Source organism: Theobroma cacao, chromosome 2, assembly GCF_053813885.1.
Source record: "Theobroma cacao isolate CCN51 chromosome 2, ASM5381388v1, whole genome shotgun sequence".
In the NCBI taxonomy this organism is placed as follows: domain Eukaryota; kingdom Viridiplantae; phylum Streptophyta; class Magnoliopsida; order Malvales; family Malvaceae; genus Theobroma; species Theobroma cacao.
In genome coordinates, this window is record NC_142640.1 from 45,016,411 (window position 1) to 45,088,499 (window position 72,089).

At 32.2% G+C, this 72,089-nt stretch overlaps 2 protein-coding genes and 2 pseudogenes across 2 annotated transcripts; all 4 read left to right on the forward strand.

Annotated features, from left to right (window-relative positions):
- Window positions 1-2,774: 2,774 nt before the first annotated feature.
- Window positions 2,775-3,822, forward strand: LOC18609796 (MLP-like protein 328). The gene is made up of 2 exons (XM_018115219.2): window positions 2,775-2,985; window positions 3,317-3,822. Exons 1-2 carry the CDS (start codon window positions 2,799-2,801, stop codon window positions 3,583-3,585), a joined length of 456 nt encoding a protein of 151 aa, XP_017970708.1. The 5' UTR covers window positions 2,775-2,798; the 3' UTR covers window positions 3,586-3,822.
- Window positions 3,823-24,743: 20,921 nt separating this feature from the next.
- LOC18609799 (uncharacterized) lies at window positions 24,744-49,769 on the forward strand (annotated as a pseudogene).
- A 4,923-nt stretch (window positions 49,770-54,692) lies between these two features.
- Window positions 54,693-55,583, forward strand: LOC18609800 (kirola-like). The gene is made up of 2 exons (XM_007045108.3): window positions 54,693-54,939; window positions 55,097-55,583. The coding sequence occupies exons 1-2, from the start codon at window positions 54,753-54,755 to the stop codon at window positions 55,360-55,362; spliced, it is 453 nt and encodes a 150-aa protein (XP_007045170.1). The 5' UTR covers window positions 54,693-54,752; the 3' UTR covers window positions 55,363-55,583.
- Window positions 55,584-60,168: 4,585 nt separating this feature from the next.
- On the forward strand, window positions 60,169-61,669 carry LOC148764325 (uncharacterized; annotated as a pseudogene).
- Window positions 61,670-72,089: the final 10,420 nt, after the last annotated feature.

The window sequence follows — 72,089 nt, forward strand, 5'->3', positions numbered from 1 at the left end:
ATTTTTTATAAAGGATTAATAAAATTTATAAAAAGTTTAAAATATTTTAAGACAAAAAATTTAAAAAATACTATTACCAATGGAATTTTCCAATGGAATGTTCCGTTGAAAAATTTCCGTTGGTAATAGCTTTTTCCAATGGAAAATTCCATTGGAAACTTTAGCAGGCTTTCAAATTTTTTGAGTTTTTAAACTTTCAGACGGATTTCCAATGAACAATTTTCCATTGGAAAATTCCAATGGAAATTCGTTGGAAATTTCGTCGAAAAATTTGGTGGGAGAAAATGTTTTTAGTGCTAAAAAAATCTCCAACGGAAATATTCCATTGGTATATTTCCGTTGGAAATCCGTCGAAAATCTGTCAGAAAAAATAACAACAATTTCTGATAGAAATCCATTGGAAATTTTCATTAGAATTTCCAACGAAATTTTTTTCGTTGGAAAAAATCTGTTTTCTTGTGGTGGTAATACCTTGCTCATGAGGGTGCAAAATGTGTCTGGAGCATTAATAAGTTCGAATGCCATGACGAGGAACTCATACAAACCATAGTGAGTCATATATGCAATCTTGTGCTTATCTCCCTTGGCTATGCGTACTTGGGAGTACCTTGAGCATAAGTTTAACTTTGCGAACCATGTCACCTTTCCTAACTAATCGAACAAGTTCGCAATCAATGGTATGGGATACTTGTTCTTCACGATGAGCTTGTTCAAAGCTCTATAGTCGATGCATAATCTCAAAGATCCATTATGCTTGTGCTAGAACAACACTAGTGTGCCATATGGGGATTTGGAAGGTCTGATGAATCCAGCATCGACCAACTCTCTTAGTTGTTTCCTTAACTCGGCTAACTCTAAATGGGACATCCGATAAAGGGCTCGTGCTAGTGGTTGAGCCCTTGGTACCACCTCAATGTGATGATCAACTTCCATTTGAGGAGGCAGCCTACTAGGTATACTTACCAGCTCACATCCTTGAAGTCGTCCAACACCTCCAACACCTCGATCGGAGCCTTCATAAGAGCCTTGAGGGTATCCTTCAACTTGAGGATTGAGGCAAATGTCTCCTCATTTTGCCATGCACCTTTGGCTAGTTTCATTGTTGATAGTAATTTAGCATATGGGTTATGTCCATTTTTTATTGGTACTACACATTGTCTTTGAGTGTCCAACACACAAATGCAATTTGCCAAAGGCACAAGCAAAGCATTAATCTTATCAAGGAATCTAATGCCAATGACACAATCATAATCATCCATTGGGATTACCTCGATGGGTTGTTTACCTTTTTGTGCACCCAATTGTACATCGATTATTGTTGAGCCCATGGTTGGAACTTCCTTTGAATTCATCATTTTCATGAAACTAACCCCTTTATTGGGCTTTAAGCCAAGTTTCTTGGCAGCACCCTGTACCATAAATAAGTCTAAAGCCCTTATGTCAACAAGAGCCTCCACTGTTTTTCCACTCACCACTATGTCAGCAAACATGAGTCCCTTTTTTCGAGCGAATCGTTTAGCCTTGATTGTGCTTAACACAATGGATCCAAGCTTTGTGGCCTCAATGTCTTGCTCATCCTCCTCTTGAGCATCCCACTAACTTGGCCCTTTTCGAACAATCCCTCACCTAATGTGGATTGTCAACTAGAAAGCATGATCGTGGCTTTTCTCCCCATCTTTGGTTGGTCTCCTCCTTCTCTCGAATGGCTTCTTTCCCTTGCCATTACCTTTTGACTCATGACATTTGATATCAAAGTAGACTTGAATCTTCATTGATGTGGGATCCTATGAGAGATACAAGGGTCGAAGTAGACCCAGACTAGTGTAACAGTCCTTGAGAGATACAAGTGTCGAAGTAGACCCAAACTAGTGTAAGAGTCCTTCTTCTTTAAGGATAAAGAGCTAGTGCAACGAGAGCATTGCATAATTGGGTGAGGTAAAATGTCATATATTCTACATCAGTAATAGATGGGATGGATCTTAAGTATATAAACATGGGTCTTCCACCACCTATCGGGCATGCTTTTTGGATTGGAAATGTGAGTCTGTGATTTATGGGCTTACTTAAGCTCTATTTTCAGAATTTAAAGCCACACAAGAATGGTTTAAGATCTGACCCATGACATAGCTCATAACTAAAGGAGGATCTGCCCTTGACTCTATATTTATTGCTTTTTTTTTTCTTTAAGCTCTACTTAATGAAGAAATAATGGAAAAAACCAAAAATCAAAACTCATGTTGGTTCATTGCACAAGATAAATTTTTAGACAGATGGAGATGGGGTCATATATCCCCCCGTAGAAAGCAACCTTGAGGGGAGGCCCCCCTTTGCATCAGGCCTTGAGGCCCCATTGTCGGTGGGCTGTAGTATGATGCATCATCCAAGGGGCAAGACTGCATATGAACTGATTTCTTTTATCTTGATTCTTGGGTTACTATTTTTTCAGTCTTACCGACGCTGAGCTCCAATCCCGTGTATGTTTTTGTCGTTCAAAAATTCGAATCTCTCATTTTTTTTATTGGAACTGTAAAATTAAAAAGCTAATTAACTTGTGGAAGAAAAGATTTTTCTTTTGATGTGGTTTACATAATTAATGGAGGTAGCCCTCACCCTCCATCACCGATAAATGTTAAACGATTACTTCCAATCTTCCTATCAAATCAAACTGTAACTTTTTAATTTTTGCATATTGATATGCTTGAGTGTCTCTCTTCAATCAAAACCCTTCAGCATTCATGTTCTTTAGCTGATCGAAAAGGCTATATTACAATCTCGTTCAAAAAAACTTGTTAGGAAACATGGCTCTAACTGGCAAACTCGAAGCTGATGTAGAGCTCAAGGCCCCTGCAGATAAGTTCTTCAACATCATCAGAAGTGAAACTCATCAAATCCCAAATGCTGCATCCGATAAAGTACACAACGTTGAAGTGCATGAGGGTGATTGGGAAGCTGATGGCTCTGTCAAGCTCTGGAAATATACTGTTGGTAAGATAACATTAATCCAACTGTTTTCAAATCCGAAACAGTTTAATATATGTGATTTTCTAGATTGAATTTCAGCCCCTTTTACTTCCCTGTTTTGAATTTGTTTCGATTTACGTATACCATCATTTGCTGTTCTTTTATCTGAGATTTGGTGGTCTTTCTTCTTTTGAGGCATGTTTAGTTTTTGAGCACCATCCCAGCTCAAACTCCAAAGAAAGAAAAATTTTCTTATGTCCGAACCAATTTGCCTCTGCTACCAAGAAATCTGAATGGTCAAACTTCTAAGCCATGCAACTTTCTTATTTACAGTCTATAATATTTGAATCTACAGAGGGAAAAGACGAGATTTTTAAGGAAAAGATTACGGTGGACGAGGCAAACAAATCTGTAACTTTAGTTGCCTTGGAAGCACATGTTATGGAAGAATTTAAGAGTTACAAGATTGTTTTTGGCGTTACACCTATGAGTGATCAAAGCAGCGTGGTGAAAATTACTCTGGACTATGAGAAACTTAACGAGAATATCCCTGATCCAAATCAGTACCTGCAGTTTCTGATGAATGTCATCAAAGACATTGACGCACACCTTCTCAAGGCATAAATGAAGTTGAAGGAAATATATCTTTTCTTCTTGTCTGGTGCATCTGTTAATTAATGTTAAAGAAGTTGATGTCTGTGTGTGTACAAAGTGCTTGTATTACTGTCCTATAGGCTTAATTATGTTCGTCGTGGGATTGACTCCAGTTCTCCATGTTAGTTTGGCTTGGATTATATTTTGTGGCGTTTGTATTTTAACTGATTCTTATGGATTGTTCCATGACTGTAATGGAAGCGCAAATATGGTTTAGTCTAACTATTAACACCAGGGAGGATTTGCTAACAATATTATAAAGTTTCAATTCTAAATTTAGTCCTTGTACAAAATTACCGGATGTAGTCTCTCTATTATTATTTGTACAAATGAGTCTATATATTTTAAAAATTTATTAGTTTTGATTTAATCTTTAACACCTTCTTCCGTCAAATATGTTAATGTGGCGTTAATAATGTTAATTGATGCTAACGTAATTGATGATGTAATATTGATTGTGTTGATTGATGTTGATGTGATATGGATAAAAGTAATTTTTTATTTTTTCAAATTTTATAAAAATTAAAAAATATAAAAAAATTATTTTAATAAATTTTAAGAATAAAAAATAAATAAATTTCAATAATTTTTGAGAACTTTAAAAAGCAAAAATATTTTTATTATTAAATATTAAAAAAAACTAGAAAAATTTTATTTTGGATTTTAAAAATTTAATTCTGTTTTTTTATTTTTTGGTTTTCTAAAAAATTACCCCTTGCCTTTTACAAAAACAATCAATTTTGTTTAAAAAATTAAAAACCTATTTTTTGTCAATACCACATCAACATCTATTTCCATGATCATAACCATGTCCGCATAAATCAACAAGGTCATTAATAATATTAGATGGATAAAATCTAATAATTTTGTATACTATAGAGATTAATTTCATAATTCGACCTATTACGAAAAAGGCAACTATTGTTTATAAAATTGGTTTCATTCAGTTAAAACTTGAGACAATAAGGATCGATATATGTAAAGAACACTTGGAGCAAGTTTTCTTAGCTAGAATTTGTTGAGATAGTCTTGAATTCTAGTTAGATTAGGATATTGAATCCTAGTTGGATTAGAATAAGACTCTTGTACTTGGTCTTGAGGTCATACAGGGTTAAAGACTATCATAAAGCCAAAGAGAGTTTAGCAAGCACCTAAATGTTGAAAAAGAGATTTGGGTAACTGGGACACTAGTTGTGAGTTTGAGATTAGTCTTGGAATCTCCTAATTTTTCTTTATGGATCATTCTCTACGTTGTCCATGAATGTAGGTTATCAAAAGACCAAACCACATAAATTTCTTATGTTCTCGTGAAAGTGCTTGATTTCTTTCTTTCTTTTTTAACTTTGCTGCAAAAGGCCTTTTGCAAAACATTTTTTTGGTAATTATACAAGGGCAATGCCCTCTCGAAAGCTAGCTTTCTATGACAACAGAAGTCTTCTATTAGTTTGGTGCTAAGCTTGTTATGGCATTCTAGCTTTTTGCTCAATAAAATCCAATTTTCAATAAAATTGTGTAAGATCTTGGGCAAATTTTTGGAGATTATTTTACTATTTTCGCAACAAATCGTATTGAAGCTTTAAGGTTTTGAGTTAATTTGAATCTTTTGACGGCAACATTATCCACCAAGTACAAGATTGAGAAGTTTAATAAAAGAAATAATTTCAACATGTGACGTGTTAAGATGCACACATTGCTTATGCAATAAGGATTATTGAAGGCATTACCATCTTTCCACAAATTTGTTTGATGGTGAGAAAGATGACTTAATGAGAAAAGCACACAATGTTATTCTACTAGTTTTATCTAATGAAGTGCTAAGAGAAGTCACAGATGAAGAATAAGTTGTTGCAGTGTGGCTTAAACTGGAGAGCATTTATAGGACCAAGTCCATGATGAATCAACTTTATATGAAGCAATGATTGTATACTCTTAAAATGCATGAATATGCATTTGTTAATATTCATATTGATAATTTAATATATTTATTCTTGATTTTAAAGAATATTGATGTTAAATGAGGATCTAGCCTTAATTTCTTCCATCTTTTTTGCCTTCATGATATAAAAACTTTATGGATACTATACTATATGCCTGTGACACCCTCATTTTTCAAAATTTTAGGGTGCTTTTAAACTCCAAAGAATTGAACAAGTAAATAAATGGCACCTTAAGTGAAAATCAAGTAGAAAGCCTGATTGTGAATAAAGTTAAAGGCAAAGACAAGGGTCTAGACATAAAAAAGGTAAATTTAGATCAAAATCTAAATTTAAAGCATGAGGGAGGATTTTTAGTAAGAGTTGATTACCATCACAACTGCACCAAATTCAAGAAGCTTGAGAATGCTGCAAATGTGGTAAAAGATGGCTTAGATACTTATAAAAAAAGGTGATTATGTTGTTGCAATTACCATGACAGTTTTGAGGAAGCTAATAGTGTTCTTGCAATTACCAATGGTAACCTAACTAATGCATGGATCATGGATTTGGGTTGTCACTTCCACATATGTTCCAAGTGTGATTGGTTTACAAGCTATCAATTTATTAATTTGCATAACATACAATTACGAGATGATTATTGTTTCCCAATTGTTGGAATTGGTACTATTCGGTTCAAGATGTTTATGATATTGTAAGGACACTTAAGGTGTGACATGTCATTGACATGAAAAAAGAACTTGATATCCTTAAGTTTGTTAGGTAAAAGGGGTTGCACATTTATGAAGGGTTTCGACCATTCTCACTGATGGAGTGCATGCATTATAAATATTTAAACAAAGTAACGTAGCAGAATTTAAACAAGAAAAACTGAAACCTCCCTTAGATCACTTGTTTTGGATTTTCAATCAAATGAACAATACACAAACATACATGGATTGAATTGTATACCTTAGTGAGTGATTGTTGAAAATCATAATTCATAAATCCTCCACTTTTGCACACACCAAAGCCTAATTGTTGCAAACAAAAGCTATTCATATGTCTTGCCTTCAATGGTGATCTACACAAATGACAACTGAAAACCTTCGCAAGGTTGGCACAATGTATGTGTCATGATGCTATGCTAGTAGCCAGGAATTCATAAATCTCACCAAAAAAAAAATGTTTTTCTCATTGTTAAAACAAAAAGGAAAACACAATAAGAAAATTCCCTTTCCTTGTAAGCTTGCCAATATGTGGCAAAAAGTAGAGTCCAAGTTTGTTTTTTAATTACTTTTTCTAGTAATCGCACTAGGGGTGCTGATAACTCTATGATATAGAGTTATTTGGACTTAATTGTGATAGTAATTTAGCTTAATTCTTGTGGTAATACATAAAAGTAGGTTTTATTTAAATTATTTTATTTTAAGTTTATTAAATTAGGTGAGTCAATATAATCTTAGTTAATTTTATGCTTAATTTTGTGTTAATGTGATTATGATAAGTTGTTGATTTATTCATGCTTTTGTAGGTGTTTAATGAAGGAACAATTTTAATGAAAGGAAAGCAATTTCAAGGTATAGACTTCCACTGCACATGTTTCGGTATTTCAACCATAACTATTCTACAAAGCTTTAAATGAGATGATTCTTGAACCATTGGAAAGCTTAGGTGGTAAAAAATCTTGTCAAACTTGAAGCATTGCAACAGTCCTAGAGCAATTACAATTCTACTAAATAATTGGTTGAGGCTGCGACTTTGATAGAGGTAGGCCGCGGCTCACGAAGTTTGATGAGAAAATCCTAGTTGGAATTGAATTCTTTCTTCACCCAACTTGGCCTAACTTTAAAGCCCTATAAAACAACTTTTTGGAGGACTTTTGGAGAGAACACAACACCAATTTAAGAGTTGAGAATCAAGCCACAAAGTCATTAAAGCTGAGAAGAATTTGAGGGATTTAAAAAGATTTGGAAGATCAAGATTACAGTTCTTGGGTTTTGTTATCTTTTTGTTATTCTTTTATTTTCTTAGTTTGATTTCAATGTTTAAACTTAATTTGATGATGATGTGTGACTTGATGAGAAACTAAGTTATTTATCTAAGATTATGATTGAACTCAATATTTAGCCTGATTTATTTATCTCTCTTTTGCTTATATTTGACGAATTTAAGTTGTTTATTCTATTTTGTTCTTAATGCTTCTAATTGCTTGATCACCAATTAGATTGAATTGGAAACCTAAGTTAAACCTTGATGAGGGAGATTTAGTTAGACCTTGAATAGAATAGCACCTGATTGAATGCAATTAGTTGATTTGGTGGTTTGATTTGCATATAAGGTAGACATACACCTATAAGCCATATGTAGTAAGGATTAGAGCACGAACTTAATGAATCTTTCTTCAATTTAATTTGCATAGACATACAGTAAATTAATTGGGAGAGATTTTTTATAAGAAACTCGATAGAGATTTGTAAATAATTTAAGAATCTAAATTAGCAACTTAATCTATTAAACTAAATTAAGAGAGAGAGACAATAATCAGATGAAGTATTGAGGCACATCATAATCTTAGGTTTAAAAGTCAATCAAATCTAAAAAAGTAATTTTGCTGAGTAAATTTAGATTAGTTTTAGTTTTTAAGTTTGATTTTATTTTGTTTGTTAATTCAATTTATAGTGTTTGGATAAAATTGGGATGTGTAATTTTAGTAATTAATAGTAAGAATTTATTCAATTCCCTGTGGGATCGACACTCTACTCATCATTATATTATCTTTACGATATATATACTTGCGTAGGTTGAAAATTGAACAAGATACGACACAAATATAAAGTATTTATAGTTAGGTTAAAATGCTGACAAACCTTTTGGTTTATCGCACCTTAGTCTTCTCACTTAATTAAATAGTTTAATTAAGTCTTTATTGGAAATTTCATTTTTCCAATTAAGTACAAATCTCATTCTCATTTCACATTGTCACCTTATTGTGTGTGACTTATTAAGTCTCCAAAATGTTGGCAATAAATATAAATTAATTCAATCAAGAATTTATATTTATATTTATAGATCATGAGTGGCATCTAGCAATACAACATAACCACCAAAATGTTAGGAAAGTCAAGATGGTTTGACTAACCTTTCAGTGTGCAGCATTTTAATGTAATTTGATCATTTCATCATATATCTCGGATAGATAGAAAGTCTGGCTCGGTGTCTACTTTCTAGCTTTATTCATATTAGTTTCACAGCTTCCATATTGATCTATCAAGATTGCCTTTGTCGAGGACTTATTATCAATATAAGCCAAGAACAAGTGAGATATGTCCCTTTTAAGTCATTATGGGGTGATAAATATTCTTTGAACTATTCATTCATCTTCTACCATACCCAAAAGCACTCTATTAGGCATCTGGTCGCCTTTAGACTTGTAGGGGTGAAATTAAATCATGACAGTTCACATATAAGATAAGTTGGTATCACAAGTCCAAGGATTCCTTATACTCCTGACACATGAGGGTATTTTCCATAGACACTTGAGTGAGAAACCAAATGGAACTCTCATAGTGAGTCTTGTTCAGTGAATTTGTTCTCTAACAAGCACCTGCATACTATCTTCAACTATTTTGCATACTTCAACCTATGAGATCAGTTGCTTACTTTCAAAGTAAGAAGTCTTAGCATGTACCAGTCTTTACGCATTGTTAATACTCTTATTATTGTCAATACAATAACTAGGAACATATTTAGGAGCAAGACTTTGATGCATAAGAATCTTATAATTATAAATGTTTATAATTTCTTTGCAAGGCCACTAAGTTTCCTAGGCTTTATTTGCATAAGTCTTCTATAACTCTTTACAAATAAACTCATGGATAAAGAAATACCTTATACATTATATATATTGTTGTTGATTTTGCACACATAACTATACATATTGAACAAGTAATATAGTGATGAAGTAGAGTATCGTTCCCACGGAGATTTGTTCCTAAATCTTTACTAAGTACTAAATTTTATGACAAATTAATCTTATTTAACTAACAAAAATTTTTAAAAAATTAATTAAAACAAGCACTAAGTTAACTAACAAAAATTAAAATTAGTGGGAAAGGCAATAGACTAAAACCTAGGATTATGGGTTCATTTAAACACTTCATTTGATACTAGCTTCTCTTATTATTTACATTCATACGTGGTTTTACTAACCTAGAATCCAAAGCTATGTACAAGTCTCCATCGAGATGCTTGTACAAATACCTAACTTAATTGGGTTACTATATGCCTATAGGAATCAATTAAATAAGGTTCATTAAGCTAGTGTTCTAATTTGGCTATGTATGACAATTGGCATATGTCTACACGAATTGTGAATCAGATCACCTATGTTATGTGAACATGCACTATTCAAACCTTAGTCCAATCTAAAATCTTATTGTCAAGTCTTAATTAGATTCACAAATCAGTTAATTGTTAGCCAGACAATCAAAAACATTAAGAGTAGATTTGAATAAGCAAAACTATACCCATTCATAGTAAATAAAAGAGAAACAAATACTCAAACTACATGTTGAAATCCACCACAATCTTAAAAAAATAATTTTGCTCATAATAACTAATAAAAACAACATCCAAAGAAATTTAGACATGAATCAAAGTCAAAGAAAATAAAAGAAACACAAAAGTAGAGAAAGAAACTAACTATTGAGGCTTTATGATCTCAATTCTCTTTCCAATTCTCTTGTTTTCTTGCTTTATTCTTGGCTCCTTTTCTTCTGAGTAGTTGCTTACTGTTTCCTCCCTCCCAAATCCTCTAAAAAAGCCGCTTTAAATAGGCTCCAAAAGCCTTAGCTTCCAAAATCTCATAAAAAATAGATTTTTAGTAAGTCGTCGAGCACCACAGCCTTGTCTCTTGTGCACCGCAGCACCTTGCTCTCGGTTGTCACTATGTTGCTCCTTTCTTATGTTGTCTCTACTGCACTACTCCATATTTTGATGAGATTTTCACCTTATTCTATGCTGAACTGGGTAAAGTGGTAAACATAAAACTTGTAGCTTTATCTCTTATCTTTCCAATGGTCTTGGAATCACATCATTGGGACTTCTTAATGTAAAGATATGTGCAAATTACTGCATCATGTTCAGTCTATGCAAACTACTACAATTCTCCAACGTCAACAAGGATTTTGACCATGCTCTAATTAGAACTAGGTGAAGTACATCAAAGTTGATGCCCTTTCTCTTAACTTTTTAATGGTTCAAGAATCATATCAATTGCACTTTTGTAGCTGAAGTTATCCTCGAGATATAGAAATATGTACGAATGAAGCCATCACCATACTTGCATGAATTTTCATCGAATAAGCCTTTTTCCTGAAAGTTCCTACAAAAGTAATAAGAGAAATCAACAATAACTACTCTTAAAGTAATTTAAAATAAAATAACATAAATTAATCTAAAATAACTTAAATTAAACTAATCAACATGTAATCTAACTTAACTATGAAAGTCACCTAAATTACGTAGATTCAAACATAAAATCTCAAAGAAGTAGCTACTTAAGCCCAGAATGTGTCAAAATAACTCTAGATAGATATAGAGTTATCATATATATATAATAATCATAATGTATTATACATGAAATATGACTAATGAATGTAGTGTCACACAAGCATAAAAAAATGATTGGCTTACAAGGCTTTCACTAACAATCTCCTACTAGAACTAAATCCAATTGCTCATGTATTTAACACTAAAACCCTCCATATGGCAATTATGTTTCTGTTGAGACAAAACTTTAGTGAGAGGAATAGCTAAGTTGTACTCTATGGTTATTCTTTCTATATTAATATCACATATCCTAATAATTTCTATGATCAGGTGATAACAACACATACATGTTTAGATCGTTGATGAGACCTTGGTTCCTTTACTTGTGCAATGGCCCTATTGTTGTCACAGTAAAGTTATAGGATCAACAATGCTAGGAACCACACCAAGTTTAGTTATGAACTTCTTCATCCAAACTCCATCCTTCGGTGCCTTAGCCAGGTAGATGTATTCAACTTCGATTGTATAATCTGCAGTCTTCGCTTGCTTGGAACTTTTTCCAGCTGATTGCATCGCCATTTAAGGTAAACATGAACCGATTTTGTAATTTGTTGTCACCCTTATCGGATTGGAAAACAACATCTCCATATCCTTTAACTTGGAGTTTAACCTCTCCAAAAACCAAGAAAACATCTTTAGTTCTTCGTAAGTACTTAAGGATATTTTTCACAATAATCCAATAACTTTTTCCTAGTTTGGATTGGTATTTGCTTGTGACACTTAGAGTATACGTTACATTTGGTCTAGTACACAACATGGCATACATAATGGATCTAATAGCTGAAGCATATGGTATCCTATCCATTCTCATCCTCTTTTTTGTGTCTTCAGACACATATCATTTGAGAGATGAATGCCATGTGACATAAGTAAGTGCCTCATCTTGGACTCGATCATCCTAAACCTTTATAGCACCTTCTCTATATAAGTGGATTGAGACAATCTGAGCAGTCTCTTTAATTTATCTCTATAGATCTTTATTCCCAAAATATAGGCTGATTCTCCCAAATCCTTCATAGAGAATTATTTGAACAGTCAAATCTTGATAGTCTACAACATCGATATATCATTTTCTATTAGTATGTCATCAACATATAGCGCTAAGAACATAATTGCTTGTCTATTTACCTTCTTGTAAACACATGGATCATTAGGATTCTTGACGAAATCATATTGTTTAATAGTTTTATCAAATTTGATGCTTTAGTGACACTTGCTTTAGCCTATAAATGGACTTTTGGAGTTAGCATACTTTATGTTGACTCTCTTTGGATACAAAACCTTCAAGTTGTGTCATATATACCTCTCTTTGCAAATTCCCATTAAGGAATGCTACCTTTACATCTATCTTTCATATCTTATAATCATGATATGTTGCAATAGCAAGTAGAATCTGAATGAATTTAAGCATGGCAACTAGCAAGAAGGGTTTTTCATAATCGATCCTTTCAACTTGATTGTAAACTTTAGCAACCAACCTGGTCTTGTATGTTTGGACATTACCATCCATGTTAGTCTTTCTTGCAAAAAACCCACTTGCATCCTATGGGTTTTACCCATTCAGGTACATTAACCAAAGTCCATACTTGGTTTACATGCATGGCATCCATCTTGGATTTCATAGCCTCTAGCCATGTATCAGAATCAATATTAGATATTGCTTCCTCATAAGTAGTATGCCCATTATCAATCAACAAGACATCTTTTTCCAGTAGAAATCTATATTTCTTTGAAGCTTGCCTTTGTCTTGTAGACCTACGGAGTACTTGTGTTTCTTAAGCATTGGTTTGAGCATCCAATGCTTCAACTGTTGGCTTAGGTTTCATAGGGATGTCAGTTTGCTGTTTTTGAACTTATTCAAAAATTATTTTACTCCCACCAATCCCTTTAAGTAAAAACTCTTTCTCCAAGAGTTTCGAGACACAATTTTTGCTTGGTAGAATTGTAAAAGTAGTATCCTATAGTCTTTTTAAAATACCCTATAAACTTACAGTTATCTGACATAGCTTAAAGCTTGTCAAAAGATGCTCATTTCACATAAGTCATACATCCCCAAATCCTTGTGTAAGACAAATTCGGCTTCTTGCCATACCATATCTCATATGGTGTCTCATCAACTGATTTGGTTAGAACCTTTTTCAAAAAGTAAGTAGCAGTTTCTAGGGCATAACCCTAAAAGGATTTTGGAAGGTTCACTCTACTCATCATGGAACAAACCATGTTCAAAAGGGTTTGATTTCTTCTCTTAGACACTCTGTTTGTTGCGGAGTTTTAGATGGAGTTCATTGTGACAGAATCCCACGTTCTATCAAATAATCTAAAAACTTTTGGCTAAGATATTCTCCTTTCTGATCCGATCTAAGAGTGAGAATACTTTTTCTAGTTTGTTTCTCGACCTCAGTCTTGAACTCTTTAAACTTTTCAAAAACTTTAGACTTGTACTTCATTAGGTACACATAACCAAATCTAGAATGTTCATATGTAAATGGAATAAGAAATGAATAACCTCTTTTTGCTGGTGTGTTTAAGGGTTTACATATATTTGAAAGTATTAGCCCTAGAGGAACACTTGCTTTTTCACCTTTTCCAGTAAAAGGAGTGTTAGTTATCTTACCAAGGAGACAACATTCACAAGTTCTATATAATTCATAATCAAATGGATCTAGATAACCTTGTTTATATACCTTGGCTATCCTTGTCTCATTGATATGACTAAGTCTGCAATGCCAGATTAGGATTGATTTGGATTATCTTTTCTTGCTTTCTTGACATCTATATTGAGCATTAGGCTATCAAGATCCATAACATAAACTTCTCCATGTCATGTTACGGATCCATAAAACATATCATGCAGAATGATAGTGCAACTATTGCCCTTCATTCTAAACTCGAACTCATCATTCAAAATTAGGTATAAAATGGAAATGATGTTTCTAGTTAATGTTGGTACACAATAGCCTTCTTTAAACTTTATCACTAAACCTAATGGTAAAATGAGATCACAAGTCCCAACAGCAATCATTGCAATTTTTGCACCATTACCCACTTTTAGGACTACCTCATTTTTACCTAGTTTTCTACTGTCCCTTAAAGTCTTTATGTCAATACATAAATGCGATCCGTATCCTGAATCTATCATCCAAGATTTAGGATTACCAGTAGAAAGGTTAAGCTCAATCATATTCAAAATCAACTCTCGACTTGTCAATATTACATCCTTCCATTTATTGAGAACTTTTCTCAAGGTAATATACTAGTCCAAACATTTTGGGTTGACGGCATCAAGCCAAGCAAAGTAGCAATTATCATTATATTCATTTTAACAACCTATAAATATAGAAAAAGTATTTGTATTAGTCTATCATGTTATTAACCAATTTAAAATGAGGTATGAAATCTTGTATTGGTTCTCCCACTAATTTTTCATAATAATAGTCCTCACTATTATGCGAAAATCCTTACTAGGTATTTCTAGTGGGTTGGGACTCCTTTCAACTTATTACAACTTTGAGTGACTCAACGAGCCACAAAAAGCCTAGTTGGGTAGTAACATGGCTTATTGATTGCATCTCCATGCAACTTTCAAATCAGTTAGGCGACAACTATTTGTTTAAATGGATCATATGCATTTCATTCAACTCTACCTTTAATATCATGTGGTCAAGTGTGACACATTCGAACAACACAGTATTAGTTGAGTAAGACCCATCAATAGCTCAAACATACTCATGTAAAATTTTATTCTCAACTGACTTAACAAGCCTTTAATTAAAAGAACAGCCTGGTTATCTTGATATATGGTGGAATGCAACTTGATCAAGTGAAACATGTGACTCAATATTTTAATAAGGGATTTTGTTTGTTACTTTAATTTGGTATTTAAGTCTCATCCATTTAAAGCATGCATAACATTTATAATATCACATAAAATAAATCTATCACATGTATACTACTAGGATGAGTATGGACCTTTATCTAGTATAATTTCCTTGAGCCATCGAAGGAAATTAGTTGGTCAAATCCTAGGTGTTTATATACAAAGTTTTTTCCAAGCTTCCTTGTAATCTCCTCATTTCTTCATCGTGCCTCTATATCTCCATTTTCATATTACTAAATAATCCCTGGCTAATCCTAATTTTATACTTTGATGTAACTAATTACATTTGAAATAAAGAAACCTCGATTTACATTCGAAGGGAGTTAGGTGACGAGACAATTTTACAACTCAGAGAAAAAGAGAGAAAGGTAGGATGTGCTAACTTTATTTAAAATTTAATAAATACCATGAAAAATTTAACCATCTACAATCACATTGGGTATAAGTCCATAATCATCCTCCTACATTTAAAATCATATTATGAACATATTTTTTTTTTATAAAATTAATGTGCTTTAGTATCCCATTACCAATCTTAAACATAATCCAAATCCTTAGCTTAATTAACATTTATCTTAATCCAATTAAGATAAATCCTAATCATATTAGGTTTAATTAAGTTACCATTATATCAATCATTATGATTTAATTTGATTAATTAGTCAAATAATTTGACTAATTTTCCTAACCATTTGGAACTTGATTAAAATAGGTAATCTTAACTTTTAAGCAACTACCTTATATTGGTTTCCTAAACAATTTAAAAAACTATCATATCGACTTTCCAAATATATTTAGGAAATTAGTTGGCTGAAATCATTTGGTGATAATTGTCATATTTAATCAAATTAAAGATGACAAATTCTAATCTCTAAAATCAAGGTATATTTTGCAATCAGGAAATTGCTATTGATCCTTGTGTAATCAGAAATCCATAATCATAGGATTTTCTTTCTACTTTCAATTAATCAAAAGTTACCATACTAAGGCTGATTGGGTCGGCACAAGCCACTTTTTCCCGCCCCAAAAATGGCGACTAATAATCATTCTTGGTGCCCAAAGACATGGGTTGGAATTTTCCATAACTCGTGTAACCGTATTTTCCATAAATCAGTATTTAAAAACTTAAAACAAGTTTTTTTATTAGATCATGATTAATATTCTGGTCATGCTTGCTAAATTTATCTAAAACAATTTTTAATAAATTAACCATAGAAATCCAATTTAACTAGTATTAATTGGCAAAACATTTTTGCTAGATTGGTAACAACTAAGGCACTTAAATCCAATTGAAAAATAGCAACAAGGAGGCTCTGATATCAATTGAGCAGTTTTGGCAATGCTCAATGATGGAGTTACATGCATTATAAATATTTAAAACGAGTAAAGCAGTAGAATTTAAACAAGAAAAACCAAAACTTCCCTTGGATCACTTGTTTTGGATTTTTAATCGGATGAATCATTCACAAACATTCATGGTTGAATTGTATACCTTAGTGAGTGATTGCTAAAAATCACAATTCACAAATCTTCCCCTTTTGTGCACACCAAAGCTCAGCTGTTGCAAACTAAAGCTATCCATATGTCAAGGCTCTAATGGTGATCCACACAGATAGCAATTGAAAACCTTCACAAAGTTGGGGCAGTGTATGTGCTGTGATGCTATGCTAGTAGCCAAGATTTCATAAATCTCACCTAAAAAATATTTTTCTCATTGTTAAAATGAAAAGGAAGACAAAAAAGAAAATTCCCTTTCCTTGTAACCTTGCTAATAGGTGGTAAAAGGGAGAGTTCAAGTTTGTTTTTTCATTACTTTTTCTAGCAATCACACTCAGGGTGCGACATGAATATAAAGTATTTATAGTTAGGTTAAAATGCTGACTAATGTTTTGGTTTATTGCATCGTACTCCTTCCACTTAATTAAACAATTTAATTAAGTCTTTGTTAGAAATTTCAAATTTTCAATTAAGTACAAATCCTATTTCCATTTCACATTGTCACCTTCTTGTGTGTGACTCATTAGGTCCCCAACATGTTGGCAATAAATATAAATTAATTCAATTAAGAAATTACATTTATATTAATAGATCATGAACGACATCTAGTAATACATCGTGACCACTCAAATGTTAGGAGAGTTAAGATGGTTTGACTAACTTTTCAATGTATAGTATCTCAGTGTAATTTGATCATTTTATCATATATCCTGGATAGATAGAAAGCCTAGCTTGATGTCTACTTTCTAGCTCTATCCATATTAGTCTTACAACTTCCATATTAACCTATTAATATCACTTTGGCCAAGGACTTTCAGTCAATATAAGCTATAAACAAGTGAGATATGTCCCCTTCAAATCTCTATGGAGTGATGAATCCTTTCTAGACTACTCATTCATCTTTTTGTGCTTCATGTCATACTAAAAGCACTTTATTTAGGCATCTGGTCACCTTCAGACTCATAATGGTGAAATCAAAGCATGGCAGTTCACATACAAGAAGACATGGTATCACAAGTCAAAGGATTACTTAGACTACTAACACATGAAAGTATTTTCCATAGACACTTAAATGAGATACCAAATGGAACTCTGATAGTGGGTCGTGTACAGTGAACTTGTTCTTTAATAAGCACTCATATACTATCCTCAAGTATCTCTTATACTTCAATCTTTGAGATTGGTTGCTTACTTTCAAAGTAAGGAGGCTTAGCATGTACTAGTCTTTGAGAATTGTCAATGCCCTTATTCTTGACAATATAATGGTCAGGAACAAATTTAGGAACAAGACTTTGATGCAGACGAATCTCATAATTATAACTTTTTATAATTTCTTTGTAAAACCATTATATTCCATGGGCTTTATCTGCATAGGTCTCCTATAACTCTTTACAAATACACTCATAGATAAAGAAATACCTCATACATTACATATATCTACAAAAAGAATCATAATGTATTATACATGAAATGCAACTAATGAATGTAATGTCATACAAGCATAAAAAAAATGATAGGCTTGTAGGGCTTACACTAACAATTTAATGGCCCAAATGGTGTCTAGAGGTGCCTTAACTATCATGAAAGGAAAATTGTCCAAGGCTGTTATCGTGTAATGGGAAGCACGATTATTCAAACTACTTTCATAGTCTCATAGATGAATGACATTATTAAGTAGGCATGATTTTTTGTGTGGTTAAAAGATTAAGAGGCTAGATTTTTGTGAGCATTTGTTTATGGTAAACAATGTTGAGTGAAATTTAGCATTACAACTCATCAAACCAAGAATAAAATGGGCTACATCCATTCAAATTTTTGGAGTCCTTTTCTTGTGGCATCAAAATGAGGATAATTGTCTTTGTTGGCTTTCATTTGATGATTTTTCACAAAAGGTGTTGATGTATTTTATAAAGGTTAAAAATGAAGTATTTACCATTTTTTTTTATAATGGAAGGCATTGATTGAGAAGTAAACTTTAAAGAAGATCAAATGAATTTGAATAGACAATAGTTTGAAATTTTGTATGGGTAAGTTCAACTTATTCTGCAAGAATGAGGGAATTTTTAAACATCGCATTGTCTCCTGAACATCACAACAAAAATGGTGTTACAAAGCTGATGAATAGAATACTTTTGAAGAAAACAAAATGTATACTCTTTGATCTCGGTCTGGCCAAAGTATTTTGGATAAAAGCTTTTAACATGGCTTGCTACTTGGTAAATTGGTCTTTATAAACTATCATTGAATTGAAGATTCTCGAGGAAATTTGGTTACGTAAATCTACTAACGACTTTATATTAAGAGTATTTGGTTACCTTGGTTATGCTCATGTGAATGATGATAAGCTTAAGCTGAGGACGAAGAAATGCACATACCTAAACTATCCTTTAAAGATGAAGGGCGTTCAGTTGTGTTGTATTGATCCAAAATCTCCCTAGTTTATTGTGAGTTAGAATGTTACGTTTAATGAGTTTGTTTTACTTCATGGGACAAAATTTACAATTGCAATCACATTATATCAAGAAGTTAGCGACTAGGTGGAGCATGAAATTAAAGCTCCACGGGTAGTGTAGGATGGTTGTGAGATCCCAAATGGATCACAAGAATTACAAGAACTGGTATCTCATTGACAGCAACAAAACGTTACTACATACAGTCCTAAAAGGAATATAAGAACACCTCATAAATATGATGGTTTTGTTGTTTAAGTTGATGTTGATTTTGATTCCTATGTTTTATCTATAGTTAAAGAAGTAGAGACCAATGACTCTTGCTTTTATCGTGAGGCATTAAATGTACCAAGTCTTCTCAATGGCCTGCTACCATGAATAGGGTTTTCAACAAGTGGGATACCCTACCTTAAACCCTATTAATAAGTAAGGTACCTGAATCCAAAAACTACTCGGTTATTTTAAGAATTTCTTACTGAATCCAAACCCTAATACCCTACCCACTACCCGTTAACTAGTTGAACTCGTTTAAATACCCTATTGTGCAAAAAAAATTTATTAGCCTCTTCATGGGTACCTAATTACTTGAACTTGAACCCATATTTGCATAAGATAATAATTATATAGCAAAATTCTCATCTATATAATTCACTAGTAATTAAACTTATAAAAGTAAACAAACATTACAATTAAAATTTAAATAACAAATTATTTTAAAATATCTTAAACAACAACTTAAATAACCAAAAACAAGTAAATAAACATCCATAATCAAGTTCGGTATCCAAGGGGTGATACCTGTACCCTTCCCAAACCCAAAATAGATACTAAACTTGCTACCTATACCTGTTTCAAACTCGAATATAAGGTACTTGTACCATATATAATTGGGTCGGATATCCTTTAGGTTCCAATAAAAGGGTACCTATTACCATCCCTAGCAATGAACAAGAAAATTGAGTCTCTACATAGAAATGAAACATGGGAGTTTATGAAAACACCCAAAGGCAAGAAGATCGTAAGATGCAAATGAATCTTTAAGAAAAATGAAAGGATCTTAAGGGTTGAAAGTGTTATGTTCAAAGCACGATTGGTGGAAAAAGATTATATACAAAGAGATTGAATCGACTACTATGAGGTATTCTCTCTTGTTGTGAAGCATAGCTCAATCTAAGTGTTAGTTTTTATAGTGGTCTACTTTGATGTTGAGTTGGAGCAACTTGATGTCAAGACTACGTTCTTATATGATAAGCTTGAAGAGCATAAAGTACAGCATTCGTGGTTCCAAGTATGGAAGATTATGCATCTATTTAAAAGATCATTATATGACTTGAAATAGTCTCTTAGGCAATGTTATAAAAGGTTTGATACGTTCATGGATGTACATGGGTACACTATGAGTGTATATGATTGTCACGACCCGGAACTCCCATCGAGCCCGTGATAACTACCGCGACTTCCCCATAGGCACTCATTACCCCGAATGTCGATCGAAACCCCGCAAGGCTTAGCATCAGGTTCCGCATCTCCCCAGTGAGCGACAGTTATTAAATCTCACATTTGAAAAAAATCATAAGTCATTTCCAAATTAAAACAATAAAATATTACTTTTTGGCTCATAGGGGCATTTTCGTCATTTTTTTTCGAAAATACCGAAACTCTCCAAAAACATGGTGTAAAAGCTAAATATATTCATACATACTTTAAATTAAATAACTGAAGAATAAAATTACTTTTACAGTGACAAGTGGGTCCCCAACTGACTAAGAAAATGTAGGGCTACGAACCCTTACTTTCTAGGATGCAACTCCGAGATTAATTCTCGTCTTAATCAACTATCAACAAATTATCATGAGCCTGAAAAATGGATAGGAAGAGGGGTGAGATTATGATTACATAATCCCAGTGAGTAAACAATTACCATCAAAAGCATCTAAAGCCGAGTGGATGGAGACAATATAAAAACGTTATATCTCAATAATGTTCATAACACAAATTTCGTTTCAATCTATACCAAGCAATTTCTTTTCATTAAAATTTCCCAGCTTATAGAATTCTTAAACTTGGCCCCTGCCAGAATCATTCTCGCTGGTACCCTCGTCAAGGTATCCCACTGAGACCGCCAAGGCTGTTAAATGACCCATACCCATAAGCATGTTTTCACATCTGACACACAGTCGTTCCTTAACATTGGTTGAGTCTCACTCTCACGTGGTGGCCCGAACGAGAGGGCACTCAAATCATACCTCAGGAGATATTTCACTCAACATCTCCCTTCGGAGGTAAGTATATAATTGAGTTACTGTGCCCCTCTCATAGGCAGTTCATGGAAACCGCCACCACTACAGTGACCGTTTAATATACCACTAGACCCATAAAAATTTCAGTAGCATAATATGACGAAAAAAATGTAATCCAGTCTACCGAAACCAATCCAAAACTATTCATATATTTCATGCCAACCCTAAAAATTTAGCCATCATGCTACCATAGTGTCATAAGCCCCAATTTCAATAACATATAAAATCATAAATTTCAACACAGTCTCCATATACTCAAATTTCCCAAAACAATATTTGATTTCAAAACCAGTATAAATCTCATTTTTATTAAAAAAATATTTTAATTGAAAAACATAATATTTTATAATTTAAACTCACCATTCAATAAAAGCATCAAACAAGTATAATTACTCTAGATATTTAAGAGGATAAATTATCCACTCACAGTTCTAGGAGTTGATATACTCCTAATCCCAGTCTTCAAGCACAATCTCTGTACTTTTACCAGTGTAATTTGCTCACCACCTTTTGTCACTTGTTTCCTTGAATTTTCACCAAATTTCCCTTGAATTTATCCACCTAGGTTTTTGTTTTTCTTTTCCCCTTTGTTTTCTTGCTATGGCTGGCCAAAATGAAGAGAAAATGGTGGTGTGGGCTGATTTTTATAGTTAAATAATATAATAATCTTAACTTGCCACATGTCACTACATTATTGGTCCATTTTTTAAATTCTTATCTTTTAAGCTTTAAATCTCCACCACACATTATTCCTTCAAATATCCATAACTTAGATAAAAATTCTCAGACTTATCCAAAGTCTTGGTGAAGTAATTTTTGAAATTTACACTTTTACCTCCGTAAAAGTCAAAAATTACATTTTTACCCCAAAAACTAAAAAATTGCCCATAGACATATTTTTCATCCCTTATACTCATACCATTCTCCAATTTGTCAAATGTGATCTAAATTCTCTCAAAATCTCAAATTTTTTCCACGATTAAAAAAATTACGATTTTACCCCTACACTTCCAAAAGTCACCGAAATTAAACTTTTTCACTTCTAAACCTCAAATCATACTCCAATAAGTCAAATGGGGCAAAAAAAAATCTTTTCTAAAAATTCTCATTTTGTCCCCAAGTGGCAAATGATCATTTTGCGCCTAGATAGTGAAAATTTCGGTTTGACTCCAAATTGATCCTCGAACTCCGAATTATCATTTTGAGTCGTCCCTGAACTGTGAAACTCTTAATTTCATCTTAAAATTCCTATTTGAACTAGTTGAGGCTTAATCGTCTTAATGAAACCATTAGGGGCAATATCGTCTTTTAACGATTTCTCAAACTTCCTAAATATGTAACCATTCTATTGAGCATGTAAATGACGTCGTAATTATTTTATAGAACAGGGTTTGACAATGATAGTTGTGTCTACCCTAGAAAGCTTCAAGATGATTTGTTTATCTATTTGTTGTTGTATGTAGATGACATGTTTATTATTGCTAAAAGTATGTCAAATATTCATGTATTAAAAGAGTTGCTTATTGGTGAGTTTAAGATGAAAAACTTAGATGCTGTAAAAAAAATAGGTATGGAGATTATTAGGGATATACACGCGTCTAGTTTATATTTGTCACAAAAAAGTGCATTTAAAATATATTAGAACATTTTAAGATGCAAAATGCTAAGTCCATGAGTACTCCATTAGGGCTACACCTAAAACTTTCAGTTGGTTATTACCACTACTGAAGGATGCAGAGGAGTAAGTGACTAGTGTTCCTTATGCCAAAGTAATAGGTAACATTATTTATGCTATGGTATGTTACAAGCTAGATATCTCACTTGCTGTTAGCATGGTAGGGAAGCATTTAATACATGAAAGAATTGTTGGTCTGTCGAAAATTTTTCCTTTGCATTCTGAATGGGTACTTTAGGATCAATCGTAATATGAGGGGATCAATCATGCTTTCATTTTTTGCCTCAAATTTTGAATTATGTGAGAGGATGATTGATCCTTAGCAACTAGTTGAGAAACTTTTTTGCTTTTGCCTATAAGGGATAGATCTCTCAACCCTTGGGATAAATACTTGTAGCTTTAATATTAGAAAGTCTTCTAAATTTTAACCTTTTCATTCCAGAAACATTTTTCCTATTTAGTATAACATTAAATAAATAAACAATTTATTAATTATTTTAAAGTTTTATTTTTTTTTAAATTTACAGAGTGATTTGGAAGAATTCAAAATAAGATTTATTAGAATAATTTTTTATAATTATTTTTGTCATTTCGAAATAAAAATCAATTTAAAAGTGAAACTAAGTATTAATGTTCATGGTCATGTATGTTGCACATAAATACTTATTTTTTATTTATTCTTAAATAATAATTTTATGTAAAATACAAAATTTTAAAAATGCAAACATTACTATCTATAAATAAATGATAATTAATGTTTCAATTTTATATAATTGAAATTTCATGATATTAATTTAAAATTAATCAAAATTATTACAATTATGAAAAATATTTGAATAAAACACAATTACGCTCCTAAGTTTTGATCGATATTACACAAAGGTCCATTAGTTTTCGAATTAGATACTCTGCCCCAAAAAAATATTTTTCGCTGGACATGTAGGTCCAACCGTTAGTCAACTATTAATATTTTTGTTAACTTGCTGACATGGTAAGAGTGAAAAGATAATTTTACCTTTGATTAATTTTATAATAACTATTATATAATTTTATTATTTTTTATTAATTCAAAAAAAAGGCTCCCCATTGAAGAGCACCATTTAGTGCTCCCCTTTCTTGGGGAGCTAAGGAGACTAATCGGTGCTCTTTTTTTATGTTTTAAAAAATATAATAATAATTTTTTAAATTAAGAAAAAAAGAAATGACATTTTAGTCTTTTCATTATTTCTGTTAACGGTGTCTGTATTCTTGAGGCAGAGTGTCCATTTCAAAAATTAATAGATCTTTGTGTAATTTCGATCAAAACTTAGGAAGGTAATGGTATTTTACCCAAAATATTTTAAAATAAGAATCATTCAATGTAATAATAATTTTTATTAACAAATTAGATAAATCTTATTAATATATATAATAAAAATTTTAGATAAATTATATATTATTAATAATAAATATAATAAATAAATATGAGTATTTTTATTAATAATTTGTTAATATCAATAATTTTTATATATAAGATTATAAATATAGATATAATCATGGATTATAGAGAAGCAACATCGATCACGAACAAGAGTGACCATTATGTCACCTGTACTAATTTCTTATGGAAAACAAGAATATCACAATCTAATATCCAACCTCCATGAAGTGCGTTACCGTCTAACCACACAAAAAGCGTTTACCTTTTGCAACGTGTGCTCATTCTACAGTCCCATGATTATTAAATGGTAAACAAAGATTTTGGAGATGAAACGATAGTAAAGGAGAGCTTTAGCTCCTCCTCACGCTCGAAGATTCGTAGCCATGGCTTCACCACCTCCTTGCAAGTGGCCATGGAATGCAGCTTCAACTAACTATTCAATTAATTTCTCTAATTTTCCTTCTAATTCCATTATCTTCTTTTCATTTCATTCCAAACAATGTTGGTTCGTCGTATTTTCTTCACGCGATACTTCTTTTTCTTCTTCAATAGATTCTATAAAAAAATTCGTAAATCCACACGTTTCCAATTCAAAACCCGATATCAATGCTGATTATGCTGAAAATAATGTCATTTTGACGTCTTCGTCAAATCAGAGTTCATTTAAGAAGCAAGAAACCCTAGTTTTAAGTATCTGTTTGGGAAGCGATACTTATGGAGGAGGACATTGTTTGTTTCGAACAAAGTTAGAAGCATTATTTTGCTTAATGTCATCACTCGCATTTATGGTTAGATTTTTCATTCATTTCCTTTTAATTTTATTCTGCATTATTTATTTATTACTCGTTTTCTTTTATTTATTTGTTTTTGTTGAAGCTTGTGTTTAGAATGCAGTAATACATCAAAATTGTTCCAGTCAGTTCTTTAATTAGAGTTCCATTTAGTTATCATTTTTTGATGCAAGAGCATCTAAGATTGTATTTTTATTTAATTTAGTTTTTTTTTAATTTTGTTGATTTAGGATTTATTTTCTTTATTTTATTTAGATTAGGATCCTTTTCTTCTTTTTATTAGGATTTATTACTTTTAAGAATTATTATTTGATTAGGCTAGTGTCAAACCCTGTTCTATAAAATAATTACGACATCATTTACATGCTCAATAGAATGGTTACATATTTAGGAAGTTTGAGAAATCGTTAAAAGACGATATTGCCCCTAATGGTATCATTAAGTCGATTAAGCCTTAAACTAGTTCAAATAGGAATTTTAAGGTGAAATTAAGAGTTTCACAGTCTAGGGATGACTTAAAATGGTAATTCGGAGTTCAAGGATCAATTTGGAGTCAAATCAAAATTTTCACTATCTAGGGGCAAAATGGTCATTTGCCACTTGGGGACAAAATGAAAATTTTTAGAAATGATTTTTTTGGTCCATTTGACTTATTGGAGTATGATTTAAGTATTGGAGTATGATTTGAAGTTTAGAAGTGAAAAATTTTAATTCCGGTATAATTTGGAGTATAAGGGTGAAATGGTAATTTTGCCACCCCGGGGGCAAATCGATAAATTTTTACCCCTGACACTTGTCAAGACCAAGGGATTTTATTCATCATGAAAATGGATAAACATGAGAAATGTGTGGTGGAGAATTAAAGAATTAAAAGTCAAATATTTAAAATTTGAGCCAATAAGGAAATGCCATGTGTCATGTTTTTATTATTTTATTATTTCTTTATAAAAAGGCAAAAAATCAGCCCATTTCTCCCATAGTGATCAACCAAACCAGAAGAGAAGAGAAACCAAGGAAGAACAAACCCTAGGTAGGAAAAATCAAAGAGAAAGTGTTGGAATTCAAGGATTTGATCAAGCAAAGGTAAAATTTCTTTGATTTTGCTAGTGATTTACCTTACCCATGCATTTTTCCTTATTTTTCATGGTTAAATTACATGTTTTCATGATGAAATTATGGCTGGTCAAAATGGGTATAAAGAGAGAAAGGTGTTGGAATTGTTTGATTTTGAGTTATGTTGGTGTTTAGAGTTAGTTAAACATGTTTAGAAACAAAACAACAAGAAAAGAATCTATTTTCCCCATGAACCTTCAATGGCCGAAAGTTCCAAGAAGAAAAGTGAAGTTAAATTTGCCTAATTGTGTGTTAATTAGTTGTACTTGGTGAATTGAGGGATTGAAAAAGAAATGGAGAAAGTTGGAGTGAAATTGGACGCATTAGCCAATTTATTGGATGAAAAATTGACTTAGGTCAATACCGGGTCTAGATGGCTACCTGTGCATTTTTCATTTCATATCATGCATATATATCGAGCTTGAAATAGCTTATGACTGTTAGACACAATTTAATTGAAATATGTGTCATGGATTATGGCTAGGTGGTGAGCCATTAGATACGGGTAAAGGACTGTACCCGCGGACTGAAAATAGGAGTATATCGACTCCTAGAACAGTGAGTAAACTTACTATCGTCTGAATTATCTAGAGTAGATTTATTTAATTGTGTGATTTTATGGAAAAATGATTTAATTGGAAAATTATTGTGCTTTATGGGAAAATGAGATTTTATAAAATAATTTTATAAAATTTTTGCAAATTTAATAATGATTTCAAAAATAGAGTAATTGGAGACCTATACTATGATTGTGTTGTTTATCTATGATTTTACATTAAATGGCTTATGATAAATGTGGGTATGACTGGTTATTTTTATGATTTCAAGAATATGTGAACTGCTTTGATTTTCCTTGAGTGTGTTAAGTGAGCCATGTCATACTATTGTGATTTTATTGGTTGGTGGATTATAAAGTGGGCACTGCAGTGACAGCGGTTCCGTGGCCCAGCCTAATTAGAGGGGCATGGTTCCCAATTATTGAGCTTACCTCGATTAGAGAGGCGCGTAGGATAACTCTCGAGGTAGGATTTGAGTACACTTCACACTGGCTACCACGTGAAACTGAGACTCAGCCAACGCCAAGGAACGACTGTGTTGTCAGAGGTGAAATGTGTTTGTGTGTGTGAAATAAACAGCCTTGGCGGTCTCGATAAGATGCCTTCGCGGGGTATCCCCGAGAATGGATTTTTGGCAAGGGCCAAGTTTTTGAAAAGTGCATAAGCCATGTTGAGTAATTGAATGAAATCCAATTATTTATATGGGTTGGGATGAATTATTTTAATTGTCTCCTATTACTCGGCTTTAGATTATTTTGATGATGTCTGTCTACTCACTGGGATTTTATAATCTCACCCCTTCTTCCTATACATTTTTCAGGCTCAGGACAATTTGTTGATAGTTGATTAAGACGAGAATTAATCTGGGAGTTGCATCCTAGAAAGTAAGGGTTCATAGCCCTACATCTTCTTAGTTAGTTGGTGGCCCACGTGTCACTGTAAAAGTAATTTTAATCTTCAGTTATTTGATTTAAAATATGTATGAATATATTTAGCTTTTACACCATGTTTTTGGCGAGTTTCGGTATTTTCAAAGAAAAATGACGAAAATGCCCCTCTGAGCCAGAAAGTAATATTTTATTGTTTTGATTTGGAAATGACTTATGATTTTTTTGAAATGTGAGATTTAATAACTGTCGCTCAGTGGGGAGATGCGGAAGATGATGCTAAGCCACTGGCTCGATGGGAGTTTCGGGTCGTGATAGCTAGTCATGTTGTATTTAGGAATAGAACATTTATTTGATTTAAATCTCTTGTTAACTATTCTAATTGTATTATACGACTAGAACTAGAGTTTTATTAGGACATGGGCCTATAATATTATAAATAAGACTTATAGGCTTAGTTATTATTCACATTCAAATTAAGAGTTAATAAAGAATATTTTCTTAAGAAAGAGTGCTTATTTCTTTAGGCTCTTTTTAAAGAGTAAAAGATTTTAGTATCTTAGGCCTAGCCAACCAAAGTGAGATTTTGGCTATATTTATCTTAGTGGGGTTTTGAACCTTACCAAGATTGGTGATTCACCTTAGTGGGATTTTCAACCTCATCACAATTGGTGTCTTTTACAATGCTTAGGCGTCTTTACAACTCCCTGGCGTCAGTTTGGTATCAGAGTGGGAGGATGATTGTTCGTTGCGTAGTTTAAATTCGCTATTAGGTTTTGACACTCTTTGTTCGGGTAATTCTATTTCTTTTATTATTTTATAGTTATATCATCATCTTTTTTCTATATCACCACATCGTCATTACCATACAATAAAATACCGCTAAGACCCCAAAATCGTTAAAAAAACGATCACAAGATCGAGATTGTGGAACTACGTCATGAAATTCAAGAATTACAAGAGCAACTCGTAAGACGTGATGCTCATATCAACAATAGCAGCTCTAGGGATGAGGAGAATGATACTAACCCGTTTCATCAAAATTCATCATCTGATGAAGAAGTACCTCTTTGTCACCCGAGAACTGCTGCTATCAGAGATTTGATAATCAAAGTCAATATTTTTGAGTTTAAAGGAAGACTTCACCCTGATGACTTCCTTGATTGGCTTTTCATAGTGGAAAGAGTTTTCGATCTCAAAGGTATTCTTGATGAAAAATGTGTGAAGCTTATGGTAATTAAATTGAAGAAGCACGCTTCCATTTGGTGGGAAAATCTCAAAAAGGCAACGAGAAAGAGAAGGCCGCAATAAGATCAAAACATGTGATAAGATGCGTCAAGAACTCAAGCGTAAGTTCCTTCCTAAGTATTATTGAGTAGAAATTTGTATCAAATTTCATAACTTGAGGCAGAAAACAATGTCGGTGGAAGAATATACAATGGAGTTTGAACAACTTCACGTGAAGTGCGATGTCCATGAACTTAAAGAATAAACTATGGCTGGTTATCTTGAGGATTTTAATGTTGAAATTGCATATATTGTTCAAATACAACCATATTGGAACTTAAATGATGTCATAAGATTAACATTAAAGGTTCAAAAACAATGATCATAGAAAAGCTTAGTGATAGGAATCTATCTTAAACCATGGAAGTCAAAGTTCAGCAACTATTCTGCCTCCAAAGGTAAATTTTTTCGAAACTGTAAACAATAATGATAAAGAAACTACTTTTACTTGTGCTTCAAATGCTAAGGATTTAGGCATATTACTTCGATTGTCCGAATCGAAGAATTATCTTCTTAGTAGAAGAAGAAAGTTTGGAAGAACCTAGCATGGAAGAAATAGAGGATGAGCTAGAAATATTCAACAACGATGAAATAAAAGAAGTTTCTACCGACCATGGAGAAGCTTTTGTTGTTCGTCGTAACCTTAACACTGCTATGATGACTAAAGGTGAAAGTTGGCTTCATCATAACATATCAATACAAGGTGCACATTCTAAGGGAAGGTTTGCAATGTCATTATTGATAATGGAAGCTGTGAGAATGCTGTTGCCAACTACATGGTGGAAAAGTTGAAACTTCCAACTAAAGTACATCCTCATCCTTACAAGTTATAATGGCTGAGAAAAGGAAACGAAGTTAAGGCAACGACGTGTTCTTGTGTTCAATTCTCTATTGAAAATAAGTATCAAGATGAAATCTGGTGTGATATTATCCCAATGGACACATGCCACCTGTTGTTGGGACGCCTTTGGCAATATGATCGTCGAGCTCACTGATAACTCTATAATATAGAGTTATTTGAGCTTAATTTTGATAGTAATTTAGCTTAATTCTTGTAGTAATGTACAAAAATTAGTAGATTTTATTTAATAATTTTAAATTAGTTATTTTAGGTGAGTCAATCTAATCTTAGTTAATTTTATACTTTATTTGGTGTTAATATGGTTAAGATAGCTTGTTATTGATTTATTTGTGCTATTGTATGTATTTGATGAAAGAAGAATTTTAGTAAAAGAATGAGAGAACTAAAAAACACTAGATTGACATATGAGAGTTAAGCCACAGAGTCATTGAAGGACTTTGAAAGATTCAAGGAAATTTGGATATCAAGAATACAATCCTTGGTTTTTTCTATCTTTTTGTTATTATCTTATTCTCTTGGTTTTAATGTTTAAATTTTATTCAATGATGATGTGTGACTTGATGGGGAACTAAATTGTTAATCTAAGATTATGATTGAACTCAATATGTAATCTGAATTATGTATCTCTCTTTTACTTATGTTTGATAGATTTAAGTTGTTTATTTTATTCTTTTCTTAATGCTTTTAGTTGACTGGCCACCAATTAGATTAAATTGAAAACTTAGGTTAAACCCTGACGAAGGAGATTTAGGTAGATCTTGAATATAATAGTTTATGATTGAATACACTTAGTTGATTAGGTGGTTTGATTTGCATATAGGGTAAACATACACCTATAAGCCATACGTAGTCAAAATTAGAGCACAAACTTAATGAATTTTTCTACAATATAATTTGCATAGATATATAGTAAATTAATTAGGAGAGGTATTTTTATAAGAAACTCAACAGAGACTTGTAAATAATTTAGGACCCTAGGTTATTAACTTAATCCATTAAACTAAGTTAAGAGAGAGAAACAATATTCAGATGAAATATTAAGGGATATCATAATCTTAGGTTTGATAATCACTAGAAGTTAATAATTTTGTTGATATATTAGTTTTAGTTTTTAGTTTATTAGTTTTAAATTTTAATTTTAATTGTTTGGATAAAATTAGGGTGTGCTAATTTTAGTAGTTAACAGTAAAGATTAATTCAATTCTCTATGGGATCAACACTTTACTCATCTCTATATTATCTTTACGATACGTGCGTTTGCGTAAGAAATCAACAACTGTCACGACCCGGAACTCCCATCGAGCCCGTGACAACAGCCGCGACGTCCCGATAGGTACTCATTACCCCGAATGCCGATCGAAACCCCGCAAGGCTTAGCATCAGCTTCCGCATCTCCCCGGTGAGCGACAGTTATTAAATCTTGCATTTCAAGAAATCATAAGTCGTTTCCAAATCAAAACAATAAAATATTATTTTCTGGCTCACAAGGGCATTTTCGTCATTTTTTTTTTCAAAAATATTGAAACCTGTAAAAAACATGGTGTAAAAGCTAAATATGTTCATACATGCGTTAAATCATATAACTGAAGTATAAAATTACTTTTACAGTGACACGTGGGCCCCCAACTGACCAAGAAGGTGTACGGCTACAAACCCTTACTATCTAAGATGCAACTCCGAGATAAATTCTCGTCTTAATCAATAATCAACAAACTGTCCTGAGCTTGAAAAATGGATAGGAAGAGGGGTGAGATTATATAATCCCAATGAGTAAACAATTACCATCAAAAGCATCTAAAGCCGAGTAGATGGAGACAATATAAAAAACGTTATATCTCAATAATGTTCATAACGCAAAATTCGTTTCAATCTATACCAAGCAATTTCTTTTCATCAAAATTTCCCGGCTTATGAATTTCTTAAACTTGGTCCCTGCCAGAATCATTCTCTCGAGTACCTTCGTCAATATCCCACTAAGATCGCCAAGGCTGTTAAATGTACCATACCCATAAACTTGTTTTCACATCTGACACACAGTCGTTCCTTGGCGTTGGCTGAGTCCCACTCTCACGTGGTGGCCCCGAACGTGAGGTGTACTCAAATCTTACCTTAGGAGATACTTCATCCAACATCTCCCCCCGGAGGTAGTTATATAATTGGGTTACCGTGCCCCTCTCATTGGCAGTCCACGGAAACCCCCACCACTGCAGTGACCGTTTAATATACCACCAGACCCATAAAATTTCCAATAGCATAATATGGCGAATAAAATTTAATCCAGTCTACCTAAACCAATCCAAAACTGTTCACATATTTCATGCCAACCCCAAAAATTTAGCAATCATGCTACCATAGTGTCATAAGCCACAATTTCAATAACATATAAAATTATAAATTCAACACAGTCTCCATATACTCAATTTTCTCAAAACAATATTTAATTTCAAAGCCAGTATAAATCTCATTTTTATTGGAAAACATAATATTTTATAATTTAAACTCACCATTCGATAAAAGTATTAAACAAGTATAATTACTCTAGATATTTAAGACGATAAATTGTCTACTCATAGTTCTAGGAGTAAAGTACTCCTAACCCCAGTCTTCAAGCACAATCTTTGTACTTTTACTAGTGTAATTTGCTCACCATTTATCCACAATGTACAATACATAATTCACCACATCAATACTTGACTATTATAAAATCAATTCAGGCTCGGTGTATATGCATGATATGATATGCAACTTATCCGACTACTACTTAAATGCGATGCTGACCTAATTCGGCCTATTACCCGATTAAATCACAATTGTGTCCGATTTGGCTCCAAATTGCACCATTTCATTTCTAATATTTCAATTCACTAAATATAATTCCAATAGTCTAAAATTCAGCCTAACAACCCTCACAATTCTTCTTGAAAATTTCGGCCATTGTGGTGCACTAACACCGTGATTTTTCTTACTTAATTTTTTTCACCATTATTCATCATTTTTTAAGCCATTTCTCTTGAAATAACAACAATCCATCACCCACACACATCAAGGAAGATTCGGCCATGAAGATTCATGGGGAAAATGGATTTCGTTCTTGTTGTTTTGCTTTTAAATATGCTAAACTAACTAAAAACACTAACATATCTTAAAATCAATTCAATCCAACATCTTTCTCTCTCCATACCCATTTTGACCAGCCATGAATTCATCATGAAAACATGTAATTTAACCATGGAAAATAAGGAGAAATGCTTAAGGAAAATAGATTTCAAGCTTAAGTTGAAAAATCCTACCTTTTTCACTTGTTTTCCTTGATTTTTCACACTTTTTCTCTTGAAATTCTTCACCTAGGGTTTGTTCTTCCTTTCTTTCCCTCTCTTCCTTGCTTGGCTGAATATTTGGAGAGATAATGGGATGATTTATGCTGATTTTTAAGTTAAATAATAAAATATCCTAAGCTTGACACATGGCATGTTTCCATTGGTCCAAATTTTAAATATTTGACTTTTAATTCTTTAATTCTCCACCACACATTTATCATGTTTATCCATTTCCATGATGAATAAAATCCCTTAGTCTTGACAAGTGTCGGGGGTGAAAATTTATCGATTTGCCTCTCGGGGTGACAAAATTACCATTTCAACTTATACTCCAAATTATACCAGAATTAAAATTTTTTTTTTCACTTCTAAACCTCAAATCATACTCCAATAAGTCAAATGGGGCCAAAAAAATCTTTTCTAAAATTTCCATTTTGTCCCCAGGTGGCAAATGACCATTTTGCCCATAGATAGTGAAAATTTCGGTTTGACTTCAATTTGATCCTCAAACTCCAAATCACCATTTTAAGTCATCCCCGGACTCTGAAATTCCCAATTTCACCTTAAAATCCCTATTTTAATTAGTTCGAGGTATAAATCGACTTACTTGTACTTCGAAGCACAATATCGACTTTTAAATATTCTTCCGAGGCTGTTCAAATTTACAATCACTCTATTAGTCTCATGTGTAACATGGTAGATAATTTAGGGCCTATAATATTGACAACAACACTCACTATGATGGATACAAGAATACTTATTCCTTCATCAAGGATGGAGTAAAAATTATGTTAACTCCATTAAAGCTAAAAGATCGACCAAAGAGACAAAAGGAAGATAAAGCACTCATCACTGTGTTTGGCTTAAACAAAGTTTACCGTGAGTCAAGCCTTTTATTAGTTTGTGAGGAGAATGAAGTATCTTCACCCTTATCTAAAGATGTCAAACCCATAATTGAGGAGTATTGTGATGTTGCTCTTGATCAGATACCCTATGGACTGCCACCAATGCGAGATATTAAGCATGCCATTGATTTCATCCCTGGTTTTATAATTCCAAATAAGCCTGTTTATTGCATGAGTCCACAAGAGCATCAAGAGTTACAACATCAAGTCAAACAACTTTTGGAGAAAGGCCTGGTAAGAGAAAGCGTTAGCTCTTATGCTGTTCTTGTTTTATTAGTTCCAAAAAAAGATGGAACATGGCGTATGTGCATTGATAGTTATGCTGTGAACAAACTCACCATCAAGTATCGTTTTCCCATTCCTAGACTTGATGATTTGTTGGATCAATTGCATGGTGCTATTATCTTCTCCAAGATTGATTTGTGTAATGGTCATCACCAAATTCAAATGCAACTTGGAGACGAATAAAAAACAACCTTCAAAACACTGAATGGATTATTTGAATGGTTGTTGTGGACTATGACAGTATGTGGAACCAAACATCTACAAGGAGTATGTTAAGACTTACTACTTAGAGTCGAGTTTTTTCTGACCCGAAGAGAATGACGCGGGATCATCTAGGATTGTAGTTTATTTATTTAGTTTTTTCTAATTTTAGTTGATTTAGGATTTTTTTTCTTCTATTTAGATTAGGATTCTTTTCTTCTTTTTATTAGGATTTTATTACTTTTAAGAATTATTATTGATTAGGCTAGTCATGTTGTATTTAGGAATAGAACATTTATTTGATTTAAAGCTCTCGTTAACTATTCTAATTGTATTAGACAACTAGAAGTAGAGTTTTATTAGGACATGGGCCTATAATACTATAAATAGGACTCGTAGGCTTAGTTATTATTCATATTCAAGTTGAGAGTTAATAAAGAATATTTTCTTAAATAGGAGTGCTTATTTCTCTAGGCTCTTTTTAAAGATTAAGAAGTTTTAGTATCTTTGGTCTAGCCAACCAAAGTGGGATTTTGGCTATTTTCACCTTAGTGGGGGTTTTGAACCTTGTCAAGATTGGTGATTCACCTTAGTGGGGTCTTTAACCTTGCCACAATTGATGTCTTTCACAATGCCTAGGTATCTTTATAATGCCTTGGCGTCATTTTTGTTACTTGTTTTTTGTTTGTCAAAGCAAAGGTATACTTTGAATAATTAAAAACAAAAAACAAACTTTTTTTCATGAATAATAAAAATGCATAATTGTAATTTATATAAAAGAATATGCCTTCTAGTTTAGTTTTTTTTTTCATTTTTGATTAAATATGATTTTGCTAACAACTTTTGAGGAAGTAAAATGCCAAATAGTTGAAAAGCAAGTAGTAACAGAGTGAAACTGAGTCTAAGTTACTTAGCTGTGGAATTATGTTTAGTTCACTAGCAAATGACAATTGAAAATTTTTGCTTTTAAGATTGCAAAGTTTATAAATGTGTTGTATATAACTAATAATAGTGTCAAGCTTGAGACAAGGTTGGTAATTCATGTAAGGTTGTTTCTAGGGCTCATGAATGGCTCATTTAAAACTTGTTCTTGAGTTTGTTTATGTGTTCATTTATTAAGAACGTACTTAATGTGGTTAAATATAAAATTGATAGTTAAATGTTTTTGAAAGATTTTTTTTTTGTATTTGTTTCTTAGTTTTTATTTTTATTTAGATTGTGGTTGTAGAATTTTGGTTATAATAGATTTGAAATTAGTTGTGTTTCTGTTATCAAGCTTGAAATTAAATAGTTAAGCTTTAACTTACAAGTTTGAGCTTGATTAGAGCTCAATTAAAGCATGATCTTAAAATTTTCTTCAATAAAAGACCTTGATTTTGAAATATTGAGCTTAAAGATGAATTTAAACCAAATAATTGCTTACTGCATAATCTCATTCCTAGATCTGGTTTACTTTCATCCTGTAGCTAGTAATATTCCTGTTGTAAAAGAGGTTGAAGCTATCATGGATCCATCGACCTTCATGGTTGTGCTATTTATGGTGTCAACCATTTTGCTCATCCCATTTGTAGTGTGAGCCGAGGTGATATTCGCACCCGTAATGTAGGGATAGAATTGGGTTTTTGGGTCAGTTTGGGATACCTAATGCATGCACTTGCACTGTTAACCTCTTATGCTGGGTGTCACAAACTACGTTCCTTCGCTTAAGTATGTGATAGTCCGTGGGGCACTAGAGTGAAAGCTTCAACTCAAGTCAGCCAATACTCAGTTATATCTTATCTAACAATAATAATAACAACAAATCAGACTAAAAGAATCCGCATCAAAATAAAAAGGCATATCGAATGCCATATATACAACCACTAAATCATAAAAAGGAAAAATATTTTATTATTATGAAATTAATTACAAAGGGTCCAAGACATGCCATCGTCAAGCCATAGATGCAACCCTAGATGATTTGCTACAAACATACCTTTACCAGTGAGGTGACCCAACAATCTACCTACCACTCACCCCCTATAAAGAGTTTATGAGATTTTACAAGTATTTTACCAGTAGCCATTACATCGCTTAGAATGAGAACATTCCTTTCCTAAAGGGTCTTTTCCCCTAAAGACTTAATAAGTATTTTTGGAGGTATCACCACGAGCTATTACATTGTTTGAAAAAGGGACATTTCCCTTACAAGTACAAAAGACTCAATCTCATAGACAACTCTACCCTATCATAGTTTGGTACAAGGTTGGCTCATGATATCTGTCATGATGTGTGGGTCCAGGAACTCGACCGCTAGATGTGGGTAACTTAGAGAGTCACCACCAATCCTTTTTTTACCTAGGTGTAATTGGCCACCGATTAAATTTGTTCTATTCGACGGAGTTCTAAAACAACTTTATATCCATCTAAAGAACAACAAACTTGTCTATGTATTTTATTTAGAGTTGAGTTCGAGAGTACTATTATGCACAAGGAAGGATTAGCACCTCTATGACACCCCGTTCCACCAACGTTACCATTTAATCATGTATTATCCTAACCCATTAATTTTATTCTTATATTTCTTTAATTATTATTTATTTAATTTATCTTTTATTCTATTAACAAATTAAAATATTCTGTTTCGTTTTATGAGTGTGACATGAATATGATGCGATTATGAAATGCGTAGCAAAAAATCCCAGTAATGCCAAATGAAACCTTTTATTGAGGATATTTCTCAAATACGCCCATCATACTGGTGAGATTCAAGAATATCCTATCACTTAGGGAATTATTAGGAAAACTCACCTTCACAAGTTTAACAAGTAAATCTTATCATCGGGGCAGTAGTGTGGCAAGTAAAAAATGATATTTTTTCGTGAATGTAAACCTACTACGAATGGAAGCTTTTTATTAAAGAAATTCTCTAAGCCCTCCTAACATATTGATGGGACTTGGAGGTATCTTTTTACTTAAGGAATTTTTTGAAGAAACTCGCCTTCGAATGCTCCTCGAAAAGTCCCTTCATCGAGGCTTATACTCGTATACAAAATATGTTTATATGCCATGACATTTAACAATGTAATAATGGTACATGATGCACTCATAATTTTAATATTTGTTTCTTATCTCTAAAAATTTTATTATTGTTCCCTATATGCATATATACCATGAACGAATATTTTATATTTACTTATTGCTCCTATATAACCATTTTTATTTCATCATGTATTTTTGCTATGTAAGTACTGTACTTACTTATTTTACTATATGAACTTCTCTAAAATCATATTTTTGAACCAAGTATATTTATTTTATAATTATGATTATTTATGTATATGTACTTTATCCATTTCTTTTTGTATTATTATTGTTATTATCATGTTAATTGTTATCATCATTTCCTCATCTCTTTTGTTTTTTATATTTTTGACTAATTGGTAATTGAATATATATAAATTTTTTTATTTAAAATTAAGAACATCGAAATTCCAAATTAAGACCACCCCATCGAACTGGTGGGGTTTTAATCAAAATCCCTAACCTAAGGAAATTCACTCGAAATTGTGACTTTTCACGTTCCATATGAATATCCCATCATCGGTATGATTTGATATTCTCCCATTAGCAATATTACAGATATTTTACATTTAATAATTTCATGCTAAGTCCCATCCTTTTATTTATTTTTTTATGTATATGCCTATATGAATATAAACTTATATAATTAAATGTGTTGTGCCTAACGTATCCTTTACGTTTGATCTACCCTTTCTATTTGACTCACTTTCATGTGATTACCTGTTTTAACATTATTTTTATTTGATCTATTTTTCTTATGGCAAAATATACTTATGCTTCATATTTTCATACATGTTTTAGCTAGATTAATTTTTCATAACTAAATATTATTTTATTTACTTGATTCTATTTTTAACCTCTAGGTATTTATTTATCTATCCCATATATTTGTATTTTTAACCTAGATCTACTATTGTTTATTACTATTTTATTAGTTAGGCATTCCTCTTTATTTATATACTTATATTTTAACTAACTAAACCTATCACTTTATTATTAAATATTTATCTACTTCTTTGTTTATAATTTGTTTTTGCTTTTCCTTTTCTACTTTATATTTTTACATTAACATATAATATTTTTTTTATATATAATTTTTTTATCTTTTCATTTTAATTAATCACGTACTAAACTAATATATTTTCCACAAAATCTTTAGACTAAGCCTAATGCAACAAAATCGAACAAGCCCACAAAGAAAAAGGGTTTACCTTCCTTGGGAAAGAAGCGGCCCAAGACAATCAAGCTCGCTTCCAAATCTACTTCCCAGGGCTCAAGAATCCTTACTCAAAATGCATCGTTTTGGTGCTTTGCACAATGACTCCTCCTTTCCAAATGGTGGCAAAATGACGTCATTTTGTAGTTATTAAACTTGGGTAGAAAAACCTTTTTTTTATTCTTCCCTTATTTCTTTTCTTCACTTTCTCTCTCTAATCGGCTATCCTCTCTCCGTTCTCTCTAAAATTTTCAACCTTCCTTCTCTCTCACTCAACCTTCAATCACCGTCGGTCCCCTCATTCTTTTTTTTTTCTTTCCTTCTTTCTCTTTTTTTCTTGCTTTTCTTCTTTCCTTATCTCTTTCTCTTTTTGTTTTCTTTCCTTCCTTCTCTTTCTCTTTTCAGCTTTCCTTCCTTCCCTCTCTTTTGTTTTTCTCTTCCTTTCCTTCCTTCTCTCTCTTTCGACTTTTTTTCCTTCCCTTTTTTTTTTTTTTCTATTTCCTTCTTTCTCTTTCTCTTCCTTACTAGCGTCTTTTCCTTCTCTTTCTCTCTTTTTTTGCTTTTCTTCCTTGCTTCCCTCTCTTTTTTTTTCTTTTCCTTTCCTTCTTTCTCTCTCTTTTTAGCTTTCCTTCCTTCATTTTCTCTTTTTCTTCCTTCTCCCTCTCTTCCTCGTTGACATCTTCTCTCTCTCTTTCTTTTCCATTAGCAGGCAACTTTGTCACCAACCCTCTTTTTTTTTTTTATTTTGACACAACCCATAAAAAAATCCACTATTCTCCTTTCTCACTACCGAAACCCACCTTTCAACCACTAGCTTTCTCCTTTTTTTTATATGTTTTTTTTTGTTGTGATTTTTTGATTGATTTTTTTAATTATGGCTAGGGTAGTTGGCTAATAGAATTTAGAATTTTCTCTGATTGTTGGTTTTTGGTTTAGAAAATAGGATTTAGTTTTTTTGTTGTTGTTAAATCCTCCCTGCCTTTATGAGTTTCAAAAATTTTTATAGTGCCGAGTTGTCCAGGTTTTGGACAATCTCAAGAGTGAAATCATGCTCTTCTAAGCATGATTTCACAAGAGTATTGGCAATAAGAGGCTTAGGGTGGCAACTAGAGGTGACCCCTTCTTCCCTATATCTGCCTACGTCCAAGGGCATTAAATGCCCTGCAATGGTAATGATTAGAGGAGCTGGTATGATGGCCATAGGCCTGAAAAACACTAACCGTGGGAAATGGGGCATAGGCAACTGTGCACTATTTTCCCCATCTTTTTTCTCTCTTTTTTATTTATTTATTCATTTATCAATTTTTTGATTTATTCATTTACATATTTTTATTAATTATATTTGGGATTCTTGGGTAAGTGTCTACAACATCCTCCCCTACTCAATCTGTCGATGTCCTCATTATCTGGTTGGCTTGAAACTCTTTAATCTTCTGCTGTAAGGTGTGGAGGTCAACTTCATTCTCTTCGGTGATCTCATCTAGTCTCGAACCTTCCCATTTCGCCAGGTACTTTTGTGTTGGTTGTCAGTTGATGGTCATCATCCTCTTTGCCAAAATCTCCTCCATTCGTCGCTATGATGGTGGCTTGGTGTTGATGGCTGTTCTTGTGGCTTGACTCCTACTTGCACTTGCTAGAGTTGTGTGGAACGGCTTCAGATTGCTGATGTGAAACATGAGATGTACCTTCATCCACTTGGGTGGATCAATCCTGTAAGAAGTCTTCCCCATTTTGGCTACCATCGATACTAAACCTTCATACTTCCGTACTAGTCATCTATCTCTCTTCCTTAGGAATCGAAATTGTTCGAGGTACCAACTTCACTAGCACTAGGTCTCCCACCTTAAATTTTTGTTTTCTTCGACCTTTATCTGCCTACTCATTCATCCAGTTGAAGGCTTTCTTTAAATAAGCTTTGGAGATTTCAACATTTTGCCTCTATTTCTTAGCAAAGTTAAACGTTCGTGGTCTTTTCTCAGTATACGATTCCATTGAAGTATGTAGAAGTCTAGGTTATTGTCTACTTACAACCTTTAAAAGGGTTCTATTGGTGGTTGAGCTATTCTGTGAGTTGAAACATAGTTAAGCCACATCTAGTAGGTTGGGCCAATTCTTTCGATTCACCTGTACAGAGTGTCGTAGGCATTCTTCCAATAATTGATTAAAGCATTTTGTCTAACCATCTATTTATGGGTGATAACGGGAGGATACATTGAGCTTTACCCTTAATAGCTTGAAAAGCTCTTTCTAAAAAAAGTTGATAAACCTTGGATCTTTGTCGTTAATAATGCTCTTTGGAACACCCCAATATTTTACCTCATGTTTAAAAATCGTGCGAGCCATTTCTTCTGTAGAGCCAAACTTCTGTACTGGAATGAACGTCGCACACTTGGAAAACCGATCCACCACTACCAAGATTGTTGTCATATCCCCCACTTTAGGAAGTCCTACAATAAAGTCTAAAGAAATACTTTCCCAAGCTTTGGTCAGCATTGGTAGAGGTTCGAGCATTCCCATCGATCTTTGTCTGTCTACTTTGTTTTGCTGGCAAATGAGGCATGTCTTCGTATTATCCATCACATCTTGTTGCATATGAGGCCAATAGTAACCTTGTTTAGTAGTACAATAGTCCGTCACCAACCTAGATGTCCTACCCAAGGAGCGTTGTGACATTCCTGCATTAATTTCTGCCTAAGGTCTCCTGCTCTTGGAACAAATATGTGGGGTCCTTTCGTTAGTAGGAGTCCATTTTTCACCCAAAAGTATTTTGACTTTTCGCTTTCCAACAACTTCTTAATGGCTATTGCTTGAGGGTTTCGATGCAAATTTTTCTCAATCAGATTACGGATATTTGTGGTCACTCTATTGGCTGTCATTTGCATGATCACCCTTAGAGTTATAAATTCGACTTTCTTACTTAAGGCGTCTATTATAGGGTTCACTTTTCCAGTTTTATGCTCGAAGGAAAAATCAAACTCAGCTAGGAACTCTTGCCATCTCGCTTGCTTAGCTGTAAGTTTTGGCTATGTGAAAAAGTGGCTTACAGTTGTATTATCGGTCTTAACCATGAATTGTGATCCTAAAAAGTAGTGTCGCCAAGCACGTAAATAATGAATCATTATAAGTAGTTCTTTCTTCTTTGATGTGTATCTCCTCTTAGCTTTATTCAACTTTTGACTTATGAATGCAATCGGGTGTCCTTCTTGTAGCAATAGTTCTCCAAGAGCATAGTCCGATGCATCCACCTGTACCTCGAAAGGCTTTTCAATATCAAGAAGCGATAAAACAAGATCAGTCATCATCGTGTCCTTCAAACCTTCGAAGGCTTTTTGGCACTACAGTGTCCAGTTTCAGTTCTATCCCTTTTTCAATAGTTTTGTCAATGCTATTGTTCTTTTTGAATATCCTTCCATAAATCTCCGATCATAATTGGCTAGATCTAAGAAAAAACGAAGCTCAGCTGCATTCTTAAGGGTGGGCCATTCTTTGATAACTTTGACCTTCTGCATGTCCATTAATATGTCCCTTTATTCAATTATGTGGTCAAGAAACTAGATTCGGGTTTGCGTGAATGCTCATTTCTCCATTTTTACATATAATTGGTGGTCGTGTAGCTTTTGGAAAACTTGTCGCAAGTGCCGTTGATGCTCCTCTAAGGTCGAACTGTACACCATAATATTATCTAAGTAGATCACCAAGAACTTGTCCAGATAATCATGAAACACCTAGTTCATCAGTGTGCAAAAGGTAGCAGGAGCATCAGTTAGTCCAAAAAGCATAACGAGAAATTCAAATATGCCATATCACGTTATGTTGGTGGTTTTCAGCTCATCTCCCTCAGCCACTCTTACTTGATGGTAACCTGATCTCAAATTTAGTTTGGAGAAGTACTTCGCACCATTTAGCTGGTCAAATAGATCTGCTATAAGAGGGATAAGATATTTATTCTTAATTGTGACTTTATTCAAAGCCTGATAATCCATGCATAATTGTAGACTCCCATCCTGCTTCTTCTGAAACAATACTAAGGTTTCAAAATGTGCTTTTGATGGTCAGATGAATCTGCCTTGAATCAGCTCATCTAATTGTTTCCTTAACTTTGCTAACTCTGAGGGAGCCATCTTGTATGGCCCTTTTGCAGGCGGCTTGACTCTTGGAAGTAATTATATCTCGTGATCGACAACTTGTTGAGGCGATAGGACCCTTGATAGTTGTTTTGGCAACATATCTTGAAATTCTTCTAAAACCAGTTTCACTTCTTTAGGTAGTGGGTTTCTGTTATCTTCACCTTTGTAGATGGGCATGGCCATATAAAAGGGCACACCTTTCTTGATTCCCTTCTTAAACTGTATAGCTAATATCATTTTCTTTTCGCTCTTAGGTAGGATTGTAGCCAGTACCATACATGGTTGTCCTCCAAAAAACATTAAATAACTTACAGCAGGGAAAGTGATGGCTTGTACTTTCGTCATAAAATCCAAGCCTAAGACAAAATCAAAATCATCTATAATGGCTACTATCAAGTTTACCTTCCCTTCCCAAAAGCTAATCTTAATCTTTACGTCTTTAGCTGATAATTTTATTTTATAGAATTATTTTATTCTAATTTTGTTATTAAATATTAGCTAAGTCCTTAATTTTTAATTATAATTTATTTATTTTTAGTTGTTTTTATAATTAATTTATTTTTGAGTGAGTTATTTTAATTTTGTATTATTCTTTTTAGTTTAGTTATTATTTATTAGTTTTTTATATTTTTCATAGGAATAAAAGAATTGGGCTTAATTTTGGAAAGTGAGATGTTGAAAGACCCGAAAGTCTACTTGCATATACTTCAGTGTTTTGGCGATAACTCAAGCTACAGAGAGGTGTGATAATTCTATTTTATAGAATTATTTTATTCTAATTTTTGTTATTAAATATTAGCTAAGTCCTCAATTTTCAATTATAATTTATTTATTTTTAGTTATTTTTATAATTAGTTTATTTTTAAGTGAGTTATTTTAATTTTGTATTATTCTTTTTAATTTAGTCATTATTTATTAGTTTTTTATATTTTTCATAAGAATCAAAGAATTGAGCTTAATTTTGGAAAGTGAGATGTTGAAAGACTCGAAAGTCTGCTTGCATAGACTTCAGTGTTTTGGCGATAACTCGAGCTATAGAACTCCAAATGATGCGATTCTTGGACCATTGGAAAGCACAAAATCAATCCAGAATCTTGAGACTCAAGTGGGCCAACTTGTCAATTACATCAACAATCGGCCTCAAGAAATTTTACCAAATAACACTGAGCCTAATCCTAGAAGAGAAGAATATGGTAAGCATCTTGATGAGGGAAATGGCAAAAATGTGGTAAATGATGGAGATAAAGTAGATCAAGGAAATACTTCCAGCAATCAAGTTCAAGATGAAAAAATTAAGCAAGAAGAGAAAGTATCTACACCACCACAAGTGAAGCCATATGTGCCTCCTATTCCTTTTCTAGATATAGTTGATAAGTTACCTAAAGAGACTGTTGATATGGAAAATCCAAATAAGCTCTAATGATAACACTTAAGATAGGAAGTGATGTAGGCCATCTTTGGATCGTTTAAGCCTCTTTTAGCCTACCCTATTATATTTATCCTTAGTCATCCTTTTTGAGCCTAATTTACCTTTTCTTTGTAATTACACAATTATGTTAGCCTTAAAGTCTATTTGAATCTAGCGATTTGAACCTTTCACCCTCTACGTATTTTAATCTTTCTAAGGAATGATTTGAGTCTAAGAATAAATTGAGGGAGAAAGGTGAAAAGAAAAAAAGAAGAAGTGATGGTTGTTAGGAAAATGACCCCTAGTTCATAATTATCAAAAATAAGTTTGGGGGTTGAAAAAGAAAAGAAAAAAAAAAGAAATAAAGTGTATTGTACATAGGAAAGTTTTCTTCAAGTTTGGGGGTGCTATTAAAAAAAATTGAGCTCTTTATATGTCTTAAATTGATTAAGTGCTTAGGGTGAATTTGAGCCTAAATATATCTTTTATCATACCTTGACCCTAACCTTACATTACAAGCTTGATAAAGACCTATTGATCCTTGAATAAGTGTTAATCTACATTAGTGGAGAGAGAGATAAAAAGCAAACTTTTGGGATCCTAGTACTAATCTATGCTTGGATTTGGCATAAACTAATCAATTGAACTCACATGTAATCTAAGTTTTTAATCTCTTTCTTACTTATTTTCATTGGGATTTGAATTGTTTATTCCAATTTGTTCTTAATGCTTTTAATTGCTTGATCACCAATTAAATTGATTTAGGAACCTATCCAAACGTAGGAAAGGGAGTTTAGAGTAGACTAAAATTGGGATAGCATATGATCATATTAATTGATTTTCATATAGGATAGGGATATACCTATAGGCCATATGTAGCCAGATTAGAGCCTGAACTTAATGAGTCTGTTTTAATTTCAATTCACATAAGGATATAATGTTTTGGTTAAAATAGATATTTTTATAAGATGAGTCGGGAGACCCTTATAAATAATTTAGGACCATAGGCTAGCAATTCAATCCATTGAAATAAGTTAAGGAAGAGAGGTAAGATTTAGATGAAGTGTGAGGGATATTGTAATCCTAAGCTTGTTTGATTTGATATTTTCTTAAGGTATTATTATTTTGATTTTTCTTATTAGTTTAAATTTTAGTTAATTAATTTAGTTAATCAATTAATTTTGAGTGTTTGGATAAGATTAAATTGTTCGTTTAGATGTCCACTGATAGTTACAATAATTCATCACCTTAACCAAAAGTTCCTAAAAATAAAATAAAAAAATTTTGAATTAAGACTAAATTTGCTTGGTATTAGTATTAGTAAAATTCTAGAAACAATTCCTCAGCAACGGCACCAAAAACTTGTCAGTTAAAATTCTACTACGTAAGTATACGTATTGAATAAATAGTATATAAGCAAGTAGAGTATCGATCCCACAGAGAATTGATCTAAAATTTTACTAAGTACTAAAATTATAACAATTTAATCTTATCCAAACAATCAAAATCAATTAATTAACTAAAACTAATTAACTAAAATTTAAACCAACAAGAAAAATTAAAATAATAATAACTTAAGAAAATATCAAATCAAATAAGCTTAGGATTACAATATCCCTCACACTTCAGTAGCATTTCCCATTATAGTTGAAGCTAGCAAGTTTACTGCTTTCATCTATCCAAAATCCTTCTCAACTTTAAGATTGCACCTCTTTGCCTTTCTCGGGGTGATGAAAGCGTTTAAGGCCCCCGTGTCGAGCGTGGCTTTGGTACTTTTCTCATTCAACAACACCTTTACATACATTAGATCTTGTTAGGGCTCTGTTTCCATCTTTTCTAGTTATGCTTGCAATGCGCTAAGGAAACGAATAGAACCCATTTGTGTTGGCTCTTTCTCGGCTTCTTCGACTGTGGTGTAGGGTGGAAGTGTCTCAACATTGGTAGTACATATCCCACTAAGAACTACTCAATGAGGACAATCAACTACTAAATGAGATTCCTTGCATAGAAAACAAGATATCGGTGGTTGTGGTTTAAAGTTCCATGGCTTGTTTGTTCTCAATTGGGATGAATCTCTAGCAAGTGGTCTTCTATCACTTCCCCCACTTGAGGGTCTGCTTACTCTCGAAAATTTTACCCAACTATTTGAGTTAGAGCTACTGGTCCTGGATGGAGGGTCTTTTCTTTTATTGAGTTTTCACTATAATCAGTAAAGCGCTTAGCAGCCGCTTTTGCTAAAATCACATCATGTATCCTCTGTCGCTGTAACTCTATCTTCGCCCATGGTTTTAGACCTTCAAGGAAATAAAATAGTCTATCTTTTTCAGTCATATCCCTAATATCTAGCATTAAAGTAGAGAAGTTTCTCACAAACTCTCACACTGATCTTGTTTGTGATCATTCTTGTAACTTCCGTCACACCATATACTTAACATTCTCAAAGAAAAACTGGTTCTTCAGTTCCTTCTGTAGGTTCACCCAAGTGTTGATACGGCACTCATCATCAATAAATTTAGAATGCCACTACAACTTTACATCCCTACAAAGATACATTGAAGCCAAGCCACTTTGTCCTTCTCCGACTCCATGCGCACAGCTCAAAAATATTGTTCCATACCAAAAAGGAAGTTCTCCAACTCCTTAGCATCTCGGACCTTTTAGTATCGCTTGGGTTCCGACACTTTGACCTTTTTCCCTTGATCTTTTATACTCTCACTGGCATTACCTATAGTAATAACTAAAAGATTTACCTAAGCTTTCAATTCTCCAATCTCTCCTTGAAGAGTGCTCAATGCATCCATAATCTCATTACTCAGAGTATTAATCATCTCGGACAGTTCCCACTGAACTGTCTCAATTTCATTTATTCATTCGCGAGGAACCATCTGAGCTTTTACTACGACCACTGCGGCCTCTATTTCATTAATCCTCTTATGGTCTTTTGGTGCATTTCACGTGTTCACCATTTTTACACTTTAGATCAAGATGTCTTGCTTATGCTCTGATACCAACTGTCACAAACTACGCTCTTCCATTTAAGTATGCGAGAGTCCGTGCAGGACTTGAGTGGATGCTTCCACGCAAGTCAACCAATATTCAGTTATATCTGATCCAATAATAATAATAACAACAAATCAAACTAAGAAAACCCGCATCAAAATTAAAAGACATATCAAATGCCATATATGTAACCACTGAATCATAAAAAGAAAAAATATTTTATTAATATGAAATTAATTACAAAGGGACCAAGACACACCATCGTCAGGCCATAGGGGCAGCCCTAGATGATTTATTACAATCAAACCTTCACTAGTGAGGTAGCCCAACAATTCGTCGACTACTTACCCCCTCTAAAGAGTTTACGAGATTTTACAAGTGTTCTACCAATAGCTATTACAACGCTTGAAATGACGACATTTCTTTCCTAAAGGGTCTTTCCCCCTAAAGACTTAACAAGTATTTTTGGAGGTATCACCACGAGCTATTACATTGTTTGAAAGAGGGACATTTCCCTTACAGGTACAAAAGACTCAATCTCATAGACAACTCTACCCTATTATAGTCTGGCATAAAGTTGGCTCATGACACTGGGTGTGCTTCATTTATATCTATATTCACTGTAAGTTTCTTGATTACACCCTACATATATGATAGGAAAATAGCTTGCTCTATTGGAGTACCTAAAGGTACAATTTTGGTATATTTGGGTGGGTTTATCAGGTAATTGTATTCCCTTGCTTAAAGGTATGTTAGGAGCTGTAGTTCCTGAGCTTCCCCAGTTTGGTGCCTTCGTGTCTGTCTTAGGAGTTGTAATGTTGGAATCCAGGGCCTCGCCTCCATGTGCAAGTGCTATTTCAAGTATCTGTTTCTCCATTGCGTATATCACACTATATGGTTGTTGGATCTACCTGATTTATTTTGTTAAATGTTAATACAATATTGTTACAGGTTGGAGATTTGTTGAACTTCTTAAGTACAGTATTTTTTGGTGTCCTTATGCTACGAACTGAACCTATTTCAAGAAGCACTAATAAAGAGAACTTCTTACCCCTTCTTGGATATGAGGTTTGAATTTTAATTTTATATCTGTTAAAAATTTTAAATAATGCAATTGTTTTTCTTTGTCCATGGTTTGAAAATTTTGAAGGTCCATTTAGGTATGCATTGTTGCTTTTTTGTCAACTCTATGGTATTTTCTCGGAGGCTGGCTTGATGGAAGTTGGGAGTTCAACCCATCATCTTGGTCTCAGGCAGTGTTTTGGGATTGGATGTTCACATTTCCATGGATACCTGCACTTTATACAGGCATATTCTCGACTGGGTTGTGCTTATGGGTGGAGGTAATTCTCTTAGCTTTTAGCACTCTGACAGAAGAGCCACCATTTCTAAATGCCTATTATGTTTCTGCAACTGCACTCAGTGGAACCTTATCGTTAAATATTTAAAACTTCCTATGCAACATCATCCTACCGTCTACTGTTGTATTTGTTGATTGATAGGCATTGTGTTCTATCATATTTCTGCAACTTAAATTCTTTTTGCCTTGGTCCTGATTCATATTCCTGCCAATGTGCATTTTTTATCATAATTACACATGCTAAAGCACCTATAAGTTTTATGTTTGTTGTTGTTGGAGTTATCATATAAGTTTGATGAGTCCATCTATGTTCAACTCTACACTTTTTAAATAACTGCACCCTTCATTCCTTTCGGTTCACTGACTAAATGCTTATATGGTTTTCTCTTAAAAGTTTCTTCATTCAATTACTCAAAACATTCATATAGATTTAGTGAGCTTGGTACACCTCATAAAATTAGGTCAAGAAATAAATATCTCACTGGGATATTGTTCCACCTTCATGTTTTGTTGTGAAGTAACCTTGCATCATAGCTTCTGAAGCTGTTGTTGTTTCAGTGCATTTCAAATCGAGAATCATAACCTGAGTTTACTTGGACCTTTTTATGGTTCAATGACCCACTGCTTAGATGGGAGCACATTGAGCTTTCGTCTGCTTATTTTTAGAAGTGACAAACTTAGTCCAAAAGGGTGAAAAAGTAAATTACAAGAAGCTTTTAGCTAAGAATCTTAAATGCGAACAAGGCATTTGCTACTTGCATGATAGTTCAACTTTATAGCTTTTCTTTCCTTCCTCACAAGGAACAACTATACAGCCTCCATTTCTTATGGTTTTTTGTGATAAGATACTTGAACATTGTTTCTCTGAACCATCAAAATCATGCAGATAGCTGCTGTGCGTGATGTATCAGCCACAGAAACAGCAATAACTTATGGCCTGGAGCCTGCTTGGGGTGCTGATTTTGCATGGTTTCTCCTTGGTGAAAGTTGGAGTGCCACTGGTTGGATTGGAGCTGCCCTTGTGCTATAGGTAATGTAACTTATATTCTCTCTTCATTGATCCTGTTTGGTTTCCTATTTTACAATTACCAACCTTAATGGAGGCTTGTTCATAATCTGGAAGTGACAATGTTGTGCAAAGATATCTACACACATTAAGGCCAAATGGCGAAACAGGGGAGGATGGAAGGAGGTGAGTGTAAAAGTAGGAAAGCTAATTGAGAGAAAAGAGGAAAGATTGTCATTTCCATCTATTTTGGCATAAATCAATCCTACGATAAAAAAAGCAATGGAAAGACAAAAAGATGTTTTCGGTTTTTTCACTTTTTTTCTCTCCCAACTTTCCATCTTTCCACTTTTCCATCCTTACCAAGCAAAGGCTGGAAAAATAGAAAGATTGAATATCAAGAGAAGATAAAAGCGGAAGGAGTTGAAATTATATTTATTTTTTCTTTCCTCTAGTGTGCTTGGTTGGAAGGATGAAAAGAGAAAAACGTTGATAAAAAATAGTATTTTTGCATAAGTAAACTCACATCTCTACCATTTTGTCTCCCCTATCTTTCCATATTGAAATGATTGATTTTTGTGAATATGGATAGAAAATTACAACCCTCTCTTATTTTATTTCCTCTTACTTTTCTCTCCTACTAGCATAAGTTAATTATTAGTTTTTTCCCTTTTTTAACCCACCTCCTTCCCTCCTCCCACTTATCTCCTATCAAGCAGAGGCTATGTCCACGATGGTTTATATTTGTTTTTCAGTTCTTTCCGTTGAAAGAACATTAACATTTGCTTTATATTCGTTTAGGATTTATGATTTATGATGGATGATTTCCTTCAAGTTATGCATGAAATTAATTAAGCCATATACAGTAAATGATAAGAATTATTAAAAGAGGATAATTGTCTTTTGGTAGTTCAATTGCTGCTGTAAGCTATATGCATGGTATTCGTCATTGTTTCTCATGGATTTTTGAATTTTTTTTTTTTGCTCAAACTTGAAACTTAATTCTGATTGTTGGTTTTCACGTAATCTTATATTTTTGTTTATATTGTGTGAGTAAAATCTATTGGAACGTGCCAAAAATTGCCAAAACATGACAGAGACAAGTACCAAGTTTGGTTGAAGTATAAACTGTAACAGTCATTACAAAAAAACAGATTTTTTCCAATAGAAAAAATTCTGTTGGAAATTTTCCATTGAAAATTTCTAGCGAATTTCTAACAGAATTCTAACAAAAATTTATTTTGACTTTTTTCGACAAATTTCCTAATATAAATAGAAGTTTAAGTTTCAACTAAGATAAGCTTGAACTCCCAAGTTTTTCAACCTAAAAGTTTAGTCAGGTTTAAGCTAATTAGATTTAGCTTGACTGACTATTCTTGTTAACTTGCCTTCCTACATTTAGTCAGGTGAAACTTCTTTTATTTTTGTTTGCGAAAGCCTTAACTTTGTTAGACCTTTGCTTTGCTCGATATATCAAACCCAAGACCAAAGTAAAACCTTTTGCTTTATTTGGTTGAATTTGGTAGGAATTGAGTTTCACCATATATTCAGTCAACCAAAGCTAACAAGCTAGGGTTGCAAAGCAGCCTACACTTGAATCAGTTAAATTCTTGATGATCGCTCATCTGGGTTTAGATTGAATCAAGTGATGAATGCTAGCTGAAATTTTGACATGTTCCCTACAGAATCCTTTCCCTCGACTTTTACCAAATGATTTCACTCCTGAAATCAAACTTGCTTTTACTGAGGCGTTGCATTTTTATTTACTTGATTATAGTGGATGAACAAAAAAATCTTAGATTTTGTTATTTTATTGTTGGGCCTTTTATTTTTTTTTTCGTAGTTTTCATAGAGAGAGAGAGAAAAGGGAGAACATGATTTTACGTTAGAGAAGGGTAATTTGCAAAAAAAAGGGAAAGGAGAGGGAGATTGATTAAGAGAGAGGTATTTTTTGAAAAACTAGTGAGTTTTTAAGACTCTGGAGTTTTAAAAAATATTTTATTTTTTCTTTTTGGTCTCTATTCTCATACTAATTAATCATATTTAATGAAGTTACTCGCATAACAAGATTTTAAAATTTGGGAAGAATTTTTTTTTTGATTTCAGAAAAAACAAAAAAACAAATTCTAGTAGTTGGCTAATTTTCCCAAAATCAAGAAAGGGAGGGTTTTAAATTTTTGAAAGCTTAGCTCAGTTATTGTTTTTGCTAGTTCTTAGAGCATGTTTGACTTGATTTTTTTTTAACTTAAAAGATATTATAAAGCTCTTATAAAAATTAATAGCTTTTAAAATTAAGCTAAAACTGCTTAGTAAATTTACATTTTATAAGTTGTTTTTTATATATAAGCTATTTGGTAAAATAACTTATATAAATTTTAATTGTGATTAAAATTATTATAAAAAGTATTTAATAACCAAGAGAAAAAAATTGAATCAAATAAAAAAAGATAAGTGTGAAAAACATATAATTTCTCTTATAATATTATAAATTGCTTAAAGATAAAAGAAGAATATAAAAAAATATTTATTATTATTTTTAAAACTAAACTTAAAATTTATGACCTTTAGAGCTGAACAAAACTGATATTATAAATTAAGAAGAGAATCCAATGTGGTATTAATAATGGGTCCAATTGGGTCAGGAAAATCACGTTTAGCCATTAATTTGGCGACCTATTTTCCTTTTGAAATCATCAACACTAATTTCATGTAAATCTATTAAGGTCTTGATATCCTCACCAACAAAGTTCCCCTCCATGAACAAAAAGATTTTGACTTTTATATTTTTTTCCATTTTTTAATGGATTATTTATTTTGTCAAGAAGTGTCAAATCATCTATTGGGTGCTGTTAGCTCAAATGTGAAATTCACTGCTAAAAAATTCAAGGATTCTGCAATTCCTATTACCAAAGTAATTAATGTCTATTTTAATTTTCCTATAGTGTAGCCTATTGTTATACCTAAAAGAAAAAATTCTTTAAAACTGAGTTACTACAAACGAGTACAAATATTGACTTTTCAATTTTTATCTAATTTATTTCAACAACTATTGACCTATGTGACTTATTATTTCAATCATGATCAACAAATATTATATACACAAAAAAGAAATTAAGAATAAATAAACATCACATAATTGTCATATCAAACAATAAATTGAGAAATATCAAATAATAAAGAGAGTTTTCAAAGCCACGACAGAAAATAAAATGAAAAAAAAATAGAAAGAAAAAGACCTGAATGCAATTTTAAATTTTGAGTTTTCTTTTCCCCTAGTTTTTGTAAGAATAAAAAAAAATCCTAGAAGAATGATTTGAAGAAAGGGAAAGAGGAGAGGGAGATCGATAGGGAGAGAGGGATGGGGTATTTTTTGAGAGAAGATTTTTTCGAAAAAAAATAATTCTCCTAAGAAACTGGTGTATTTTTTTAGAAAAAAAAAAGAAGAGAAAGCTCATATTTGGAGCTTTTTAAGTTCTTTTTTTTTATTTTTTTTAAGAGCTTCTCACAAAATACTATTTGACCAAGCTTCTCCTTTTAAGAAATAAATAAGTTAAAAATAAGTCAAGCCAGACAGACACTTATCTACTATTTGTTTTTACTTCTTAAAACAATAGTGATTATTTTTTGTAATTGTAAAATTAATTATATTTATTTAATTTAATTAGGCATTGAATCAATCATGTTTTTGCTCCCCTTTTACATATAAGGGTTTTTTTTCCCTATTTTTTCTCCCTTTTTATATATAACGGGGTATTTTTTTTTCCTATTTTTGCTCCCTTTTAGTTGTCTTCCTCTGTTAGTTACCATATTTCTCCTCTCATAACTCTTTCCAATTCCCCTTTCTTCCAGAGTTGATTATGGAGCTTAGAATGTAGTAGGTCCTTTGTGTCTCAAATCCTATGACCCCAATGATGAGCAAAATCAAGTCTTTTGATGAACAATATTTGGTTTTCGCACTCTCTCATCAATTTTTTCCATGAGTAAATAAATTACAGTCCTTCCTTATATGCCTAGTGTCTAATTTGTATAAAACAAAGTGTTTTGTATTGGATTTTGTTTAGTTTCTTGGCATTGAAATCCTATTTAGTGGAAAACCACAAATTGGTGAGTAAATAACCAACAACATCACAAATTGTTAGAAGTGAAAAGAAAAGAAAGGGAAGAAAGAAGATGGTGTTATGAGATGACATTAATATCGCTAAGCATTGGAAAAGAGGGTTAGGCTACCTGTTGAAATCAGCAGGTTGATTTGATAAAGTAATTAGAAAGAGAAAGAGTGACACAATTGATTAAGAATGTTGTTTTAATGTCAGCTATTGATTTTATGAGATAAAAAATGGTTAAAATTGTAAATTTAGTTATATCATAATTTTTAAATGTTCATTTTCACTTATTCTCGATCAAAGATAAATAATTTTGACCATTATTCAGTATACTTTTATTTGTAATTAAAATTTCCAAAAAAAGGTTTTGAAAAATTCTAAATATATAATTCTTAATTTTTAAAAATTTTAATTTCATATGATATTATAAAAAAAATATTAACAAAGTTGGTAAATTTCGATTTAAAAAAACACAATATAGATATATTAATTTAAAATGAAAGAAATAATCTGTCAAAAAGAAACAACTAACAACTGAACATGAACACGATAAGAACTCATCAAGCTTGATGGTAACGTGAAGGTGACAAGAATTGAACAAGCTTTTACTCAATTTTGACATTATCCGGTTCAACTCAGCAAGATTTTTATTCGCATTTGATTAAGGCCTTTCAACTTTACATCCTTTCTTGGTAAGTTGGCTTCGTGGACCACTGGGAGAATCCAATCCGTTAGCTTTGGTGAGTAGTGACGCCAATGGTAGCAAATTAATTGTGTAATAACCATGGGCATGGAAGAATCTTTCTTTTGATCCTCTCTCCTTCCATATAAGGCTTTTATGGTGTAGATTATTGTTCACCTATCCTCCAATTTTCTAGTTTCTCATACTTTAGCATACAAAAAAATGGCTCAAATTCTAAAACTTGAGGTCCAATCAGAGATTCAGTCCTCTGCGGATAAGGTCTACGATATCTTCAAGCACAAAATGTACCTCATGCCGAAAATCTGCCCTGAACTGGTGACAGACGTTAAAGTTGTCAAGGGTGACTGGGAGACTGTGGGCTCAGTCAGGATATGGAAATATGTTGCTGGTAAACCAATAATATATATATTTCATTCTAGATGTTATGACGTATTTGTTATCAATTAAGCACCTTGACAGAAATCTCCATTTTTGATAATCTATTTTAACTAACTCATCAATCAGCCCTTAGCTGATGATCTTGGGCTTGGCTGCTGGTCTTACAGGACTTTCTGAGAATGCCTCGGAGACCATAGAGGCTATTGATGATCGAAACAAGTCAATCACTCTCAACGCATTGGATGGTGATATCACGAAATATTACAAGACTTTCAAGGTTATTGTTACTGTCACGGCTAATGGTCAAGGAAGCTTGGTGAAATGGACTTTGATGTACGAAAAGCAGAACCAGAATATCCCTGATCCTGAGAAGTACATAGAGTTTGCCTCTGCTATTACCAAGTCTGTGGATGCTTACCTTCTCAAGAAATAAGAGATAGAAATGTGATTGTTCAACAAAATTAAGCTGCCCTATCTTTTTTAAACTCTGCATATGTAACCATGCTGATCAAACGAAGCCCTTACCATAGAGCAAAACTATGCTACTTTTCATCTTGTAAAATATTGTTCAATCTAAGGTCTTAATTTGATGCATGTCTGTAAGAACTCATTCGCATATATATATATATATAGTAACTTTGTCAAGCTCTAAAATAGTTTTGTCTTGGACATGCAGAGACAATTCTAGATCATGGGATAAATGAGAATGAGATTGATAGATTAAGAAATTGTATTACTATGTTTGAGTTTGTTCATATCTTTAGAGAAATTTACTTCTTTACAGATTCATTAACAAAACTTGTGGTGGTCACATCTGACTTGTTCTTTCGGTGATAGTGGTTTGTTGTGGCTGATGTTATTATAACGTGTTATATAGTTCTTTCTCCATGGAGTATTTATCTCCAGTTTCTTATGGGTGATATTGTTATAATTCTACTTTTAATGTATAAAAACTTTATTTCGCTAAGAATTATTATTATTATTTTTATATACGATTTATTTATATTAATCAATCAAAATGTTTGTAAAATACGTATGTGTAATTCGAGCAATAGGTTATTTTTACCACATTGTTCATGGATGAATAAAATGGACCAGATCATTCCAAGAAATAACAATAGTTTTTTTTCCCCCACCGATATTGAAAAGGAGGTCGAATAATTCCATTCCATCTGTATTCCTCTAGATTAGAGGTGTCCAAGGGTAGGGTCGTTGTCAACTTTTAGGCTCAGCCCGAGATTAGGGCTCGGCATAGCCTAACGCTGCCCGAATGCATCATCACTTAATTAATAATATATTCTTATTATAAATTTTAATTTTAAAATTTATTTAAAATATTAAATTATTAATACAAAATATGTACATTTTTACATTTTAATAATAGAATATCATATAAATAGGCGAGTCCACTTGGACTTGAGTTTAGCTTTAAAAATTGGAGGTCTAGTAAGCTTGACTCAGGAATATTACTATTCTATGTCAGGCTTCAAATAATGATTACATTTTTTGGATAAATTATAGTGAATGAGTTTATAAGAAATATATGAAGGATTCAAAATTGAAATTCATTTAAAGAAATTGAAAAGTGGAGCCACTATAATATTAAAGTAGCATTAAAATTTATGAGCTTTTTGAATCATTCAATTTAAATGAAACTAGAATAATACTCGCGCTATGCGACGAGTTTGTAAATTTTATGAACAATTGATGTTAAAAATTTAGTATATAAAATTTAAATTAGTAGAATCAAGAATTGTTTATTAATGTTAATAATTTTTAGTATTATAGTTGTTATAAATTGTTTAAAGAAAAAGAAATAAAATAATGTATTTGTTATGATGCGAATGTAAAAAGACAAATTATGCTATGGTAAAAATAATAAACAATAATGGATAAATAGTTAAATAGACTTTGTTATGATAAAAATAACACACAGTAATGTATAAATAGTTAAACAAATTGTGTTAATTTATATATTGTTTAAAAGGCAAGAATAAAAAAGATGAATGTTTATTGGAAAATTAGTTAAAATTTTGTTATCAACTTTAAAAAAAGAAAAAGGTATTCTAAGAAAGACAGTTTTCTAAACATAAGAGTTCTTGAACTTTCATTTATTTTCATGTTTTAGTCTTTGAAAGTTGGATGTGATTAATTGGATAACATATCAAAACATACAATCTAAATAATTAAACCTTTAAAACCAAATAAAAATAATAAACAGTCATAAGTTTAAAAAACGAAGCATCCCTTTCCTCATTTATGGTAAAAAACAAAAACCTGTAACATTGCTACATAATGAGTTTACAACATTTTCAACTTTGACATAAATCTAACTTTTTTTACATGTACCCTAAATAATGCTAATCCTTCCAAACACAAACTGTCTTTTTCTTTTTTTTTTTTTTTGATGAACTTACAAAACTCAGAGCTTGTTTCAGTAAAATTTTGCAACTCTTTCTTAGTGAAAAACCTCTGAGACCAAAGAATGATATAAATTAGAAAAAATTATGAGAAATAACCTTCCTCATAAGCTCAATTCAAAAATATCATTTTTTTATAATTTTAAATATTTTTAGTCAATTTTTGGCATGATTTGACAACAATACCCTTTAAACAATTTCAAACAAGTTAAAATGGTTTCAGTTTTCTCTACCCCGCCATCCAAACAAAAATTTTAAAATTAAATCTCGATTTTTCTCTCTGGTCAAATAATGTCTATCTCACCATTCGGAGATGACATCAAGTTCTTTCTTATTTTGTTTTATTTTTTTAGATAGTGGATCTTAGGGTTCTCAAGGATGATGAACAACAATTTTACTCTTCTATGGTGATTGTAGGCAGCATGATGAATTTGGAAATTGGATGCTTTTTGGTGATGACTTGTTTCGAAACGTGTGTTGCGATGGAGATGCCTGTGTTGATGAGTTGGATCAGATTGGTTAAGATGATGAACTTAGGGAAAAGAAATAACTGAAGTATGTTTGATGGGTTTTATAGTAGTTCACGGTTTTGTTGTGTTTGGGATTGGGATGATTGTTAAGCATGTTTGCTGGGGATTTTGATTTTTTTTTTATGGGATTTTGAATTGAAATTGTTCAAGAAATATTTTGTAAAGGGAGTATATTTTGTTTTTGCATAAGGGGAATGAGCAAGGCCTTCCCGATAAGGATTTATTTTGTCTTGCTTTGGAGGGTTATGGAGTTTTGTAACCTATCTTTTATGAAATGTACAATTTCATGGCTTAGAAAAAAAAGTACGTGTTTTAGGTTCTTGAGTTTATTAGTTTATTCATAGAATCCCAAAGTTAAGGAATTGAAATTGATTAGATTAGTTTTTAAGTATTGCGAGTCTGGTTTTAGGCATTTCATGACTTAATCACTACGTGACTGATTTTTAGGCATTACGTGATTGGTTTTAGGCATTGCATGACTAGTTTTTAGGCATTGCGTGATTGATTTTTAAGTAATGCCTAAGTCACACAATGCTTTACTAACTAGTCACACAATGCCTTAATAACAAGTCACGTAATGCCTATCAACTAGTCACACAAAGCTTAATCAGAAACTAGTCACACAATGCCTTATCAAAAACTAGACACGCAATGCCCAAAGTTAGTCATGCAATACCTATCAACTAGTCACGCAATGCCTTATCAGAAACAAGTCATGCAATGCCTAAAGTCAGTCACGCAATGCCTATCAACTAGTCGCGCAATGCCTTATCAGAAACTAGTCACGCAATGCCTTATCAAAAACTAGTCACGCAATGACCAAAGTTTGTCACGAAATGTCCAAAGTCAGTCACACAATGCCTAAAAACTAATCATGTAATTCTCAAAAATCACCAAAACTACTGAATTCCATTTAACAAGATCAACAACTTCAAACGATACACCATATTCCATTTAACAACATAATTAATGAATATGAATGCTCAAAATGTTCAAAAGTTTTTCTTCATATACCAAAAATCACTCTAAAATGCTTAAAAATGCTCAAAACGCTCACAAGTTTTCTTAATGTATCAAAAACTACTCCAAAATGCTCAAAATGCTTAAACGTTTTTCTTTCTGGTAAGGAATACTCTTGATATGAATAGTTTGGTAAGGAAAGCTCAAAAAATATGAATCAGTTTGAGGCGTAGACCTAAACATACTGGACCCGTTAATAGATTTCGAGTTGAGACGTGAAGCCAAATAAATGGGTCGAATTCATTAAGGGTAATTTTGTCCAAATTTTAATTTTCTTGGCTAAAAATAGTTAAAATTATAGGGAGGCCTATTATTAAAAACACGTTATGCGTAGAGCACATTTAAAAAAAACTCTATAAATTAAAGCTTACTGGTGAATAGTATTTTTCCTTTAAGGACAAAATGAGATTCAAACGGCTTTAAGAAATTTTGTAAAAAAATAAATTAACAATTCCAAGCTGAAGCACATTCCACAAGGCCAATTATGCCCAAAACATAGTTCTCATCTTTGGAGCAAAACCCTCAATGTGATCTTTCTCTTTTTGCAAAACACTTAGAGATACAAAGAGAAGGAAATCGTAGTTCTTAACTTTCATTTTCTTGATTTCCACATCAAAGAATGTTTGCAATTTAACATCATAGATAAGTTAAAGGAAAGGGAAAGAAAAAAAAATAAAAAAATGGCATTCATGACCCTTTTTTCCCTCGTAATTAATTAACACTTGCTATTTACTAATGAAACTGCAATGAGTATAAATATTATATGACTTAATCTCCCAATTGAAATTGCCCATCGCCTCGAAATATAATAGCTAGAAATGTCATTATACGCAATCATTTCACCATCGACAGCAACCTACAAAAGCCAAAATGTATGATATAATCATAAGATACTAAGATCTCGATAAAGTAGTATAACAAAGACAAAGCAATTGTACCATTGCAACAAAATATACCTCAGAGTACCATTCCCTGAAATTCTCATCCTTAGTAAAAGAGAGACCCAAACCAGTCTCCTTCACCTCCTACTTTCTTCCTCCTAAAATATGAACAACACATCATTTGCAAGATTAAAAATGACAATACTTTTATGCATGCATTAACAATGGATCCTAATAAACTTGAGCAAAAAAAAAAAAGTTTACCACTGGCAGACTTTTTTTACTCCCATCCAGCCATAAACTTCAAGTATAGATAAAATAATAGGAAAATAGCTTGCTCTATTGGAGTACCTAAAGGTACAATTTTGGAATATTTGGGTGAATTTATTAGGTAATTGTGGTTCCCTTGCTTGATGGTATGTTAAGAGCTATAGTTCCTGCGCTTACCTGGTTTGGTGCCTTCGTGTTTGTCTTAGGAGTTGAAATGTTGGAATCCAGTGGCTCGCCTCCATGTGTAAGTGCTATTTCAAGTATTTGTTTCTCCATTGTGTATATCACACTATATGGTTGTTGGATCTACCTGATTTGTTTTGTTAAATGTTAACACAATATTGTTATAGGTTGGAGATTTGTTGAACTTCTTAAGTGCAGTATTTTTTGGTCTCCATATGCTACGAATTGAGCATATTTCAAGAAGCACTAATAAGAGAACTTCTTACCCCTTATTGGATATGAGGTTTGAATTTTAATTTTACATCTGTTAAAAATTTTAAATGATGCAATTTGTTCTTCTTTGTCCATGGTTTGAAAATTTTGAAGGTCCATTTAGGTATGCATTGTTGCTTTTTTGTCAACTCTATGGTATTTTCTTGGAGGCTGGCTTGATGGAAGTTGGGAGTTCAACCCATCATCTCGGTCTTAGGCAGTGTTTTGGGATTGGATGTTCACATTTCCATGGATACCTGCACTTTATACAAGCATATTCTCGACTGGGTTGTTCTTATGGGTGGAGGTAATTCTCTTAGCTTTTAGCACTTTGACAGAAGAGCCACCATTTCTAAATGCCTATTATGTTTCTACAACTGCACTCTGTGGAACCTTATCGTTAAATATTTAAACCTTCCTATGCAACATCATCCTACCGTCTACTGTTGTATTTGTTGATTAATAAGCATTGTGTTCTATCAAATTTCTACAACTTAAATTTTTTTTGCCTTGGTCCTGATTCATATTCCTGCCAATGTATCATAATTACACATGATAAAGCACCTATAAGTTTTATGTTTGTTGTTGTTGGAGTTACCATATAAGTTTGATGAGTCCATCTATGTTCAACTCTACACTTTTTAAATAACTACACCCTTCATTCTTTCCGGTTCATTGACTAAATGCTTATATGGTTTTCTCTTAAAAGTTTCTCCATTCAATTACTCAAAACATTCATATAGATTTAGTGAGCTTGGTACACCTCATAAAATTATGTCAAGAAATAAATATCTCACTGGGATATTCATGTAGATAGCTATTGTGCATGATGTATCAGCCACAGAAACAACAATAACTTATGGCTTGGAGCCTGTTTGGGGTGCTAGTTTTACATGGTTTCTCCTTGGTGAAAGGTGGAGTGACACTGGTTGGATTGGAGCTTCCCTTGTGCTAGGTAATATAACTTATATTCTCTGGTCATTGATCATATTTGGTTTCCTATTTTAAGATTACCAACCTTAATAGAGGCTTGTTCGTAATCTGGAAGTGACATTGTTGTGCAAAGATATCTACTTTCAGACTCTCAATCTTGGTCTAAGTTCTTCTATATACATTAAGGCAAAGTGGAGAAACAGGGTATGATGGAAGGAGGTGAGTGTAAAAGTGTTAGAGTAAGATCTTAGTGAATTAATGTGATTGTGTAAAGCATGGATTTCAAAAATTTATTTTATAAAGGAAGCAAACAATTCAATTACACAAGCGGAAACACACATTATTATTATTACAAGTAACATTATCACACCAAAAAAAATAAGAATCTATTATGTAAGAAAAACTATACCTTTTATTTTGAGATTTTTATTTTCGGATTCTACCACACCAATGAACGATTTCTCGACCAAACAAGTTTACCATTTATTCTTTAAGAATACTTTCAACTGGAACCTTGAGTGGATAAGGTGTGGAATGTAAGACTATAAAATGGCAATTGATTTTTTTTTCCTCTTTTCTTTGAAAAAGCTTGGAGGAGATGAAGAGAAGTGACGGCTAAAACTTTTTTCAAAAAAAAGTACGTTCTCTTATTTTTTTTTCCAATCTCTTCTTTTTTTATTAAAACTCTTACTTCAAAGGTTTAATTATAGCTTTGAATCAATCTTGACCATCCATTTAGAGTTATGGAAGCATCAAACATACTCCATAATTATCAAAATAAAAATTAAAGAATAAATAATTGAATTCTTTAATTATCATTTAGAGTTCTTGATAAAATAAAACTCCTTATTGAATAATAACTCTTATTTTTTATTATCAATCTTTATTTAAAAAGAATTAATAATAAATAAAAGAGTAATAGTCAAATGTGGGGTCTCCTTTTATTAACATGGATGTCTAGATTCATTTTGCAAGAATCATCCTAAAATGCTCTTAATTTAAGACAACTCTTGTCCGTAATTAAGGCAAAAAATATATTATCTTGTCTAAATTTGAGACAAATATGTATTCTTGTCTAGATTAAGACAAAAAATATTTTTCTTGTCTTAAATTAAGACAAACATATTTTTTTGTCTAAATTAAGATCAAACATGTTTTCTTATCTAAATTAAGACAAACTTGTTAAAGCTGCCAATTTTTGTACATAATTTAATTAATAAACTTAAAGCATGCATTCCAACTTAAACAAGTTGAATTCTATGAAGCTAAGTGGGGAATCATTTGGACATAGATATTCCAAGCTCCAATAAACTTAAAATTATTCTTAATCTCATTAAAAATAATTCAAGCTTATTAAACATGAAATCACTCCACCATAGATTCATGGTTGCACTCTTGGATTAACTATAATTACAAGAAACAATTCAATATTTGATATTGATTATTAGTTGTCCATTTGCAAACCTTTTATTGTGAACCCTTATAACCATCAAATGACAAAAGGTGAAATTACTGTTTTACCCTTTATGTCAATTTTATCCACTAATATCAAATTTCATCCAATTAATGATTCAATACTCTATATCTAATCTTTTGAGTATCCAGATGTGATGAGTAGCTAATTCATCAATCCACTGAGCCCAAATTAATCACCAATCTTCTTGAAATCACTAGAAGTAATGTTAATGCTATGAACTCCATTATCTGGATATATGTTCTCAGATGTTCATCTCGATTATAATCCCAAAATACGGAGTCTAGATCAACGCTTTATGATGATCATGCTTATGATAAATCAAAGATTATAAGGATATTAGACACGAGTCCACTATCGATCAAGATTTCGGTTATACTATAAGCAAATGTATAAGTGTGAGATCAAGATTTAGGTAACGGTAACACTTAAATTTGATTTTCAAATGATTCAAGTTCATGTTATAGTGTCATTACTCGAAGTCAACCATTTCGATGATTTGAGACTCATCATCCCCTTGAAATGAATCGCATTCATTTTGTTAGAAGTAATCTGGACACTACACCTTTAACACAATAAAGTGATCAGTTTTATTATATGACTGTGAACAATTTTTAGATTCAATTAAAATACATGTCTCCTATGTATGACTCTTCATACAAATGTATTTTAATATCTCAATAGAATCTTGGTACATTAATAATTGGATAATAAATGCTTACTAAAACAAACTCTTCGTCTTATTATCAAAATGTATTTTCATTGCAAATAAATTTAATGAATTTAAGCATGAGAATATGCTTCCTTTCCAAGGCACCATATTCTCAAATTTCCTAAAAATCTCCCGCATGCCCTAAAGCATGTATGACATATCCCTCATTTCACCTTCTAAGTGACCATCGAAACTCTTTTATGTTAGAGTCTTTGTGAATGGATCGACGAGGTTTTGCTCTGTTGGAATTTTCTTCCCAAGTACTTCTCCACGTCGAATGATCTCTTGAATGAGATGATACTTCCTTTCAATATGTTTTCTTGCTTTATGATTCCGCAGTTTTTTTGAGTTACCCATTGTTCCACTGTTATCACAATAAAGTGTAATAGGTTTGTCCACATCTAGAATTACTTCAAGGTCCATAAGGAACTTACGAAGCCATACAGCTTCCTTTCCTACTTCACAAGTAGCAACATACTCTGCCTCCATAGTAGAGTCTGCAATACAGGATTGCTTTACACTCCTCTAAACCATGGCTCCTCCTCCAATGGTGAAAACAGATCCTGATGTTGATTTTCTAGAATCAACATCAGACTGAAAATCTAAATTATTGTACTCTGTTACTACAAGGTCACTTCCAAAATATACAAGCATGTAATTCTTCGTTCTACGAAGATATTTAAAAATGCACTTGACTGCAATCTAGTGCTCCATGCTTGGGTTTGACTGAAATCTGCTAACCAATCCAATTGCATAGCAAATATCTGGCTTAGTGCATAGCATAGCATACATGAGACTTCCAACGACAGATGCATATGGAATCCATCTCATGTTTTCAACTTCTTCTGGAGTTTTAGGTGACATTTCCTTAGAAAGTTTGATTCCATGTCTAAAGGGCATAAAACCTTTCTTGGAATCTTGCATAGCAAACTTGGCCAAAATCTTGTTTATGTAGGATGCTTGAGGTAATGTTATCTGCTTGTTCTTACGATCCCTTATAAGTTTGATCCCTAAAACATAGCTAGCTCCTTCCAAATCCTTCATATTGAATTGTTGGTTCAACCAACCTTTAACTATTGATAACATTCCTATGTCATTCCCAATGAGTAGAATGTCATCAACATAAAAGACTAGAAAAACAACCCTTTTATCCTATATTCTTTTATAGACACAGGGTTCGTCAACATTTTGTTGGAAACTGTATGATTTGATGCTCAAGTTGTGTTTTTGTTTCAACCATTGAATCATACTGTGTTATGACATCTTCAGAATTAACTCTTAAATCTGAAGAATCAAACAATTCTTCTAAGACAATGTCACTTCTAGGTTTGTTATTTCTCACAAACTTTTCCTTTAAGAAAATGGCATTTGTGCTAATGAAAACTTTCTTATCTTGAGGACTATAGAAGTAATAACCTCTTGTTCCCTTCGGATATCCTACAAACAAGCACACCTTAGTCTTTGGCTCCATCTTTGTGGACTCAAGCTTTAAAACATGTGTAGGACACCCCCAAGTTCGTAAATGACGTAGAGATGATTTACACCCTGTCTACAACTCCCTTGGTATCTTAGGCACAGCCTTAGATGGAGCAAAATTAAGCAAGTATTGAGCAGTTTGCATACAATATCCCCAAAATGAGATTAGAAGGTTAGCATAGGACATCATTGACCTAACCATTTCTAAAAGAGTCATATTTCTTCTTTCAGCTACACCATTATGTTGAGGTGTTCTTGGCACTGACAAATTGAAAATTATCCCATTCTCAGTGAGATATTGCTGAAATTCATCTAATAAATACTTACCTCCCCGATTTGATCGAAGTTGTTTCAATGGCTTACCTAGTTGCTTTTCAACTTAGACTTTGAATTCTTTGAACTTTTCAAAGAATTCACTTTTTTTGTGCATTAAATACACAAAGCCATGTCTCGAGTAATCATCAATAAAAGTTATGAAATATTTATAACCTCCTCTAGCTTCTACATTCATTGACCCACACACATCTGTGTGCACCAAGTGTAGAACTTTTGACATTCTGTTACCTTTCGCCTTGAAAGGCCCTTTAGTCATTTTAGCTTCAATTCAAAACTCACATACTGGCAAAGGACACTCAACCATGTCTAGTAGAGTACCATCCTTTATAAGCTTATTGAGTCTATTTTGATTTATATGACCTAAACGTAGATGTCAAAGATAATTTTGATTTATACTAGATTCTTTGACTCTTTCAATTTCAAATTGTATTGCTTCTATAGCATTTGTGGAATAAGTCGTAGGCTCAAGGAAATAAAGATTATATCTTACAATTCCAGAACAATTAAAATCTTTATTCAAATAAATAGTGAGTGTCTCACTAAAATAAACTAAATATCTAGACTTTATTAGACAAAAGACAAAAATCAAATTTCTATAAGTCTCTGAAATGTAATAAACATTTTCCAAAACTAAGCTACGACCATAAGAAAATTGAAGAATAATGGCTCCCACTGCTAATGATGAAACGAAGGTGCCATTTGCCATCCTCATCCAAAACTGCCTTTTACTCAGTTTTCTCCTTCGTTGAAACCCTTGTAAAGAATTGAAAACATGGTTAGTGGCTTCAAAATCTACTATCCAAGTATTTGTAGAATCAATCACTAAACAGGCTTCTAACATATTTAGAAAACCCATACCTTGTTTATTCTTTTGGATTTCCTCAAGGTAAACCTTGCAATTTCACTTCCAATGTCCTTTCACATCACAATGGAAACATTTTCCTTTGGTGTTGTCTTTTAAAGTAGTCTTTTTCTTTATGGGCTTTTTCTTTGCTCCCACTGAGCCCTTAGAAATCTTTTTATTTCCAACTATCTTCTTTTTACCCTTGGGTTTGGGCTTAGAAGTGGAAATTGCATGTGTTTCAGGTTTTTTTTTTCAAATCAAGAACCTCCTCCACATTTTGAAGATCATTCATTAGCCTACTTAGGGTGTAATCCCTAGTGTGCAGTTCATAATCTAATTTAAACTGTGAAAATAATGAATTCAAGCTACGAACGATCATTGATATTTGCGTTTTGGCATCTATCTTAGCACCATTTAGTTCTACCTCATGGAGACAAGAGATCACTTTTCAGCATGTAATCTCTAACTGGCTCTCCAGGTTTCTATTTAAGGTCCTTAAAAGCATTGATTGCTTTCACCTTAGCAGATCTAGTTTTCGTACTAAACATCTCATGTAGGTGCAACATTATGTCAGCAACATTACCCTTGCCTTCGTGTTACTTTTGCAATATACTGTTCATAGAGGCCAATATATAGCATTTAGCTAGCTTGTGTGCATCATGTTACTACTTATGATATTCAATATCTTGTAGAGTTAACTAGGGAGTTAGTGCTTCAGGCTCATGGTCAGAAAGAACCCATGTGATCTTGTCATAATTAAGGACAATATTAAGGTTCTTTTTCCATTCAGAATGCATTTGTTCAACAAAATTGAAAATGGATTCATATTTGTGATACAGATATGTTTTTGAAAATACATTTGAAATTATGTAAGCATACTAGTTATTCATAGACTTTGAACATTTCATGATGCATGTATGCATGATGACAATATATAAAACCCTATAAATTATATTATTAGTTTGACGGTCATTTACTTTTTTGTAATAAATTAACCGACTATGGGCCGTAAGAATTTACTACCAGGCAAACTAAGACCCTCCCACTTAACTATGTTGCCTAGTATCTTCATACTTAACATGGTTAAGGAGCGCCTTCATTTGGTCCACGAAGTTTATTAACAGAGATACTGTAGGCAAGTTAATAGTAAATTCATGTTGACTGTAACAACCATTGTTTCATTCTTTTAAGCTCCTTACTTAATGAGCCTCTATGGGAGGTCTCACTTCATAATCCACCGAAAAGGATTTATCTTTTCGAAGACCCAGTCCGTCATGATCTAGATTCATGTCCGCTTGTAGGGAGTGACATGTTTCACATGCTAATGGGCTAACAATGGAGACCATGGACTCTAGGATTACTAGCATCCTTTCCCACTCAATATTTTTATACTTAGGGTTTTGATTGACTTTTTATCGGATTTTCTATATGCATATTTAGAATATCCTAAGTCAAATAATGGCTTGGTTATGTTTCTAACTAAACTCTTTTAGTATATAACTAAGTCCACATTACCATCTTGTCTAAATGCGATTTTTTTTCCTATATTCATTATGTATCTCATAGTATAAAAGTCCTTTTAAACTAAAATACATAATGTATGCATAACATTCCTTAAGAGATGTTGACACTTTAATTCTAGATGACATGTTTTCAAGCATACAAATAATATCTAATATCATTCATATAGATACATATAAATATATATATATATATATATATATATATATATATAATAAGCCACATTAATGTCCATCCTAGGATAAATAAAATAAAATTACAACTTGTAATTCTCTTCAATCTTGCTTGCTTCTGCTGCTGGTTAGGATCACATCCATTTGGCACTCTTTTGAATTTTATGACTATTTAAAAATCCTCAATTTTAATTTTAGTTTTAACCCAATTTGACAAAATAATTTTATTTTGTCCAATTAATTAATCTCATTAATTAATACCAAAATAATATATATATATTTTAATCCAAGGCTAAAATTAATTTTTCAAAAATAAAAAGAATTTTGGAAAAAGTTTAAGAATATATATATATTAATATTAAAATATATATATATTTTTACATAATTTTATTAAAAAAAATTAGAAGGTGCCCATCCTAATGGGTTGTTGCCCAAGAGCCCAAGGGTGGGCTGCTGCCTTGCGGCAACTTGTGCTGCTACCGAGCAACATGTGCTGCTGTCCGGCAGCACACTTTACCCCTCTTTTCCCCTCTCCTTTTCTTTTTAAATAAAAAAATATTTTGATAGAAAAAAAAATATTTTTATAATAACAGAATTTTAATATAAGAAAAACTCTTTTCTTTAAAAAAGATAAATACAAGAAAAACTCCTTTTTCAAAAAAAATTAATAGTCATAAAAAAATAAAGAGACCAAATATTACCTAATTACCTTTTTCCTTTTGGCTCTAAACTTCTTTATCCATGGATACACCAAACACATCAAGAAATATTAAAATTACATAGGTTTTCCTAGTTACATAAATATAAGGAAAAATAAAAAAATCAAGAAGGAAACATGGCGATGATAGGCCACCCTTCTTGTTACATAACCAAAAGAAAAATGTTACATGTAAATTTTCTAGGACAATTAATGTGGCAAAAACCTTGAATCATGTATCATAACATACAACCATACATTGATCACATCAAGATAGTTAAACATTTGCGAAGGTGACAATCATGCATAATAAATATAGGAAACAAACTTTCAATAATCCCTGCTCTGATACCAATTGTTGAAGTAGGATCTTAGTTAATTGATGTGATTGTGTAAAGTATGGATTTCAAAAATTTATTTTATAAAAGAAGCAAGCAATCCAATTACACAAGCGGAAACACACATTATTATTATTGAAAGTAACATTATCACAAAAAAAAATAAGAATCTATTAAGAAAAACCATACCTTTAATTTTGAGATTCTTATTTTTTGATTCCACCATACCAATGAACGATTTCTCGACCAAACAAGTTTACCACTTATTCTTCAAGAATACTTTCAACTTGAACCTTGAGTGCACAAGGTGTGGAATGCAAAACTATAAGATGGCAACCGATTTTTTTTTCTTTTTTCTTTAGAAAAGCTTGGAGGAAGAGAAGAGAAGTGACGGTTGAAACTTTTTTTAAGAAAAAGTACGTTATCTTATTTTCTTCCAATCTCTTCTCTATTTATTAAAACTCTTGCTTCAAAGGTTTAATCAAAGCTTTGAATCAATCTTGACCATCCATTTAGAGTTATGAAAATATCAAACATGCTCCATAATTATCAAAATAAAAATTAAAAAATAAATAATTTAATTCTTTAATTATCATTTAGAGTTCTTGATAAAATAAAACTCCTTATTGAATAATAACTTTTATTTTATTATTATCTATTTTTTTAAAAAAATTAATAATAAATAAAAGAGTAATAGTCAAACGTGGAGTCTCCTTTTATTAACATGGATGTCTAGATTCATTTTGCAAGAATCGTCCTAAAATGCTCTTAATTTAGGACAACTCTTGTCCATAATTAAGATAAAAAATATTTTATCTTGTCTAAATTTGAGATAAATATGTATTCTTATCTAGATTAAGATAAAAAATATTTTTCTTGTTTTAAATTAAGACAAACATATTTTCTTGTCTAGATTAAGATCAAACATGTTTTCTTGTCTAAATTAAGACAAGCATGTTAAAGTTGCCAATTTTTGTACACAATTTAATTAATCAAATTAAAGCATGCATTCCAACTTAAAAAGTTGAATTCTACGAAGCTAAGTGGGGAATCTATTTAGACATAGATATTCCAAGCTCCAATAAATTTAGAATTATTCTTAATCTCATTAAAAATAATTCAAACTTATTAACCATGAAATCTCTTCACCATAGATTCATGGTTGCACTCTTGGATTAACTATAATTATAAGAAACAAGTCAATATTTGATATTGATTATTAGTTGTTCAATTGCAAACCTTATATTATGAACCCTCATAACCATCCAATGACAAAAGGTGAAATTACCATTTTACCCTTTATGTCAATTTTATCCCCTAGTATCAAATTTCATCCAATTAGTGATTTAATACTCTAGATCTAATCTTTTGAGTATCCAGATGTGATGAGTAGTTAATTTATCAATCCACTAGGCCCAGATTAATCACTAATCTTCTTGAAATCACTAGAAGTGATGTTAATATTATGAACTCCATTATCTGGATATATATTTCCAAATGTTCATCTCGATTACAATCCCAGAATACGAAGTCTAGATCAACGCTTTATGATGATCATGCTTATGGTAAATCAAAGATTATAAGGAGATTAAACATGAGTCCACTATCCATCAAGATTTCGGTTATTCTATAAGCAAATGTATAAGTGTGAGATCAAGATTTAGGTAACGGTAAAACTTAAATTTGATTCTCACATGATTCCAGTTCATGTTATAGTGTCATTACTCGAAGTCAACTATTTCGATGATTTGAGACTCATCATTTCCTTGAAATGAATCACATTTGTTTCATTAGAAGTAATCTGGACACTACACCTTTAACACAATAAAGTGACCAGCTTTATTATATGGTTGTGAACAATTTTTAGATTCAATTAAAATACATGTCTCTTATGTATGACTCTTCATACAAATGTATTTTAATATCTCAATAGAATCTTGGTACCTTAATAACTAGATAATGAATGCTCACCAAAACAAACTTTTTATCTTATTATCAAAATGTACTTTTATTACAAATAAATTTAATGAATTTAAGCATGAGAATATACTTGCTTTCCAAGGCACCATATTCTCAAAATTCCTAAAGACACACACACACACACATACGCACACACACACACAAACGCATATATATATATATATATATATATATATATATATATATATATATATATAAAGATTTAGAACCGCTTAATTTTAAAAAATATTTTCTTTTTCTTTTTGGTCTCTATTCTCATGCTAAATCATATTTAATGAAGTTACTCGCATAACAAGATCTTAAAACTTGGGAAGTCTTTTTTTGTGATTTCTGAAAAAGACTAAAAAACAATTTCTAGTAGTTGGCTAATTTTCCCAAACTTAAGAAAGGGACAGTTTTAAATTTTTGAGAGCTTAGCTCAGTTATTGTTTTTGCTAGTTCTTAGAGCATGTTTGACCTGACTTTTTTCTTTTAGCTTAAAAGATATTATAAAGCTCATATAAAAAATAATAGCTTTTAAAATTAAGCTAAAACTGTTTGGTAAATTTATTTTTTATATGTTGTTTTTTATAAATAAGTTGTTTGGTAAAACAATTTATATAAATTTTAATTTTAATTAAAATTACTATAAATGGTATTTAATAAATCAAGAGAAAAAAATTGAATCAAATAAAAAAAAGATAAGTGTGAAAAACATATAATTTCTTTTATAATATTATGAATTGCTGAAAGATAAAAGAAGAATGTAAAAGAATATTTATTATTATTTTTTAAAATTGAGCTTGAAATTTATGACCTTTAGAGCTGAACAAAACTGATATTACATATTAGGAAGAGAATCCAAAGTGGTATTAATAATGGGTCCAATTGGATCAGGAAAATCACGTTTAGCCATTAATTTGGGGACCTATTTTCCTATTGAAATCATCAACACTAATTCCATGTAAGTCTATTAAGGTCTTGATGTCCTTACCAACAAAGTTTCCCTCCATGAACAAAAAGATTTTGGCTTTTATATTTTTTTTCATTTTTTAATGTATTATTGATTTTGTCGAGAAGTGTCACATTATCTATTGGGTATTGTTAGCTCAAATGTGAAATTCACTGCTAAAAAGTTCAA

Coding starts and splice junctions, on each gene's coding strand:
- LOC18609796 (XM_018115219.2), top strand. CDS start 2,799: ATGGCTCTAACTGGCAAACTCGAAGCTGATGTAGAGCTCAAGGCCCCT. Junction 2,986..3,316: donor GCTCTGGAAATATACTGTTG/GTAAGATAACAT, acceptor TTGAATCTACAG/AGGGAAAAGACGAGATTTTT.
- LOC18609800 (XM_007045108.3), top strand. CDS start 54,753: ATGGCTCAAATTCTAAAACTTGAGGTCCAATCAGAGATTCAGTCCTCT. Junction 54,940..55,096: donor GATATGGAAATATGTTGCTG/GTAAACCAATAA, acceptor CTGGTCTTACAG/GACTTTCTGAGAATGCCTCG.